The sequence below is a fragment of the Silurus meridionalis genome, chromosome 15 (genome assembly GCF_014805685.1).
Source record: "Silurus meridionalis isolate SWU-2019-XX chromosome 15, ASM1480568v1, whole genome shotgun sequence".
NCBI classification, from domain to species: domain Eukaryota; kingdom Metazoa; phylum Chordata; class Actinopteri; order Siluriformes; family Siluridae; genus Silurus; species Silurus meridionalis.
This window is the reverse complement of record NC_060898.1, coordinates 9816144-9877091: the sequence shown is the minus strand read 5'-3', so window position 1 is coordinate 9877091 and position 60948 is coordinate 9816144. Positions and strand designations below refer to the sequence as shown.

The 60948-nt window shown below is 38.8% G+C and overlaps 1 protein-coding gene across 1 annotated transcript; it reads right to left on the bottom strand.

Moving 5' to 3' along the window:
* Positions 1-218: 218 nt before the first annotated feature.
* sar1b (secretion associated, Ras related GTPase 1B) lies at positions 219-34816 on the bottom strand. The gene is made up of 7 exons (XM_046867338.1): positions 34616-34816; positions 22577-22652; positions 22011-22130; positions 5850-5915; positions 5590-5693; positions 1191-1322; positions 219-1081 (listed from the first exon to the last, which is right to left on the bottom strand). The coding sequence occupies exons 2-7, from the start codon at positions 22632-22634 to the stop codon at positions 965-967; spliced, it is 597 nt and encodes a 198-aa protein (XP_046723294.1). The 5' UTR covers positions 22635-22652; positions 34616-34816; the 3' UTR covers positions 219-964.
* Between the last annotated feature and the right edge of the window lie 26132 nt (positions 34817-60948).

Genomic DNA, 60948 nt, shown 5'->3' with positions numbered 1-60948 from the left:
TTAGACAGCCCTTTTAGTTTTTTTTTTATATATATATATATATATATACTTGTGCCTAGGTACGCTGATAAAAGCAAAAACTCCTTTGGAAGCTACCCATAAAATCCATAAGATATTCAGATACATTAAATATACATGCCTATTAAGTTATATACTGGACACACAGTAGTTGATCGATACTAGTAGATGGTAAAAGAGGAGATTTACAGTCCCCAGCATATAGGCAACTGCCAATTTATTCTTTTTGCATGTTTTGACTAACATTTGAGACGTTTTGGGTTATCAAAAGATTATTAGGGCAATGATTCAGAATTTCAGCATTCATTCAGTGATCGTAACATCTATATGTATAAAACAACTTTAAAATTTTACTTTTTGTTTGAACCTAAACATTTAAAAATAATAAAAAACAAACAAATGCAAACAAGAAACACCATGTAAAAATAACACACCTAGATGCAAATATCAAGAATTTAAGGCTGTAATTCTAATGTGTTGTCTCATTTATCTTTTAATCCCACACCAATGACTCAAAACCACAAAATATCGAAATGAATGATTTTCTCAAAAATACCAACCTTGTATTCTGTTAAAAACCATGAGCTGCAAACATATTCAAACATCTCAAACACATTCTTAATTATATGGGGGCTGTGATTACCACTATAATTATTTGCTTTTAAGCCTCCACATACAGATTTCACATATACATAGTGAAAGATATAAACAGGCATCTATTTGGCTTGAAAATCAAGGCACTGATTTTTCATTGCCTTAGAAAAGCTTTAAGAATAAAATGGTTTAATTAAATGTCTACCCATTAAAAAGGTTTATTTAAATCAAGTTGTACTGTGTCTACTGCTGCTATTCTTTTGCAGAGTGATGACAGGCTGTACAAGAACTGAATATGAAGAGTTTGAATTAGGTTACGCAGTCCCTGGTTCACCTCCTTACAGTAATATCTCTAGTCAATATATTGTGAAAGCCAGCGGAAGCCCTCCCCATATCCCTCTCTCTTGAGCACGCTGCACATGAACACTTCCAGTGGTCTGGTATTTAGTTCTTTCAGGGGAATAATACCCTGGAGAAAGAGCAGACATATACAATTGATTTGATCATTACTACAGTCAAAATGTAGAGAAGTAAATCTTTTCATCCATGTTGTAGTTTTTTAAAAAGGCTTGTCTTACCTTGCCAGTTGTCTGTCCATACAATCCAAACATTTCACGAAGTTTCTCCTCACTTATGGCCTCAGGTTTATCAATCTTGTTACCAAGAATCAAAACAGGCACATTTCCAATGGTTTCATCGGTCATTAGTGCCTGTTGTAGGAATGCACAAAGTGTCAGACTTGCATATGATCAAATCTAAGTGCAAAATGGTTGCTCACATGTCATATCTGGTCCTTCATTGTATTGGGGGGGGGGCGCGTTATTGTGGGTGTCACTGCACCATCTAGCCTAAGGGCTATTTCTCAAAGTAGAGCTGGTGAATAATCATTGGATGTTCCAAGATGGTGCTGCAGTTGGCTGCCTCAGTGTGGAGCTCTCCAGTTGCTTTACTGTTTTTGTTTGTCCTGTCTTTTGTGCACCACGCAATCTTTAACCGGTTTTTGTCTATTCAGACATTTTGGTGGACATTGTAGTTGGTGGAGCAGGGCGCTCTTTAAAAGCTTTAATATGCGTAAGCAGGGAAAGCGAGCTTGGCATGCCAGCATGGCTTTAGAACCTCGCAGTGTAGTGTCAATCCGGCAAATTTCCGCTTTCTCTCCTGGACAAATAAGGACTTTTTTTTTTTTTTTTACTCAGTTGCTCTGTGTTTTATCTGCTGGGCATGCAGCGCATTACATCTGCAGCACTGCAACAGCTGGCCGATCGGATCGCAGGCACTGAGCAACAACACCCAGACTCTGCAATAATCATTCTCGGGGACTTTAATAAAGCAAACCTAACATTGAAACTTCCAAAATTCAAACAGCATTACATGCCCCCACCAGAGACAAAAACATTTTGGACCACTGCTACACCACAATCAAGGATGCATATCGCTCCAGCTGTAGAGCTGCTTTAGGACTCTGACACCTGCCTGGTTCATCTTCTCCCTACATACAGGCAAAAACTTACATCCAATGAAACAGAGCAGGCATTACAAGCACTGATTGGAGTGTTTTTGAAGCTGCTGCATCTGATTTGGATGAGCTCACAGACTAACATTTTATATCAGTTTCTGCAAGGATATATGGTATATAAGCCAGGGTATACTGCAAGACTCAGACAGATTCATCAGGCCAAAAAGGATGCCTACAGGAATGGGGACAGAATCTTGTACAATCAGTCAAGAAACACAATGACAAAGGAGATCTCAGTAACTGTCTGGGTTGGCTCAGCTACACAATCAGACATCAGAAGACCACAGAGGACATTTCGAACGATTTAAAGGATTATTAATGCTCCCCTGCCCACTCAACAGGACCTGTACACATCCAGAGTGAGAAGCTTTCAGTTGCCTAGAAAATCACCCTGGATCCCTCACATCCAAGCCATATGCCCTTTGGTCCAACCAACTTTCCACTCTTCATCCTCTTAATCGCTGCTCTCACTTCCTCCTTACTAATCCTATCCACTTCCCGTTTTACCATCTCCATATCGTCCAACCTTCTCTCTCTCTCTCTCTCTCTCTCTCTCATTTTCCTAGTTCATCAGCTGCTCAAAATACTCCCTCCATCTTCTCAACGCACTCTCCTCACTAGTCAACACATTTCCATCTCCATTCTTTATTGCTCTAATGTGCAGCACATCCTTTCCAGCTCGGTCCCTCTGCCTGGCCAATTGGTATAAATCCTTTTCTCCTTTCTTAGTGTCCAACTTCACATACAGCTCATCATATGCCTTGGTTTTCGCCACATCCCTCTTCACCTGATGCCGCATATCCTTGTACTCTTGCCTACTTTTCTCATCATTTTGTCGATCTGTTTTGCCAACCTCTTTCTTCTTGTGCTCTCCTGCATTCCCTCATTCCACCACAATGTCTCTTTGTCTTACTTTCTATTTCCAAATGTCACACCAAGTATCTTTCTCGCTGTCTCCTTTATCACTTCTGCGGTAGTTGCCTAATCATCCAGCACCTCTTAACCACCACCGAGCCCCTGTCTGACCTCTTTCCTGAATCTCATACTACAGTCTTCCTCCTTTAGTTTCCACCATCTTATTCTTTTTTTAGGCCTCACTCTCCTCCTCTTCTTTTTTTTCAACTCCAAAACCATCCTACAGACCACCATCCGATGTTGTCTAGCTACACTGTCCCCTGCCAACACCTTACAGTCTCCAATCTCCTTCAGGTTGCATCTCCTACATAGAATATGTACTTTCCTCCACTCTTATATGTCACCCTATGCTCATCCTTCTTCTTAAAATAAGTATTCACCACCACCATTTCCATCCTTTTAGCAAAATCTTCACCACCATCTGCCCTTCCACATTCCTCTCCTTAAGGCCATACCTTCCCCATCACCTCTGTTCCCTTCACCAACATGCCCAATAAAGTCTGCCCCAATCACCAATCGTTTATTCCTAGGTACACCATCTACCATTTCATCTAATTCACTCCAGAATTTTTTCTTCTCCTCCATCTCACAGCCGATGTGTGGAGCACAAGCTCTTATGACATTTATCAATCACCCCTTCAATGTTCATCACCCTATCAGAAACTCTCTTCACCTCCACTACACTCTTACTGTACTGTTCCTTCAGGATCACCCCTTCACCATTTCTCCTTCCAGCCACACCATGATAGAACAGTTAAAACTCCACTCTCCTACGCTTCTGCTTTTCCTGCCGTCTCTGTAGTCATCTTCCTCCTCTTGCGGCGGTCGTTGGTAACCCGGGCTTTGACCGACCCGTTATGAATTTGTGATCCACATATTTGATTTGGCACAACCCTTCCCAACACATTTATCCGGGCTTGGGAACGGCACTAAGAGCGCACTGGTTTGTGCAACCCTAATGGCTGGGTTCATTATATTCTTATTAATAAATTTAATTATTTCAACATAATACTCCATAAAAACAATTCCCTATAAGTTTTTTGGTCTATCGTTCTATCCGTGCGAGACCGGAAATATCAGCTAAAAAAATTAGTTATGGGGCAAATGCACATAACCGGGGGCACGAGATTCGAACCGCAGTAAAGTGGGGGATTACTGTAGTCATGTACATTTAAATGATACAGTAGCTCACAAAATTGAGTACACCACCCACATTTCAGCAACTTTTTTAAGTATATCTTCTGCACTGAAAAAGTATAGAAATTATGGATGCACCAAAATAAAAATTCTGGGCCAAAACTAAAAATTCTTTTTGATTATTTTAAAATACTTTTTGTATAATTAATTGTGTTAACATTAGACTTTATAATTTTGTGAAATGTAATTATCAGAACTGAAAAACTACAAATAAAATAAATCAGAAAAGTTTCAAACCAAGAATTAAACAAAATATTTGAGAAAAAAAAACTTTTGACAATTAGAGTGCAAAACAGCATTAATACAAACTAGAACCATTGATAAGAGTGTTTAAAGGTTCTGGCATGGAGAAGCTAATGTTGAATCTATGACTATTGCAAATGTTGAGCTATTTTATGAGTTGCTCAGTAGCTCCTGGTTCCATAACCTCAACTGACTGTATAAGACTGTAGAAAGATAATTACTCACAATCTTATATTCCGGTTCTCATATTAGTTCTCACTCTCCGCTGTTTTGTATTGTTCTGAAATTTATAATTATACTCTTGATATCACCCAAATGAGGATGGATTCCCCTTTTGAGTCTGGTTCCTATCAAGCATCTTTCCTTAACATTTAAGGAAGTTTTTCCTTGCCACAATTGCCCCAGCCTCACTTTAACTCTTAAGTTCTTTAAATCTGCTTTGAGACAATGTCCTTTGTGAAAAGCGCTATAGAAATAAACCTTAAAATAAACTTGACTCTGCTCACACACATTCCATTCTACTATGCCCTGGTAAGGTGAGAAGATGGATAAATGCTTTCAGCAGTTAACGGTTAACAGATTTGTCTGTTTTGTGAATGTCAGTTTTGGCTTAGATTTAAGGAATTAGTTGATATCTTTGTGTTTTGATAATATACTTAACATTTTGTCTATATTCACGGCAGTGCCAAGTCTGCTTTACAGAGGGCTTTACTACGAAAAGTCATGCAGCACTCTGCACAGAGATTGTATATTTTATTTTCAGAAATAAACTGATATTGATTAGTTCACCATACAAATCTATGTTTTGGTTTTTGTAATTGACTGGACATTAGGCATCTCATCAGTTGTTGTAAATGAAATGGGTGGACAAATAGGACATCCCAAAGTCACTGTAGCAGCACCTACAGACGATGCCTTTAACCTCTCCAAATTCTGCACATACATATTTTTACATATTACCATTATATTAATGCTACTTTTTATTTGTCAACAAAAATAAGGCCTTTTTTCCCCCAATATTAGTTTTCCTTCATAATGGATTTGGTATAATATATATAAAAAATTAATTTAATAAAAAAATAAAAACCCTAAAGAAAATAACTCACGTCAAGTTCTGTTTTGGATTCAGCCAGTCTTGGATGGTCTACACAATCAACAAGAAAGACAATGCCATTGATGGCGGGGAGGTAGTTTTTCCACACTCTTCTTGCTAGGATGCAAGTGATACAAGAGGTGTTATGCGAGTATTTTGCCAGAGAGGCATATGCATGAACACACACACACACACACACACACACACACACACACACACACACACACCCCTAAAAAGGAAAAAGTGTATCATGCTACAATAAAAAGTACTTGCCCTGTGCATGGCCACCAAGGTCAAAGGTGGTAAAGGTCATACCAGCAATCGTCAGCTCTTCAGAAGCTAAGGAAATGCAAAAACATTTCTTACATCTAAGGAAAAATAATTATTAGCACCAATTTGCTACATTATAAAGAAAACAGATGTGAGATACATGTAAAAGTACATCACATCCTGAAGACGTGGCTTATTTTATTAACTTATTTCATTAACTTGCTTTGTAATTTGCTTGCTTGGCTTTTTTATTTTTGTTTAACAATTACTTTAATCCCTCAACTGCAGGTTTAAGACATCACTTCCTTTGTAGCATGAAGAAATACGAATACTTTTCTAAATCCTATTAACTTCTAGCACTAAAAGTACGAAACATTTTATAATTAATTTCTTGCATTAGCTGTACAACACAGAATACAATGACCAGTAGATAAGCCAGTAACCCAATGTCATATCGTAGCAAGAATACAGATAAACCCAACTTTTCCTTGATCTATGCTGTATATTACTTAAGTATTGCACCATATGTCATGAGTGCAAAAATATCCAAGCATGTATAACTCAAAAAAAAAACAACCAATCAGATCTTTAGCTTTACACTTTAATTTTTAGTATCCTGACAAATTTTTCATTTCCTGACATGTATCTCTTCCTGATATTTACATGTTCAAACAACTTAAAACATGGCACCTTGTTTGAACAAATACATTTTTAGTGATTACAACTCATCAATTAAGATTAAAATTAGAGTGTCCTTACATAACACAATTGGAAAAATTAACTATTCATTTATAAATATTTTTTAATTAATTAAATTACTGTGGAAAATGTAGGGCCAATAAGATAATACCAGCAACATCTACCGTAATTTCTGGACTATTAAGCGCATCCAAATATAAGCCGCACCCACTGAATTTGACAAAGATTTTTATTTTGAACATAAATATGCCGCACCTGTCTATAAGCTGCAGGTGTCTAGACTGAAACTAATGAACTTTACACAGGCTTTAACAAAAGACAGTGCCTGTAACATTGTGTGTATCTAAACAGTAGCCTACCAAGAAAGTCATTGTTCACTGTCTTCCTTTCACGATAATTTCTCTCGAGAGTTTATCTTTTAACATCGTCGTGCGTTTAAAAAACACAATTGGTGAAGCTTTTCTCCCGATGCCGTGCAACTCAGAACACAGGTGAAGTGTGTTTTTTCATGCCTGGTTGTTTTCAGTGTGACGAATGATTCGCATTTCCTGTAGACAGTCCAAGTGAGCGGCAGGTCAGAGGAACCTCATCCATATTTATGATGTGGTGCGGCCCGATTCAGTGTTAGCGCATCTGATTTAACATAAAGAATTTCATTGGTTCACCTGAACCCGTTCAGCAATTTCATTGGTCTAATGTTATGGGGCTCAGTGTTTTTTCTTGAAGCTTGTGAAACCGGGAAAAACCCAGGAAAAATCTATATATTAGCTGCTTCGTTGTTTAAGCCGCAGGGTTCAAAGCGTGGGAAAAAGTAGCAGCTTATAGTCCGGAAAGTATGGTGTGTATATATATATATATATATATATATATATATATATATATATATATATATATATATATATATATATATATATATAAAATCTCAAGTCAGCATGGCCAAGGACAAATATGGAGGCTTTATGCAAAATTATTTTGATTATTAGTAAATCCTTACTCAACATAGACCATATTCCGGTAAATGTTTTAAAGTAATTTTGATATTTTAAATTACATAATTCATAAGGACACCAAGCAAAACTTTTGCCATGTTTCCACAGAGATGGTTAATGAGGTAATATTGGATAAACTGTAACTTTTCTAACTTGTATATAGATTGCATAATCACGAGTGCATTGCTGCAATCATGACTAAAAGAAAATAAAGCATTATATGGAGTTACTTCCTTCTAGTTAACACTGATGAAGCTTCAAGAAGATGATATTACACTTCATACGAGTATAACTATAAATACAGGTATGATTAGAATTTTAGGGTTATATAGAATTCTAGGGTTATATTTATATTAAGTTTGTAATCTGGTGTACCAGTGTAGATTTATTCATTACTAGAAACTCAAAGCACTTTTGTACGTCGCTCTGGATAAGGGCAAATGTAATGTAAACGTAAATTAGTAGAAGTATTGTTATTGATATCGACGATACTTGTCTTAAAAGTAACTTCAAGCCAAAAAACTGAGCCCTATAACATTAGACCAATAAAATTGCCGAATGGGTTCAGGTGAACCAATTAAATTCTTTATATTAAATCGCGCTCCCACTGAATCGGGCCACAGCATATCATAAATATGGATGAGGATTCTCTGACGTTTGACCTGCCGCTCACTCGGACTGGAAACAGGAAATGCGAATCATTCGTCACGCTTGAAAACAACCGGGCATGAAAAAACGCATTTCACCTGTGTTCTGAGCTGCACGGCATCGGGAGAAAAGCTTCCACCGATGGTGATTTTTAAACGCACAACGATGCCAAAAGATAACCTCCCGAGAGAAATTGTTGTGAAAGGAAGGAGGAAGACAGTGAACAATGACTTTCTTAGTATGTATGTATGTGTGTGTGTGGTGTGTGTATATATATATATAAAATGTGTGCATGCACAATAATTCATTGAAAAGTGAAAGTTAAAAGGCCTCTGCCTCATCTTTTCCTCTTTGACCAAAAAGTTCTCCACACTGGTATCAAGCAGGCTCGCCAGCTGCTGCCCATGTCTCCCTCAAATAGATGCACAGGTGGTCCAGCTGGCCAAAGACCATCTAACGACATATGGGTGCAGTTGAGCTCTCTACCTTGTTTTGTCTCTCTTCTTTTTCCCGCTGTACCCACGCAGCCACAGGCTCTTCTTCCTCACCACCTTCTATCTAACCTTTCTTTGTCCGTGTTTTCTCACCCACATTTGGGTGATCCCAACATCATAGGTGCTGCTGATGCACAGAGCCCAGGCATTTCATGGACCAATGCCTGGAAATGAAGGTGGTTTCAGTGGTTGGCTCCACGATTTGCAAAGATCAAACCCGTTCAAGCCAGGTTGCACCGAATACATCCAAGGGCATACATACCATGGTCAGATCCCCTCATGATCCCAGACCCCGAGAACTGTCATGCAACAAAACAAACTTTCTAATCTAAGGAGAGGCTCTCTTTAATCTGATCCTCAGATCATGGATCAAGTCATAGAAAGATGACTTAAAAGTTCCCAGAACTCAAGCTACTATACTTGCATAATGTAATAATTACATTTTAGGAATGTATGCATTTTACCTTCACATGTTTGGTATCATTTTATAGGTCTCAGTGTAATTGGAAATATGATCTCAGTCATATCAGGAGAACAGATGTCAGGTTTGGGGAAATTCTGTCCTACTGACATAAGGATTGCCCCAGAAAAGATCCTTACGAGCTGTTGGTTTTACACTAGGTGACATTTGGTTTTTAGGTCACCTCCTGTCCCAAGAAAGGGGTTTGCAAAGCTTTTATTACTTTGAATTTACTAGTGTTTATGATGGTTTGGGTATGTAAGGAAATGTGGTGAAACACTCAGGTAAGCATTCTGTAGTCAGAACTTCCCTCACAGTCTGTGTGTGTCTCTATTGCCAGGTACAGTGACTAACAATTCTTTTGTAAACTACATTGCTAAACTATTTGGTTTTAAGCTGATCATGTTGTGTAACTTTTTCCTATTATTTGTTTTAGATGTGAAATTTGTTTAAGGCTTATTGCCTGGCAAATAAATGTAAAATTCTTGATTAATGCTGAAATTTCCTGAATTCATTTATATCTGGTTGATTATGTAGCCTGGTGTTACCACAAATCTATGACCAGGATAGTACAAACTGAAGGCTCCTAAACGGATGGAGCATAAAGCACAACGTCTGGGACCTTATGAATTCTGACTATCACCGACTTAGCAAGTTATAACTAAGTGGCTAAATACATTATTCTTCATGAATGAGCAAGCATTGAGTGGTCTACTTAAAGAATATTACTTTACTGTTAAAACCTCTGACTAAGACACAAACTGGCCAATGTGCCTCCGTGAGCAGGTATTGTTAGCCAAGCACAAGGCTCTAAGCAACTCCGGGTCCATAATGAATGATTATTTAAAAAGACAAAATGTTCAGAATAATCTATTAAAATTAGAGAAGAAATACAACCAATAAGGTGATCAGCTTTAACTAAATATATTCAAGTTAAATCTTTATTATAAATTGAAGTCAGATTAGAGGTAAAAATATTAGATTCATGCAACAAATTGATATCCATTTTAGTAATCTTTTACAGCAGCGCAAGAAAGACTTACATGCAGCATACCTTCACCCACACCAGTGGATTCCCTTGTTGGGCCATTGGGTGGGGACCCTACACCATGCTTTGTTTAACTTGGGTTGTAATCAGACCTCCATCCATCAAAGCCTGGTCGAGGTGTGAATTGTGGGCAGGGCACTTATATTGAAGGTGCAGACAATGTCTGTAGCGGTTGCCCCCCTTAAGCCAGTAACACTTGGTGTTTATCTATAAATTCTTATTTGTACTTTTTCTTTTAAAACACATTGATCTCAAATTGGGAGGTCATGTGCCTCAAACACATCTCTGTAGTCATCTCTTACAGACACAGACGTTCCCATCCACAGAACAGATGTCACATTGCCAGTAACCTCATCTACCCTCCCCTGTTGTCTCAATCTCAAACAGCGGTGGTAGGTGGGCTCTGGAATTGCCAGTCAGCTGTAAGGAAAGCTGACTTTACCACAGGCTTGGCTTCCTACTTCACCTTCGACTTTCTGGCACTTACCGAGAACTGGATATCCCCACAGAACAGTGCTACACCAGCTGCTCTGTCTTCTTCCTATGCTTTCTCTTACTCACCAAGAGAAACCGGTAGAGGTGGTGGTACAGGTCTACTTTTATCACGGGGATGGTGTTTCACACCTCTCCCTTTGTCTCATTTAACCAGGTCTTCTTTTGAATTTCATGCAGTTTCCACTCCAATCAACCTTTTCATCATTGTCATCTACCGCCCCCCTGGTCCCCTTGGAGACTTCCTAGAAGAGATGGACACACTCCTTAGTACTTTCCCCTCTGACAGCACCCCTCTGACAGTTCTTGGTGACTTCTGACAAACTTCAGTCATCTTGCCTCTTCTGAATACCTTCTCTTTGACATTTAACAGCTGCCCTCCAACACACAAGGGAGGAAATGTCCTGGACCTGGTTTTCACCCGCCCTACTCCAGCTACAGGCATGACTGCCACTCCACTTGCAATCTCTGATCATCACCTGGTTTCCTTTTTAAACACTCCTCCTATTCAACCTAAAAATAATTTACATGTCTCTCTTATCCGTCCTAACCTTAATTCTATCATCCCCTCCTCTGTAGCTTCCTGTACTCTTTCATCTACCCTTAGACATTGCTACGGACTCCTGCCTCTCATCTCTTTTCTCAACCATGGACCTCCTCTGCCCTTTGACTACAAAACCCAAGAAGTCTTCTTGTCCAACACCGTGGCTGTCAGACGTTTTGCGCAGCAGTCGACGAGAGCTCAGATCTGCAGAGAGGAAGTGGAAAAAAAAAATCACAGCTTGATGTAGACCTCGCATCTTACCGCGCACTCCTGACTAAATTTTCTTTGGAGGTGACTACTGCCAAAACTGCCTTCTACAAGGAAAAGCTTAAGGCCTCTGCACAAGATCCTCGTAAGCTCCACAACATCTTCTCTTCACTACTCAACCCCCCTGCTGCACCTGCTCCATCCTCCCTGACTGCTAATGACTTTGCCTTCTTCTATGATGAGAAGATTAAGAAAATCTGCCAGACATTCACTTCCTCCCCAACAACAACTACACAACACAGCCGACAATCCACTATGTCTCTGTCAAGCTTCTCAACCTTAACAGAAGATGAGATACTGCAAGTCATCCAATCTTGCAATCCCACTGCCTGTCCTCTGGATTTAATCCCTTCAACGTTAAATGACACCAGTAAAATTGCCAACTGTTTATTAAATGTTTGTAAGCTAAATTATTGTGGCGAGAATTGTGCAACACATGTACTTGACTCGGTAAAGAGTTAACAGCCTTAACTGGATTGTTGGAGGCCTGCATTAGCCCTATTCGGACTCGAATTTCTCACGGTAACATATAGTATTATCAATATTTACAGGGGCTAATCTTTATTTTTTTGGCGTCTGATTCCAGAATGTTGTACCCTTTCATTCACAAGCTCATTGTTGGGCTTTTGATCATTGATTAAAGAATATTTGTTGTGAGTGTTAGGGCGCTCACATTGAATTTGCATACTGCTCAGCAAATGTGCGATTGCGCCATTATTGTGGAACACCGTGCAATTACCTTTTTTATATTGACACTTTTATTCATTCAAAACCCACTCCTAAATCGTGAATGAATCACCATCTGAATGCATGAGTTGAACAGTTATTACAAATTAAAAACACACCAGTGAAGAAAAAATAATTCATGTTGAATGACAATGAGTATTATTGTCTTGTGTTCATCTTTCTGCTTCCTTCAGGATGCAAACCAACAACGTTGTCAGAGTGACGTTCAAAGTTAGCAAAAAATATATATTTTTTTCAAAACCTTTTACGTTTCAAACGTTTTTGGAATGTGGTAAGAGGAGAAACTTTAACATTGTTAATCTCTAATACTTTTCCTTCTAAAAATTTTAATAGTATTAAACTAAGTTTATAGTTGTATCTTATAGGGTATAAAAATAACTCTTAATTCATTTGTTTTTTGTTAATTTGGCAATGGTTTGTCATCCTTCAGTTGGCAAGAAATTTGATCTTCCAAAAATTGATGTGAAAGTATTTGATGACTCGAAGACAGAGATTGATGAAGCTTTTGAATACCTGGTGACACAACCAGACCTTGGTGTCCTAGAAAATATGATTCCAGGCAAAGAATGTTTTGATGAAAAATTGTATTACATGCTTATACATTTGTGTGTTTATTTTCAGCAATATGCACCAAATTTTTTTTTGCATAGACTAATGTGTCTATTGTACTAATTCGCAATAGCTGTTTAACATGATATAAAAATAGTAGAAACAGTTAATCAGACTATAGGTATGGTTTATATTGATTATTTAAGCTCAAGCTCAGTAGGAGATACCGAAGGCACATCAGAGTCTGACAACACAGCAAATTTGATTAGAAGTCCTCCTAAAAAATATCAAGCAGAGGAACATCTTGCTCAAGTAAGGATCACCAATCTTGTCTCTGAATTACATCTATATAGAATAACTTAAATATTAAAGATATTTGGAACTATATACAGTTGCCAGTTGTTATTTTCTCATCTTTGCTCAATATTATATCATCCCCTCTTCCAGATGATCGAAGATATCCTAAAGACCAGCCCTGGAGGTGAAAAGATTGCAAGTGAATACGCTCGCACTAAAAGTCTGTCAGATAGCCGAAGACGTGACATGGTGAAAATCTTGGTAGCACATTTGACAAATGAACATGGGAAGGTTGTTTATACAGTACCTTGTAAATTAATGTTACTGGTGTTATGGGTTGTAATTGGTTTATGTTTGTGTGTAGAACAAGGGCTTCTGGACACTTGAAGGAACAATATGCAAAGAGATTCATCTCCCGCTTCCCAAATTTGGCTGACCCCAGGAGCAAGCATCTCAATCTATTTGATTTAAAGAAGGAGGATTTACTGCATCGTGCAAAATAAATATTATTTACAGTATAATTGAAGTTAAATTAATTTCTTATTCTAGTAATGTATAACTTTTAGGTCTGTTTGTTCTGGTCATAGGAGCATTATTTTTGGCATGGAGAATTAAAACTCTGCAAAAAGAAGCATTGGAGTTTCGGATGAAACGCCCGGCAACCACAAACAGGTGCAAGATTTGATGTTTAATCAGTGCTTGGCTGCAAGGCTTGATTAACATTTTATAAAAAAATTTTTAAATGAATATGCAACTTTTGCATTATTTTATTATTTTACTCATCTTAACATTTGTGACTTGTATTTGAAGTATTCTTTTGTTCTATAGTGAGAATGAGGTCACGTTTTACTATCTCTACAAAATATGAGATATTGATCAGAATAAAAAATATTGAATGTAAACACTGTTTTTATCATCTCTCACGGTTGGCAAATTTAAAATGTCATTCCGGGATATATATACATTTTTTCCATGTTATTTTCTGTCATTTATCTTCTTTGATGTTAACGTGTTGTGCTTTAAAAATAAAAAGAATTACAAATGTGGTTTTCATATTGTCTTAAACAATTTCAGGAGGGCCAAATGCTGAAAGGTATCCCTGCAAAGAAGATAGTTTGCTACATGATAAACTTCAGTGTCAGGAAGCAATTGATGAATTGCTGATGAAGCATACAGCTGATGAGGCAGTGGTAAAGAAAAAGATGAGGTTAACACTAGCCTATTCCCAGAAGCTGCTTCACGACCCTAAAGAGTCAACTAATATTCTATCAATTTTCCCACGATTCCAGGATATACCAGGCTTGATATGTGAGAATTATAAAGATAAAATCAAGTACTATTGTTCTGCCGTAACACAGACTTGTTCGGTAAACAAACTGTGGTACTGACTTTTATTATCTTTGGCAGATTGATCAAGATTTTAGACTTCTATTTGGGTGCGCAACCTCAAAGTTGTTGGAGAAGTGGTCCACCAGCATAAAACCAAAGGTTATTGCCCAGAGCCATGGCCTCACACAGACTTGTGAGCTCGACATTGTACATCTGTAGTCAAGACTGTTCATAATATTAGTCAATACTGTTAATACTAGTAATGTATTTATACAGGATCATCTTCCAAGTAATGTTAGGTCAAGTGAAACTGAGTAGGATGGTATGTTCAACACCTTCTAGCTAAAAACCAAACACACAGGCCTATAAGAGAAATCACTTTGTTTTCCATGTCTCCAGGTTGGGACAGCGACATGTCGTTAATTCTGATTCTGGTTCACCTTTTGTCACATTCAAGTCAAGGCCGCAAAAGACCGGGAAAAAATCTCAGATATACAAGCTATAAAGTCTTGTGAAATTCATCAAGGTGAATGGAGCAGATCAATTGACACTGTTTTATACTGTTCCTGTTCTGTGCGACCTTGAACTTGCTTATTTCTCAGACAGGTACTTAAAGATCATCTGTCCTCCAAATTCTTTTTTTCTTTTATACTTCACACATACTTAGTAACAATCTATAGGAATCTCTTGGAAGTATGTACAGAAACTTTAGTGGAAGACACCAATGCATCTTTATTCATGCTGCATATTGACTAACTGTTAGGCCACGTTGGCTCTAATATGTTTTCATTCTGGTACAGACTGGTACCAGTATCCAAGGGCACCTGGATAGAATTAGAGAAAGTCTCCAGTCGTATCTACTTGCTGTTGGACCAAAGAAAACTAGGATCCAGAGGATCCAGAGTAATTGACCAACATGCCCCTAAAAAAGCATGGTAGACCATGCAAGGCCTCTAATTCACTGGCTTGTGTTGATGAGCTTTTCAAAGCTCACTTTGTCTTTGGCACCTCATACTGTCAGCAATTGACCAATGTGTAATAGCTTTCTGCAAACCACTGTTTACGATCTAGATGTTGAATTCACCATGGTGAATCCCAGAGTGGCTGAGTTAAGAGCTAGAATGGTCCAGTAACCAGATTATTTGTTTCATATGTAAAAGGAGGCATGCCGATGCCAATTCCCTTATGAGACACTATAAGTTAGTCCATGGACTTTGTTCAGGGAAAATGTGCTCAAAAAGGTTGTTCACATGTTTACCATAGTTTTTCTGAATTACGAAAGCATCTCAGCAAATGTTGTGCAATTGACAGTTCATGCCTCGATTCTGGTGAAAGCTCATTCACTGCCAACTCCATTTTATTAGGGGATGTAGGTGATTTACCAAACACACATTCAAACTGTGAGTCTGTACCCCTAAAAACAAATATAGTAGACAGTTGTGCCTTTTTAAATTCTTTGCAATATTTTCACACCACTGCAAATTTTTCAGTTGATATTATGCATGATATATTAGAGGGGGTTGCACAATATGAGATGAAATTACTCATTCAGCACCTGATGGGCAATTACACCACATCAGCAAAAGTACACAGAAGAATTCAGAGTTTTAGCGATGGCTTTATGGAACAAAACAACAAACCTCCTGGTGTAGAATTAAGAGAGGGTTCCAATGATTTGGGCTTAAATGCCACTCAGAGCTGGTGTTTACTGCGTTATCTGCCCATTATTTTTAGAGATATTGTGTGTCCTAATGATCAGCACTCGCATTTGTTCTTTTTATTGCTTCAGATAGTTAGTATAGTGTTTTCTTCAGTTATATCCACTGGTACAGTGGAACCCGGTTATGTCGATGTCCTAGGGGGTTGCCAAAAAGCATCAAGATAACCGATGATCGAGATAAACGAAAATCAATATGGCGGCAATATATTAACGTGCTTGAAATTTCTTTATGTACATGATGTGCGTTAATTAAATAAGAATGTGCATGCACGTGTTTTTGGAGGGGTTTTTTTACACAACAGCGTTGCCGCGATTTGTTTGATGAAGGCATGCTATAAAAATGTACATACAGTACATGTTTATCTGTCAGGAATCCACCTGCCACGCCCCCTTCGGCCCCCTTCAGCGTGTCAGGTGCTTTCTCGGCCGCTTTCTCTGAAGCTCCCGGCTTCAATCGCGCACATCTGGTGCTCGTTTATCATCATCACCAGCTCCTATTTAAACTTCCACACTCTCACCGTCCGTTATTGTTGGTATATGTTGGTTCACAGTGGTCGTTGTTATCGCTTATGCGTATCCCGGCACTCTCTCAACGGCTGCTCTTTTCTTCCCAAAGCGCATCACGGATTCCCCCCGATCCTGCCGGTGTTCATTCTATGCTTTTGCTGCTCATCCCACGTTCCTACCAAGCCCGGCTTTCGCCTCCCGTTCATCGCATAACATTTAACAACAAAAGGCATATGTGCACTAACTAACAGCAGAGATTCACCAGTATACAACACCTGTAGCATCTGTAAGGCTTGATTTTTCCGCCACTTTCGTGAGTTGTTCTGCAGCCGCACAGTGCCGATCGAGATAACCGACGTTAAATAGCAAATTTTCCCCCCCTTGTGCTCGAGATATTAGGGTTCGGCGACATAAAGTCGACATAACCGATAAAAAATGCTAAGACAAAGCGAGAATTTGGCAGTTCCACTTCAAAAACGCCTGATTGCAGAGCACCACAGTTTGTTTAAGCATTTGTTCCCTGATAAGAAATTGTTGCCAAAGCATAATTTTATTACCCTAGTTGTATGCAGAAAATTCGATCACTGCTACATTGTTGGTGCATGCGTTACGAATCAAAGCATAATGTTTTTAAAAAGCAGCTGAAAAGCTTTAAAAACTTAACGAAAACATTAGCAAAGAAACACCAGTGCCAAATGGCTTACATTTGGCAAACATTTGATCCAAATGACATGAAATTAGGTCCTGGGAAAATGGTCCCCTTGAATAAAATGTAAGTTGGCACTGAGATGGCTGAGAAACTTATTGTGCCCATGTGGACTAAAGTCCTAAATGTGAAATGGGTCAAGTACTGCGGAAATATATATCGGTCAGGGTTGGCAGTTTGTGTTCAGGTTCAAAATGACATACCTGTATTTCATGCAATGCAGAATATTGTTGTCAAAGATGAACATGTCCTTTTAATAACAACTGCACTGAAAACTGTTTGTTTAGCTGAACATATTCAAGTTTACAAAGTTGCACATACCATAGAAGCACCTTTTGGATGTTAAGGATATTTTGCACCACAAACTGTGACATTTTAATGTCTTATGGTTGTGATTCCAATTTGTTTATTGTACTATATAGTTACATGTGATTCATCCTGTTTGTCATATCAGAATCATTGTCTTTATTATTATTATTTTTTTTTAAATAAGCTTAAAAAAAAATTGTGAGACATGAGTACAGTGGAACCCGGTTATGTCGCCGGCCTAGGGGACGGCAAAAAGCATCGAGATAACCGATGATCGTGATAAACAAAAACCAAAATGGCGGCAATATATTAACGTGCTTGAAATTTCTTTATGTACATGATGTGCGTTATTAAATGAGAATGTACACGCACGTGTTTTTGGAGGTTTTTTACACAACAGCGTCGCCGCGATTTCTTTGATTGGTCATGCGGATCGAGATAACCTGTAATGCGGATAAGGAGGTGGAAGCCGAAGTAAACGCAAACAAAGTTTATTGAGAATACTTAGGAGATAATCCACCAATACTTGTAGCGAAGCAGTAATATCCAGTGGTGCGCTCCGGGAGCGCGGTCCATGAAGTTCTGTGAAAGCAGAGACAGTTTGTGTAGAGAATCCATGGATCCGCGCTATGGAAAGCGCAGCGCTGGGCAGCAACGGATAAACGTGGTGCAGACAGCGTGAACATGGAAAACAGCAGGATCGGGGTAATCCGGGTGCCGTTGAGAGAATGCGGAGTCCGAGAAGAAGGGTACGTAGCGGGATATGTATATGCGATTACACAGACCACCATGAACCAACACATACGATCATGCACAAACAATAACGGACCGCGAGTGTGTGGAGGTGAGGGGCTTAAATAGGACATGGGATGAATAAGTGAATAAGAGTCAGGTGTGTGTGATCAGCATGATTGCGACGAGCTCGCCCGCAAAGGAGAAGAAGCAGGGTGCTTCGGGGAATGCCCGAACAAATGGGGTGTGGCAGGGGGATTCCTGACATAACCGACGTTAAGTGGCAAATTTGCCCCCCCTTGTGCTCAAGATATTAGGGTTCAGCGACATAAAAAAAAAAAAATCGACATAACCGATTAAAAAATGCTAAGACAAAGCGAGAATTTGGCGGTTCCACTTCAAAAACGTCGACTTAATAGGGTTGGCGAGTTAACCAAGGTCGAGATAAGTGGGTTCGACTGTATATAGTTGTTCATTTTTCTTTTAAGACTGAAAAGCAAGTTTTTCATTTTAGGTCCTTTTAATGGGTAAACATGAATGGTGTAATTCGGAAGAATAACTTTGAATAGAGTAAGTTCTTTATAGGTCACTTAGAATTGATGATAAACAACTCTGGAGGGGAAGGAAATTGTTGCAGAGTAAAGTCAAAGTACTCTGTCTTACTCCTGACTTTCATTCCCCTTCTCTCCAGCGCATATCTCCACCTCTCCAGGCTCTTCTCACCCTGCTCCCTACTCTCACCAAAAATCACAATATCATCCGCAAACAATATAGTCCATGGAGACTCCTGTCTGACCTCGTCTGTCAACCGGTCCATCACCACTGCAAACAGGAAAGGGCTCAGCGCCGATCCTTTATGCAGTCCATCCTTAACCTTTAACCAGTCTGTTGTTCCTACTGCACACTTCACTGCTGTCACACTGTCCTCATACATGTCCTGCACCACCCTCACATACTTCTCTGACACACCTGACTTCCTCATACAATACCACAACTCCTTTCTCGGCACCCTGTCATACGCTTTCTCTACATCCACAAATACACAATGCAACTCCTTCTGTCTGTGGTACCCAACGCAAATAAGTGCAGCGTGAGTCAAAATTTGATGGGCAAATGCAGGTGCAGTAGTTAAAATACACATGCGTGTGTGTGCGCGCGCACAATAAAACTTTTGCGGGAGCAGTCAGGAGCGGGACAGAACTAAAAAATCTATCCCGTGCAAGCCTCTAGTGCAAGGGTGGCCAACCCGCGGCTCTTTGGCTGGTTTCATGCGGCTCTTACGTTCATATCGAAGTTTGTGTGTGTTTGATTTTTAATGTGCGTGTTCGCTTTGCTTACGTATAATACGGTATTTTTAAGACTTAAATGAGCTTGCCCCTACTGGGAAACTTTGTGGTATATCAGACCTTGGCATGAGGCCAATCATAAATTACAGGGATGCACCGAGAATTTTCGGAAATACCCAAATCACCGAAACAACACGGCAGACACACAATTGTAATGACGCAATAAAAAAGCGCAGCCAGCACACAGCTATCTGGATAAGAGCAACATGTCAGCGGTGTGCGGAGAGCGATTTGCAAAACAAGCAATGCTGAAATTTCAAGAGGGGTTGTATCTGCAAAGAGTTTCTCCAAGTCGGGTTTAATTTATCACCTGAAATCCAAACATCCCGATTGCCATTCTAAATATGAGAAGAACGCGACGCAGAAAAGTAAAGTCAATCTGAGCATGCGCACTTCGTCTGTAGTGGACATTTTGAAAAGGCAGGAAAGTTTTCCAGTGATGGTGCCGAGGCAAAAGGCATAACACAAAAAATTATATATTTCATTGACTTTTGAATTGAATTTTCATTTCGGTGCATCCCTAAAATATTATCGTTGGTGTGGCCCTCTGACGCAATTCAGGTTTCTCATGTGGCCCCTTTTAAAAATTAATTGCCCACCCCTGCGGTATATTCATCTCACGCACATGCGCATTTGATGAAAATACCGTATTGAACTCAAGCGAAGTGAACACGCACATAAAAAAACAAACAAAGTCTGTGTTTTCTACCCTGAAACACGTGAAATCAAAGCATCGATCTGTTCTGACTGAAACCCATGTGAAAGAATTGCTTCGAGAAGCAACAACGGAATACGAGCCAGACTTGAAGGGAATTGTTCAAGGCAAGGAATGCCAAAAGTCCCACTAAGTAACATGCAGAGTAAAAGAAAAACACTATTGTAAATTATTATATATTTTTTGGTGGATTTGGTTAAACAGAGTTTGGCTGTGAGGCAGTGCAGTGTTCATTGTTGAAAATGACTGTCCTGTGGTCTTAGAACTGTAGGAGTCAATTTCTGTCATTATGTTGGTGTGTGACATTTACAATAAATCTGGAGGAAGGGATGGGTGATGTTCATGTGTGCCCATGTGTATGATGTGGCTCTTTGCGGTAACACAGTCAAAAATGTGGCTCTCGGTCTCTGACTGGTTGGCCACCCCTGCTCTAGTATGTGGCTTCAAATGCAGCACGCAGGGTAAAGGTGAGGTGTATGCATGTGGATATAAACAAATATCATTAGTAGCCATCACTATTCAATTCAGAGGATAAAGGCAAATTATCCACACTTTCCCCATCTGCAAGTTTTAAATTGGTCAGCATTTTTGCTTTTATCGAAGATAATGAGTGTGGTTGGGTCCTGATTTAATATTAAGCAATGTGTAATCTGCCTGCTATTGTTGAGGAGGCTGTAAATGTCAGATGTGTCAGACAGGTGTCATTTTCTGACATTACCATTCTGAACTATTTGTTCTGACATTAAAACATTATTTTGCACTTTACATTAAATTTTGATTGATTTAAAGTGTTTGACAGACACACACACACACACACACACACACACACACACACACACACACACACACACACACACACAGCTCCACTTGTTTCTCTTTTGTTGCTCTGCCCTCATGCCCGCTCACCAATTACTGCAATATATCACACACTTGTTAATACAAATTACATAGAGCTGTGTGATCCTGACCACTCTCTCTGGCTCTGCCCTCCATTTACAAACAAATGCTCAGCCATGCACCCGCTGTAACAAATACCTCAGGCCATGTTTTGCAGGAAAAACAGCTCTGCACGTGACCTAAAAATACCAACAGTGAAATATTAAGGTAGAAGCATCATGATATGGGTCTGTTTCTCTTTCAATTGTACTGGCATAAGATCAGTGTATATGATCAGAAAATTCTGTTGCCATCCTCTAGGATGATGAGGATAAGAATCTTAAAATAACTTCTTGACCTTCCAGTGGTACAATGATCCAAAACATACTGCAAGAAGACTCTGAATTGGTTCCATGGGAAGAAAATTTGGTTGTTAAATTAGTAAATCAATCACCAGACATAAACTCAATAGAGAATTTGGGTAAGGAACTAAATATCTAGATACGGCACCATATTTGTCAGGTGAGGCACATAATAATATTTATAATAAAAACTGACAAAAATACATTATTTGCTTTAATTTACTTTTCTTTAAAGAGATTTCCCTTAAATATATGAAACTTTAGATGTAAACATAAACTAAAAAAACCCAACCGAGTTACAGATTGTAATTTACAAATTAGAACTCACTTGGGTGTAAGGTGGGCACATGTTGCCCCAGACGATCATCTTTAAGCATATGCAGTAGTGTGGTCTTGCCAGCATTGTCCAAACCAAGAAATACCAGTTTACCTGATTTTTTGTACAGTCCTAAAACAAAAAGAACATTTTTTTTCAGAAAGAGTATGTGTACATAACATTTTGCCATTTATATGTACTGCCAAAGTCAAGCTATTATATATACACCGCCATCCCTGTAAACAATACATACAATAGATTGCCTTTTTTAGCTAAAGAAAATACAATAAAATTACATATTCCTGTTAAATAATGAAGTGTTTATTAAATATGGCACAGGTCTGCACCAATTTCAGGCTAGAATTATTACACGTCAATGATAGCTGAAACAACAATTTTTTTAATGGTCCCCTGGCAGAACTATGAAATAAAGGTAGATTGTGTATAATCTGCCTTTAGTGATTTCCACTGGCACATTAAAAAAAACAAGAACAAAAGCTCTTAAATGAGCTTTGCTTAAACTGTTAAAGAATGCAACAGTTAGAATAAACCTAGAAAGTTGAAAAAGAAAGTCTTACCTAGAAACTGCAGTACACTACTAAAACCACTATAAATCCAATCAAATATGAAGGACATATCCAGATCGGGTTAATCCTAAAACAGAGCAGGGAAAACAAACAAACAAAACTTAAAACCAAATTGAGCACGATAAAGTTTTTTTTTAAGTCAGGTACTAATTTTAAAAACAATGTACTTTTAAAAGTCAGTCAAGTTTTACCTACTCTGTTGAAACAGACACATTCCGAGAGATTTCTTATTACAAATTTCTGTGAAGGACCTCAATGTGTGCCTTCAAATTAATAAACTCTTAAGCTAATTGTAAATTACCTGTATAACACAACAAGCTTTTTATTTGTGTTGCTGTCAGGAGGCAAAAGGTGTGTTTCATAAGACATTCGTAAAAAAAATGATTCGTTAAAGGAACTGCTAATCCAGAAGAAAATCCTACCTCTGTTATCATAGCAAAAAACCTTCCATTTCAAATTGCTTTTACTCCTAAAGTGTCATATATATTAAAAGATGCGCAGAAACATTTAGCATCACAGCGAACATTCAGAATGCTCAAATTACAAATTAAATTCAAAAACTATTTACATTATATACAGAAACAAAAATCACACATTGGATCTAGATGAATGAAATATTCAGGTTGAAAAGCTAAACTCATTTACATTTTGTGATTTGATAAAATGATTAATGTTCAATGCTCAATGGAAATAAAAAAAATCCCAATGAAATTTCACCACAAAAATAAAAAAAATGCTTATAACAATGGACAATGTCTCAAAGCAGCTTTAGATAGATAAAGAGGATATAAAAAAAAAATTCCCTTTAATTTTAAGTTTCTCCCTAATGAGCAAGCCAGTGGTGATTGTGGCAAGGAAAAGCTCCCTTATATAACATGAGGAAAAATCCTTGAAAGGAACCAGACTCAGAATTGAATCAGTCCTCATCGACCATAACATGAGCCATTGTAGTAGATTGTTGATATTAATTTAATTTCAAATCCATCCTTAAAGTTCTTCATTTGCTTAGTAACTTCATGGATCTTAGGGCTGTTGGTGTTGAACCATTACCAGCTGCACAAAGTGGTCTCCAATTGAAAAAAAAAACGGTATCCACAGGATGTCGGGAGGAATTAGGCAGATCAGAAAAGAAGAAAGGGACAGGAACTCTGGTCACTACTGCCTTAATATTTTCTGGGATTTCGCTGATAACGATAACATCCCTCTGCTTTTTGGTTTCCATGACAGCCAAAGGAGATTGCTTTAGCCATATTCTTTCAATACATTTCAAGGACTTTTCTCCAGCCCCTTGATTGTTTCCACATATGGGTTAACACACACTCCAGTGACGGCTTGTGCATAGCGCACTTCCGGGTGCGAGCTGCATACCTGCCGGCAGAACTGTGCAGTACAAACAACTGCGTGGTTTTTTTTCATGCACATTTTTTTTTCAATCAATTTAATGTCACAAAAACAGAGTATATATATATATATATATATATATATATATATATATATATATATATATATATATATATATATATATATATACATATAAAAACATATACATAAACATATAATGTTTCTCATTATTCCATAAATGTTTAAAAACCCTGTTTAGTGTAATCAGGGTGCAGGTAGGGACTCCAGCAAGACTAGTTATGGCAGCATAACTAAAAGAGACATGAGGGATTTCTGAGATAAGAGAAGATCCGCCACACCACAGTCAACAAAACGAGTGAACGTGTGAGTGGGGGGATGACAGCATCAAAATATCCCAGCTCACTGAAACACTATTACCATAATCCCTTTAGCAGACCTGGAATAAAAACCTACTGACAAAAGGCTTAACCAAACAAATGTGTTTTCAGCCTAAACTGAAAAAGTTAATGATTTTGACATGGAAATAAATAATTTCTCTCTTGAATGGGAGCAAAACTTTAATTAATGATAAGTTATATTACAGTCCCTGACAAAAGTCTTGTTGCTTGTGTACAAAATGACCTGAAGTGCTGCTGAAATATATTTCTAATCAAGATTTGTTTTGTTTTTTTGTAACAGCTTTTGTAATAATGTTTCAGTGCAAAACGAAACTGTCAAAAAGTATTCTAATATTCACAGCTTGGTAAAGCCCATTAAATCAATTTTTGCAAAGACATAAGTGTTGTCGCCTTGTCATACGAGCTTCACCTGTGACTAATAATGGATCAATTAGGTCTCAGGTGTGTATAAAAAGAACCCCTGTACACTAGACCTTCACTACAACTGGACCTCTGCAAACATGCCTAAGATTCACCCTGAGACTAAAGTTTTGATTATCAAGAGGCTGAAGACCAGATCCACTGCTGATGTGGCAGACACCTTCAATGTGTCTCAGCTTCAAGTACAGAGGATAAAAAAATAAAAATTGAAGAGACTGGAAACGTTTTTTGAAAAGCCCAGGTCAGGCAGACCCCGCAAAACAACTGTTTAAGAGGACCGTTTGTTGGCTCAAAAATCCAGGGCAGTTTGTCAGATTCTGGCCAGAACAGTTTGTCGGATTCTGTCTCGAAATGGCCTCCATTGTCGAATCAGTGCCCAGAAGCCAGCACTAAACCAAAGACAATTGAAAAAACCTGTGGCGTTTGCCAAGGCCCACAGCCTGCTAAAAGGATGGACGCTGGAAAAGTGGCAGAAGGTGGATTTTTCAGATGAATATTTTGTTGAATTACACCATAGTCGCCACAAATATTGCAGGAGACCTACTGGAGCCCACATGGATCCGAGATTCACCCAGAAAACAGTGAAGTTTGATGGCGGAAAAATCATGGTCTGTGGTTACATCCAGTATGGGGGTGTGCAAGAGATCTGCAGGGTTGAAGGCAACATCAATAGTCTAAAATACCAAGAAATCTTAGCTCCCTCTTATATTCCCAACCATAAAAGAGGCCAAATTCTGGGCGAAGAAGATCAGGATGCTCCAGGATTGGCCAGCCCAGTCACCAGACATGAACATCACTGAGCATATGTGGGGTAGGATGAAAGAGGAAGCATGGAAGACGAAACCAAAGAATATTGATGAGGCATGCAAGACTGCTTTCTTTGCTATTCCTGATGACTTCATCAATAAATTGTATAAATCCTTGCCAAACCGCATGGATGCAGTCCTTCAAGCTCATGGAAGTCATACAAGATATTAAATTTGGATCTCACAGCACCACTACTTAATTTGCCGACATATTTTTGTATTTGCAGTAAATTTGTTCAATTTCTGTATAGGCGACAAAACTTTTGTCTTGCCAAAATTTGACCTTTCTGTATTGATTAAATGATAAATCTTTTTTTAGTAAAACTAATTTATTTTAGTGCATTAAACATCATTTGGGAGGGTTTTAGCTTTTCATATGAGCTATTTCTAACACCAATTGATTAATTAAAATACTTTTGTCAGGGACTGTATATTGCAACAGAATGACTGATAAAGGATTATTTATAAATTAGTTTGGAATAAAATTAATAGTCTGCCTGATAATCTTAATTTCTTCATTGAATAATTTTGTGAAATCAATACTGCCTAATGCATGTTAATGTGGTGCGTTTATTTCTAGTTAATTTTGCCACAGTACTAAATAAAAATCTAGGATTATGCTTGTTATCTTCTACAACCCCTGGCAAAAAGTATGGAATCACCCCTCTCAAAAGATGTTCTTTCAAATATTTAATTGTGTAAAAAAAAAACAAGCACATATATGCCACAAAACAATTTTCCCTCAACAATCCAAACTTCTGGCTGTATAAAACACTTATAAACACAACTGGTTTTACAGATCAAACAGAGGAAAAAAATATGGAATCACACAAATCTGAGGAACATTATATGGAATCACCAAATAAAAACACTACCAGTACTTTGTTGCACCACCTCTGGCTATTATAACAGCTTGAATTCTCTGAGGCATGGATTTAACTAATGACGAACAGTATACTTCATCAATCTGTCTCCAGCTTTGTCTTATTGCAGTTGCCAGATCAGCCTTGCAGGTTGGAGCCTTGTCGTGGACCATTTTCTTTAATTTTCACCACAGATTTTTAATTGGATTGAGGTCCGGACTATTTGTAGGCCATGCCATTGACTATATGATTATGTCTTTCCTGTAGGAATGTTTTCACAGGTTTTGCCCTATGGCACGATGCATTATCAACTGAAAAATTATGCTACCATCACCAAACATCCTTTCAATTGATGGAATAAGAAAAGTTTCCAAAATCTCAACATAAACTTGTGCATTTATAGTGCATTTATAATGATGGTTTTCGTTTGGCTTTTCTGTATGTAAATCCCATTTCTTTTAGGCGATTTCTTACAGTCTGGTCACAGACATTGACTCCATAGTTATCTCTATAGTTATCTTTCTTTGTTTTTTTCTTGTTTGTTTTTTTAAGTGTTTTATACAGCCAGAAGTTTGGATTGTTGAGTAAATAGTTTTGTGGCATATATGTGCTTGTTTTTTTCTACACAATTAAACATTTGAATGAACATCATCTGAGAGGGGTGATTCCATACTTTTTGCCAGGGGTTGTATAAGGGTAAAAAAAAAAAAATAATTATGACTGAAAACCATACCAGGTGACTATCGCACTACAATGATCGAGTTCTATGAGTATGTCAAGCTGTCATCAAAGCTATATGCAGCTTCTTTGAATACTTAATGTAAAATATAAAACATTTTGGTTTGTTTAACACTTTTTAGTTTAGTACACAATTCCATACATGTTCTTTCATAGATTGCACATTAATACTTAAGATATTCAATGTTGAAAATAATAATAATAAAAAATTATTTAATTATTTATTATTTAATAATGACAATGAATATTATATTTTGCACTAGAAATTGTGTATGTTTTACTCCCATCCAGCAATCTGTTCATCCTTTTTTCACATGGGAAAGACAATTAATTTATAACAGCCTTTTTAACACTTCACCAATATGCCATGATAAAGCTAATACTACATGGTGTGCATTTGTTAGTTAGAACAGCATAGAGGAAGTTTTATAACATGGCTTTCTGTGCATGGATTTAAAGCAAATTTTACAAAGATGGTACAGTTTGAACAACCTGTGCAGCCCTGGTGAATTCGATGAGTATTAAGGCAGTGCTAGATAACAATGGTGCTCACAAAAAATATTGACACTTTAGGCATGCTCACTTAGGGTGTACTAACTTTTGTTGCCAATTATTCAGACAATAATTGCTAAGATTTTTACAGTAAATCAGTACTGCTATGCAAGCTGCACATTGACTACTCTAAAAAATATACAAGTTTAATTTCTATAGTATTGTCTCTTGAGAAGGTACTAAATGTGAGGGGTCTATTCACTTTTGTGAAATACTAAGTGTATATATAGCTCTCTCATATTACATACATACATTTTATATATATGTAAAATATACATTTCTTGCAATTGTGACTTCATTTCTCGCAATTCTCAGTTTTTTTAGCCAATCGGGCAGCGTCACTCCCTCTGTAGTGCCAGATAGCTTGACACATTGAAAATTAAATAGGCTACAATTTAAAAGAATCAAACTAAGCCTCAGATTCCTGAAGAGAACTCAATCAGCTCTGGAGGAGATGGAACAAGACAGATGAAGCAGATGTGCCCTAAGTAATACAACAGCTTAAAACTGTAGGCCAACAACATGGTTACCCATTTATGCACCAGAAATGTTGAATGTTTATAAGAAAAGAAACTCTAACTTAGGCAAATTATTTTTTATTTTCTCAACACCCCATTTTTGGGACTCTTAGCTTAAAATTACCTACATAAATTTAAATGTTAACAGTTCCCCTCACAACAATGTGCCACATACACAATTTAGAATTCTTTGGAAAGAAGACCCTTTGGGCATTACTATTCATCATCTAGAATTGATATTGCTCAAACAACTAAGTTATAGACACTGAATGAACTTGAATAAACATTTCCTGCATTGAAAGTTTAAGTTTAAATAAGGCAAATTAAATGTTGCCGCATAGAGGAGGTAGGTGGAGGACGTTTTTATCTTTGGGTTCTTTGGATCTCGGCATAATGTCTAGCTTCTGATGATCTTTTGGAGGACCACAAAGGTGCATGCACTGCTAAAGTTGAGACTCCGCCTTCAGAACAGGGAACAAGACAGCCTTAACAACAGCAAGGGCCAAACTGTCCCAAGGCGTCAGAGAGGCGAAGCGCTCATATGCCAAGAGAATCCACGGCCACTTCCAGGACAGCAGACACACCCGGCATATGTGGCAGTGCTTTCAGGCAATCACAAACTACTAGACAACTTCACCTGATTCACCTCCTCCCTCCCAGATGCGCTGAACGACTTCTATGGCCAGGTGTGAGTTGCAGAAAAATGTGGTCGCAAGAAAGACCACCCCTCCTCCCAACGATCAGGTGCTCTGCCTAACCAGGGCTGAACGGAGGAAAACTCTATGCATTTGTAACCCATAGAAGTCACACCCATCATAATGAAGTGCTTCTAGAGGCTTGTTCTGAGGCACATCAAGACCTAGCTACCATCCTCACTGGAAATGCAGTTCTTGATCTTTAGCAGCATCTTAAACAGCTAAATCACTGCCTGGTTTGGGAACTGCACAGTCTTGGATCGCAAAAGGACAGCCGAAAAGATCATTGGAGTTTCTCTAACAGCATTGTGGACGAACAACCCCCTACCCCCCCTATTTTTTTTTTTTTTTTTACTTAAAAAAAAAATGAAAAAGGAATAATTTGTTTTGTTTGGTTTTCATTAACCTGATTTATTTTTTTTTTAATTCAAAATAAAGTTTAAACATCAAAAGAAACCACAAACTAACAATTAGGTCTTAAATGCAAGTAAATTAAAACAACTGATAGGGTACCACAACTAGACTTCTATTCTCTCTATTTATGAACTTGATGCTATTTGATTTTATTGATTCAGAACTTGATATTTCAATAAATTATACATTTATAAATTTGAAGCATTTTATTATAATTTTTGGGGTGATGTAAGACAGGTGGGCTTGAAAATCCAACCGCCATTTAAGTGGGGAATGGCAGAAAAAGAACCACTGTGTTACACTATGCAGGGCATTACCAAGCACAGATTGACAAAGATGCATTCATTTCCTGCAAAGATTTTATTTCGATGGAAGAGTCAGACCGATTTGTGTAAAGTTTTCTCCAGCACATCCCAAAGATTCTCAATGAAGTTAAATTTCATACTCTTTGGTGGCTAAAGAATCCCAATATAAATAAATCAACAGTCTAGAATCTTTATAGTAGGTTAAAAAAAACCCAGAATAACACAAGGTTATAAATGTATTTGATAGAGTGAAATAAGTACTTGATCCGATACGAACCAGCAAGAATTCTGACTCTCAGACCCAATTTAGTCCTGTCCCTTAAGAAAGATAAGACAGTAAACCCCTAATAATTTGCGGTTCGGAACTCGCAGCTCTGAAAATTTGCAGGATCTCATTTGGAACCTAACTAACAGGAGGTTGCGGGTTATCTTAAAAAAGGCGGAACCGAGTGACCAGGAAGGTGGGCAAGACCGTGGGCAAGACCAGAGTTGTTAAAGGAAGTCAGGGACAAAATTGTAGACTTCAGATGGGCCTGTTCATGTGCATTCTTGAGCATTTCTTTTTCCCAAGCCTTCCCTGAATGATTTAGGTGTTCATTGGGAAATTCAGCCAAATTGAGCAGAGAGACCTCGGTGTGTTAAGAAAATAAAAAATAAACCTTCCATAAAAATTCTAGACTGTTAATTTCTTTGTAAGGGGTTAAATTTACAAAATCAGCAGAGGATCAAATAATTATTTCCCCCACTGTATGACCTTTTTCTATTGCTCCAGAGTCTAATCTCTGCTTAGTTAAATCTAGGTTGTGACTTTTTTGGTCAGGAAATGGTTCTTGGACACATATCAGAAAAGATGCATTTGCTTAACTCTGAGCTTTACAAACTCTCTGGATTCACTGCCATATTTTTTTGACTTTTTGCAGCCATCAGATTCAAGATTCATTTTGTTTGTACTTAAAACATTACATTTCCGCAGTTTAAGCATAATGATGGGATTATAAGATTTGCAAATCATTACATTCTATTTTATTTACATTTTAGTCACAACGTTTTTGGAATTGGGTTTGTAAATTATTACCTACTACAGTAAAGTTAGCAACAACAATGGTAATAGCAAACTACACAATATTCAACAATACAGATTTTGAGGCTTCTAAGATATTAAAGTCTGATTAAGATGAACAAAAAAAAGAAGAAAGCTAATTACAGAGAATGTACAGTTACTGTACAACTCATTGCAAGTTATCTAGTCAGCTACCTGAGAGCCAACAATAAGTAGGAGTTTTTTTCCCAGATAAAAGAAAGAAAGAAAGAAAGAAAAAAAAAAAAAAAAAAAGAAAGAAATTATATATTATCATTTAGCAATACAGTAATAAGTAAATAATTTTACATTTATAAAACTTATAAAAACTACTAAGAACACCTGGTTGATTCAAGGCTGTGCCAATATTACAGTGCTGTGAAAAAGATTTTCTTTGCATATTTGCCACACTTAAATGATACAGATCATCAAGCAAATTACCATTACACAAAGATAACCAGAGTATAAACAAAATGGAGTTTTTAAAATGCTAAAAGATCTCAAAAAGCAACACAATGCCATGATGCAAAGAAATTCAAGAACAGATGAGAAGCAATGTAATTGACATGTATCAGTCTGGAAAGGGTTACAAAGCCATTCCATTTTCTAAGGTTTAGAGACTCCTGCTAACTTCTGTGGAAACCATTGTCCACAAATGTAAAAAACTGGAACAATGGTGAACCTTTCCAAGGTCAGCCTATCAAAATTACTACAAGTATACAATGACAACTCATTCAGAAGTTCATAAAATAACCCAGAGCAACAAATAAACTAAACAACTACAGAACTATAGACCTCATCTCCTTCAGTTCAGGTCAGTGTTTATTAGTCAACAATAAAGAGAGACCACTTTTCCAAAAATGGCCACTTTTTAAAACACATGCATCTTTTTACATCTGGTGTAGAACTAACAGCTTTTAATAATAAAGAAAATCATACAAACAGTCAAACAAACTCCTGAATGAGAACGTTTAACCACCAATTCATGACCGCATGCTCAAACACACTTGGGTTATGCAACTAGACAATGATCTAAAACACAACAGCAATTCCAGCTCTCAATGGCTCAAAAAACATCATTATTTTCACATTGGGACAGGCAGTTGGGCAGCTTTTTGCCCCTAGAAATAAATATAATTATTTAAAAATGGGTAATGTGAAGGACATGTATGAGGACAGTGTGACAGCAGTGAAGTGTGCAGTAGAAACAACAGACTGGTTCAACGTGGAGGTTGGACTGCATTAAGGATCGGCTCTGAGCCCTTTCCTGTTTGCAGTGGTAATGGACAGGTTGACAGACAAGGTCAGACAGGAGTCTCCATGGACTATGATGTTTGCAGATGATATTGTGATTTGTGGTGAGAGTAGGGAGCAGGTTCGAAGGGCCCAGAGAGGTGGAGAGACGTGCATGAGAAAAGGGGAATGAAGTTCAATAGGAGTAAGACAGAGTACATGTGTGTGGATGAGCGGGAGGGCAGTGGTGGAGGAGTTCAGGTACCTGGGGTCAACAGTGCAAAGTTATGTGTAGTAGTGTGTGTTAGGGAAGTAAAGAAAAGAGTGCAGGCAGGGTGGAGTGGGTGGAGAAGAGTGGCAGGAGTGATTTGTGATAGAAGAGTATCTGCAAGAGAAAAAGGGAAAGTTTATAGGACTGTGGTGAGACCTGCAATGTTGTATGGTTTAGAGACAGTGGCATTGACTAAAAGATAGGAGGTGGAGCTGGAGGTAGCAGAGCTGAAGATGTTTTCATTGGGAGTAATGAGGATTAACGGGATTAGAAATGAGTTAATTAGAGGGACAGCGCATGTAAGACGTTTTGGAGACAAGGTGAGGGGGGCGCAAGTGGTTGGGATGGTGATGGTTTGGACATGTGCAGAGGAGGAACATGGTGTATATCGGTAGGAGAATGCTGAGGATGGAGCCACCAGGAAGGAGGAATAGAGGAATCCCAATGAGGAGGTTTATGGATGTGTTGAGGGAAGACATTTAGGTAGTTGGGTTGAAAGAGGCAGATGTTGAGGACAGGGGGGTATGGAGAAGGATGATCCGCTGTGGCGACTCATAATGGGAGAAGCCAAAAGAAGAAGAAAAAAAGTGCAACATTAAAATTTGCTCGATAAACTGAATCATTTAAAAGTGCCAAAAAAATTAATAAATTAATCAAGAAGGAGCAAATACTTTTTTACAGTAAGCGGTAAGTATTACTGCACTCTTATTGACTACGTCAGGGGGGCCAACCCGCGGCTCGCGAGCCGCATGCGGCTCTTTGGCTGGTTTCATGCGGCTCTTACGTTCATATCGAAGTTTGTGTTTGTTTGTTTTTTTAAAGTGCGTGTTCGCTTCGCTTGAGTTTAATGCGGCATTTTAAGACTTAAATGAGCTTGCCCCTACTGGGAAACTTTGCGGTATATCAGACGAAACACAATTGTAATGACGCAATAAAAAAGCGCAGCAGCACACGGTTATCTGGATAAGAGCAACATGTCTGCGGTGTGCGAAGAGCAATTTGCAAAACATGCAATGCTGAAATTTCAAGAGGGGGTGTATCTGCAAAGAGTTTCTCCAAATCGGGTTTAATTTATCACCTGAAATCCAAACATCCCGATTGCCATTCTAAATATGAGAAGAACGCGGCGCAGAAAAGTAAAGTCAATCCGAGCATGCACACTCCGTCTGTAGAGGACGTTTTTGAAAAGGCAGGAAAGTTTTCCAGTGATGGTGCCAAGGCAAAAGGCATAACACAAAAAATTATGGATTTCATTGCCTTTTGAATTGAATTTTCATTTCGGTGCATCCCTAAAATATTATCGTTGGTGTGGCCCTCTGACACAATTCAGGTTTCTCATGTGGCCCCTTGTAAAAATTAATTGCCCACCCCTGCGGTATATTCATCTCACGCACATGCGCATTTAACGAAAATACCGTATTAAACTCAAGCGAAGTGAACACGCACATAAAAAAACAAACAAAGTCTGTGTTTTCTACCCTGAAACACGTGAAATCAAAGCATCGATCTGTTCTGACTGAAACCCATGTGAAAGAATTGCTTCGAGTGGCAACAACGGAATACGAGCCAGACTTGAAGGGGATTGTTCAAGGCAAGGAATGCCAAAAGTCCCACTAAGTAACATGCATAGTTAAAGAAAAACACTATTGTAAATGATTATATTTTTGTTTGTGGACTTGGTTAAACAGAGTTTGTGTGTGTGAGACAGTGCAGTGTTCATTGTTGAAAATGACTGTCCTGTGGTCTTAGAACTGTAGGAGGCAATTTCTGTCATTATGTTGGTGTGTGACATTTACAATAAATCTGGCTAAGGACAGGTGTGTGTGTGTGTGTGTGTGTGTGTGTGTGTGTGTGTGTGTAAGAGGAAGTTATGGGTAATGTTCATATGTGCCCATGTGTATGATGTGGCGCTTTGCGGTAACACAGTAAAAAATGGTTGGCCAGCCCTGGACTACGTGATACTGTATGACTTTTCGTCTAGTCTGTATTACTATTAGTTTAGTTACAATAATTATCCTTCTACATATCCTTCATAGCCCAATATCATTAGCAAGTGAGAAGTACATACGTGTGCGACAGAGTAAACAAAAATAGATGTATAATTTAATACACATTAAAATCAACATAACACGTATAAACCAAAATTATATCGCATATTATATTTAATTATCTAATTCATTAGCAGTTACATCAAACACCGTTCGTCGCTTAAGAATACGATAAGCAATTATTATTACAACTATCAATTGAAGCATATTTGATAAAGTTTGCATGACACAAATTTAATCAAGCTGTGCTAATATACAGATGAGTTTAAATAAAAATAAAAAAATAAAACCCGGCATTGTTAACCACGCTTAACAGGTATAACGCATACCTTGTATCTATTATGTTGATGCCCAGCTGATTGTTACAGACAGAAATTGAAAATTCCTTCTTTTAATTCGAGTAACCGTAGTAAACGTGCGCTTCTCTGCTTTAGCGTATTACTAACACAGCCACGACACACAGCAATGGCTGACTTGAAATGGCCCTGGCAGACCTAGCCGCTTCCTGTTTGTGTTACAAGTTAATCCATCCGGCGGGGGCACCGTCCCTGGGTAGCCGAACAAACATAATAAAAATATGAATTTATATGTAACTATAGTAATTCAACCATAAAACTCGGTTAAATTATTTTGAGGTAGTATACATATGCTCTAATGACTATGTAGTGAGGTTACGTAATACATATTGCTGAAAAAAAGATACATTCATTAAAATAATTATTTCAAAATAAAACAAATGGATCACAAAAAATGTTCGCAGTGTCAGTACTTATGCTTGTAAAAAATAATTGTAATTTTTCTAGATTCACCTATTTTTTGTAATGCAAATGGCAGTTGGGCTTTCAGCAAAAAAAAAAAAAAACTAAATTAGTTTCCAGTACGCATATATAAAGCTAGCGCCGGAAATGCCACGTGAATATCAAACTGTAGACACGTAGTGATGCATGAAGCTGAGACGAAAGCCGCCCAGTGCTTATAATATACCTGTAACGTGAAAGCAACATGGTGTGGTTATGGATGTAAATTCTTAAAGTATTATAATTCTCTTCAAAATAGCTGACAAAAAGTAGAGCTAAAAAGAGAATATATAATCTATCAGAGCTGATTAGTAAGTATTAAAAAGAAAAAAAGTTACCTCAATTTTGTGATGTATACTCGCACTGAACATTAAAAAAGAGCAACCTAAGAGAAACCTAAAGGAAGCATTCATGACCATATATATATATATATATATATATATATATATATATATATATATATATATATATATATATACACACACACAGTGAAACCCGGTTATGTCGATGTCCTAGGGGGTCGCCAAAAAGCATCGAGGTAACCGATGATCGAGATAAACGAAAATCAAAATGGCGGCAATATATTAACGTGCTTGAAATTTCTTTATGTACATGATGTGCGTTAATAAATGAGAATGTGCATGCACGTGTTTTTGAAGGTTTTTTTTACACAACAGCGTTGTCGCGATTTGTTTGATGAAGGCATGCTATAAAAATACATACAGTACATGTTTATCTGTCAGGAATCCACCTGCCACGCCCCCTTCGGCCCCATTCAGCGTGTCAGGTGCTTTCTCGGCCGCTTTCTCTGAAGCTCGGCTTCAAACGCGCACATATAGTGCTCGTTTAGCATCATCACCAGCTCCTATTTAAACTTCCACACTCTCACTGTCCGTTATTGTTGGTATATGTTGGTTCACGGCGGTCGTTGTTATCGCGCATGCGTATCCCGGTACGTGCCTTCCCACCGGCACTCTCTCAACGGCTGCGCTTTTCTTCCCAAAGCGCACCGCGGATTCCCCTGATCCTGGCGTTGTTAATTCTATGCTTTAGCTGCTCATCCCACGTTTCGCGCCGCCAAGCGCAGCTTTTGCCTCCCGTTCATCGCATAACATTTAACAACAAAAGGCATATGTGCACTAACTAACAGCAGAGATTCACCAGTATACAATACAACACCTGTAGCATCTGTAAGCCTTGATTTTTCCGCTACTTCCGCTAATTCTTCTGCGGCTGCACCGAGATAACCGACTTTAAATGGCAAATCCCCCCCCCCTTGTGCTCGAGATATTAGGGTTCGGCGACATAAAAAAAGGCGACATAACCGATAAAAAATGCTTAGAAAAAGCGAGAATTTGGCGGTTCCACTTCAAAAACGTCGACTTAATAGGGTTTCGAGGTAACCGAGGGCGAGATAACGGGTTCCACTATGTATATATATATATATATATATATATATATATATATATATATATATATATATATATATATATATATACGTATGTATATATATATATATATATATATATATATATATATCTATATCTATATCTATATATATATATATATATATACGTATGTATATATATATATATATATATATATATATATATATATATATATATATATATATATATATATATATATATATATATATATATATATATATATATATATATATATATATATATATATACACATACATATATATATATATATATATATATATATATATATATATATATATATATATATATATACAGTGGAATCCGCTTATCTCGACCTCGGTTAACTTGACAACTTAACCAACTTAACCAACTTAACCAACTTTACCAATTCAACTTAACCAATAGTTGTTTTTTTTTACATTCTGCAGAAATATCATGTCTGCCAGACTCAGAGTTATGCTGCAATCAGGAATACATTTGACTGTAGAAGAATAGAAGCATATTGTACAAGAGACTTTTGCAATTAAACAAGATTTAAGTTGTCAGTTTCAGGACCAAGATTTAAATTTTCAGTTTTTCACTGTCAATTAAACTGATGAAATAAAGGACAAGAAACACCCTGAAGGGCACCATCAAGGGGGTTCTTTCTGAACCAGTGCTCACAAACATTTCAGGATTCTTCAAGTGATCAAGGAATCCAGGACAGTTATTGAAAGATGCTGAGTCCAGCAATACCACAATTCTGTTTTCTCCAGGGAGCACCTCTTCCCTTCATTCTGTGTCATGGCCAGCTCAGTTTGAGATACTGTTAGATTTTTATCATGCCCAAACAAAAGTTAATTCTTGGACAAGTTTTCTATACAATCTACGATGCCTGTGGTGCCTTTTCTGATCAGGAAAGAATCACACACCACACAAAATGGAGCATATATTCTTCATTTTATTGCAGATAACAGACAGGTACATATACACACTGGAAAAACTTGAGTTAAAACTGTTCCTGATTGGTTAAGAAAACATAGTAACCAAAGATGTGTGAGTTCAGACAAGGACTTTCTGTGTACCTTACATACTCACATTGTAAAGATCCTATAGACACTGAACAGACAACATAGGAGTGTGTTAAGAGAACTAGTGTGAGGCCCATCTTAATACTAACAGATACCTACCTCCTCCCTTGACACTGAGCTCATTCTACAAACAGCAATTAAAGCTTACAGAACAGCCAGAATATTGCTTTACAATCCTGCAGTCAAATCCAACATTCTTGACAAACTAGCAGAGAGCAACTTTGTATACACCACCTATCCTTCAAGTGCACAAGAGGGAGCAGGTTGCAGGTTATGAGTACAAGAGGAGAGACAACAACAAAATCATTAATGACAAGATGGCAAAAACCTTTCTCAGGTATGTTGAACATTTTAATAATTATCTGTTTACTTTTGTTGCTTTGTGCCAAGTGCTTTGTCTGACAAGGTGGCAGTAACAGGGCATTTGCTGAAACTAAGCTGTTAACTTAAAACATGCACTTCAGTGAACTCTCATCTGGTGCAGCATTCCTTGCCAGATATCATGCCACTGCATTTTACTTGGTGTAGCGTCTGGCACAGGTCATTTAGATTTAATGTCCCAGGCATTCCTTTTAACCTATGACATCTACATCTCAATCAAAAGGTGAAACTTTTATTGGGGGTGGTGTATCCCACAGTGTCACACTCCCCCAGACACGAAACAGGACCAAACCCTGAACTCTTGTTTAGTTTACAGGGACCCTTAAAACAATAAACTCATAAAACTCATGAAACAATCCAAACTCGAAACTCGATCCAGCATGGCTGCTTGTGACAAACACACACAACTGGCTCCAGAACGTTTGGATTTTACCACAAGACAGATAACCCCCTTTGCAGATTCTCTGTTTGACCCTCACCCTCACCCACACACACACACACACACACACACATACACACACACTGGCACACACACACACACACACACACACACACACACACACACACACACACACACACGGGAACATTCCTTTTCCTAATAAAACAAAATAAATAAGATGCTCCACATCCCACGACATTAACCTATACCCTGTATGTATCTCCTTCCCATTTATAGTGGTACTCTAAAAGTCTTATTCTTGTAACCCTGTTTTAATGTTGTCCCTTCTTTTTGATTTCAAAGTTGATTTAACATTATCTTCACTTTATTCTTTCTTTCCTAACAAGGGTTCATTGTATACATCAGAATACAACATTGTATCAACATCAGTTATACTTTAATTACCGATCTCTGTATGTTAATTTACCCCTGTTCTAATGCTGTAATTTCCCTTTATGTTTAGTATCCAAATGACCACAAAATTAACTGTTACTTATTTTTTAAACAATGGTGCATTTTATTTGATCATGAAAGGTACCATACCGTCTTAATACACTTTGGATAAAACTTTAAAGTCCTCCAAAGCAAGTATAGCCCGGAAACCATGCCCACTAATTGAACCCAACTAATCAATGTTTAGTCTACCGCATCCGGACTCTTGTGCAACAAGTCAATGGAAGTAACCGGTTTACCAACTAATTAAGATGCGTGTTAAGTTTGAACCCCTTAATATTAAGGCGAATTAAAATTTCCGTGACGATTTCTCAGTTAGGATGTGATTAATTTGAGGTTTAAGCTGCCTTTCCTTCTGTTCTCTCCTTGCTTCTTTTCCTTTCTCTTCCTCCTTTCCTAATTTTAACTTTCGTTTATTTTGTTTTCATTTTTGATTTCTTTTATTTCTTTAGTTTTTTGTGTAGCTAGCTTTATGTGTGTTTGTCTCATTCATTAAACGCTGTATTTGTCATAAGTGATTGTCTCTGAGTGCCACAATTATAAGGTTCCTGCAACATTCAAACTGAACTACATGCTCTATTAATTGTACGGCATAAAGTAAAGGGGGGTTGCGTCTTTCTCGACCGGGGAGATACCTCTTTTATAGAATTAATATAAAATTATACTGTCTGTTCGCCGGACGAACAGACCAATAAGTGTAACGTTAATTCCATTACCGTCAATTCAACTTAATTTAAATATTTAGGAGTAACTATAATCCGTTATAATTACTTATAAATATTCCCTTTTCTTTGCGAGCTAAATTCGCTACATATAATGGTGGAGAATGCGGGCAGACTGTGCTTCCGACTATATACTCAATTTATCTGTATTATAAGTTTGTCCCTCTTCTCCCCCAGTCGCTACATTGGTATTCTGTTCCTCTTTCACTGTGTCTTTAATTCTTTACTTACTTTTACAAATTCTCAAAATTCTAGGGGATGACACTGAAGCCACTACAGTTGTCAGGAATCCACCTGCCATGCCACCATCTGAGGTTCTCATGCTGCCTCTCTCTGCTACGCTCAGCGCTAAATGCTGACACCTGTCCCTCGTTACTGATTCCCTTTATAAACTCCCCTGCTAACCTCACTGGCTGTTGGACCTACTTGTTGGCTATGGTGATCGACCTGGTTCCTGACTGCCAGCATTCCCCCCCCCGGTTCCTGCTCCTTCTTCTGGTACTGTGGATTATACCTTCTTTGTGGCTTATACTTCCCACTTTCTGAATTACCCTTTCCATATCGGATTACATGGGCATTACAGAACCAACCCGAATCACGGTCGTAAAGCTCTTTGTCCTCTGTTTATGTACTAAATACTTCTAATAAACATGATAGAGTTACTCCCGCTTCCGACTTGTGGCTCCTCGCAGATCATGCTTGCCAGCTCCGGCTCATAAACCCGAGGGCATTCCCGGCTCGCTTTGTCACACCGCCACCCGGCCGCAACAGGGACATCGTATCGCCACCTGGACGCGAAAGGGACGTCGTACCGCCGCCCGGATGCGAAAGGGACGTTGTACCGCTGCCCTGACGCGAAAGGGACGTCGTACCGCTGCCTGACCGAGAAACAGACGCCGTACAGTTCCCTCAGTTCTCAGTGTTCCGCCGAGCACGTCTCTCCGCTCCAGTGTTCCTCCGAGCACGCCGCTTCACTCCAGAGTTCTGCCAAGCGCGCCACTCTGCTCCAGTGTTCCCCCGAGCGCGCCACTCCATTCCAGGGCCGCAAAAGGGATGTTGTACCGCCACCCAGCCGCAACAGGGACGTTGTACCACCACCCGACCACGAAACGGACGTTGTGGCGCCGCATGGCCCTGAAAGGATATGGTGTTATAGAGCTATGGTGATCGACCTGGTTCCTGACTGCCTGCATTCCCCGCTGGTTCCTGCTCCTTCTTTCGGTACTGTGGATTATACCTTCTTTGTGGATTATACTTCCCGCTTTACGGATCACCCTTTTCATACCGGAATACATGGGCATTGCGGACCCAACTCGCATCACGGTCGTAAAGCTCTATGTCCTATGTTTATGTACTTAATACTTATAAACACTTAATAAACATGATAGAGTTACTCCCACTTCCGACTCGTGGTCTGTACCCTGAAAACAGTCCACATTCCTAGGGTTAGTTTCACCAATACACAACTACATTAATGAACCTGGATAGGAGGAAGGGAGGAGCTGTTTGGAAGAAACTTAATGAAAACCTTGATATCATAAATGAGGTATTTACCTTTTACATTGTAGCAGTTAGTTTAATGTTGTAGCATTTTGATATCCATTCTAAGGTAATCTCCAAAATAAACCAATGTGGCATATGCTTGCTACCTACCTAATGGGCCTTATTTATGCATTGGAACTAAGCTATCCAAAGAAACTTAAATAAACCTTTGAGGTATTTCAGAAGATCTCCCTGGAGCTGGAGGACGTTAACAAAAAAAATGTCTTCCAAAGTCCACGATCATAAGAGGTCAGCTTATTAGCCCAAAAGTCTTACAGACCTTGTTGAAGGTAGATGGTTTTGGTTAGGTTCTAGTTCAATTTCTCAGGTTTTCATAATGCACTTTATCAGGTTGCACCACTACATTTTACTACCAATGTTTTCCATGCATTTGGAGGGAAGATAACTGTTAAGAAGTGACTGATGGAAAATATATTGCACATTGTGTATTTATTACAATATTGTTTTAATAGAAAGCCAAAGAAACTGAAAACCATCCACTGCTCTATTTTTACTGTTAAGGACTGAAAGGTTCCCTGGTGGTCTAGTTGTTAGGATGCGGCGCTCTCACCGCTGCGGCCCGGGTTCGATCCCTGGTCAGGGAACCGACCCCAGCCACTTTCAGTGCCGGTCCCAAACCCGGATAAATGGGGAGGGTTGCGTTAGGAAGGGCATCCAGCATAAAAACGTGCCAAATCAAACGTGCGGAGGATCCGCTGTGGCGACCCCTAAAGGGAGAAGCTGAAAGAAAGTACTGTTAAGGACTGAAAAACACAATTGTATAGAAAATACTCTGTACAATTTATTTTATTTATTTATTTTAAATAAAGTCCTTACTGAAGGTGCTTAGTCATTTCAGATGTTGTGAAATATAAGTTTAACATCCAGTTAGTAGGTTGAGACTGACAGATGTTCACAAATAATAAGGAAAATCAGGAGTGCACTTACAACTATGCATATATTGTTATAGAATTCAGACCTAGAGCAGGTTTTAGAGTAAGCTAAAGAAAACAGTCAAGTCAGATCTTCTCCCTGGAGGTGGCCTCCTTTCTACTAAAAAGAAAGGACCTGTTCATGGGCTTTTGGCTGTTTCAGCCTTGATTACTCACTTTGGGACACTCACTGGACCCAGATACTTCAGCTTACCAACCTTGTTAGGCTTTAGGCTTTATATCAGAACCTGCTGATTAGTCAAAAAAAAGTGTGTGTTGGCTTATCTGTGGGAAAGTGAGTTAGTGAGACATCAGCACTAATAGAAATACATTTTTAAGCATAGTCATCCACCATCACTTCCAGGTTACCTAAGAAAGAAACGCCAGTGCGGCATTAAACATTAACTTTAAAAACATTAAACTTTTAAAAGATTAGTTTTTGAAGATCAGGTCATTCACATCTCTGTGAGTACAGCTGGGAGAACAACAGTATAATTTTGGCCTGTGTCAATGTAGGCTTTAGTATCACATTCCTTGAAATGACTCCACATGTCATATCATAGATCGCATGGGAAACCCCTCCAATATCGAACAAAAATCACTTTCAATCACACTAGGAATACCAAACCTATGTATGATCTCTGTTTCTCTGTTTGTTTTGGCATTCTCTATCATGCATGCAAATGCTTCTGGCCACTTACTGCATCTATCAATTATAACCAACAGGTATATCTAATTTCCTCCAGGTGACATATGCGTGAAATCCATTTGTAGGTGTTGGGAAGGTACCTCAGGAAAAGTAAATGCAGTATGTCGTACATGATGATGTATGTTAGTTTTGGCACAATATCTGGTATATTCAATTCAATTGAACTCATTTTTATTTGTATAGTGCTTGTAACAATGAACATTGTCTCAAAGCAGGTTTACACAGATAATTTGGTGATGAAAATTAATAAGATGTTCTTAATAAGTGTTCTTTGTAAGTTTTTTCCTGCAAGCCGTGGTGACTGTGGCAAGGAAAAACTCCCCGAGATGGCATAAGGAAGAAACCTTGAGAGGAACCAGACTGAAGAGAGAACCCATCCCCGTCTGGGTTGCACCGAATGTCCATTTATTACAGATAAATGAAGTTGTGGGGTACAGTGATGGTGATCAGAAGCAAACTGTAGTCCTGTGTCAGTGTAGCAGACTGTTGACATTAACTACAGTCCAAATCCATCCCTAAAGCTCCCTTTCTTACTCTGTAATTTCATGGAACCCCAGGGCATTGATGAGAAACCATCCCCAGCTGCACAGAGTGGCCTCCAATCGAAGAGAACACTATCCAGAGGTAGGCCTGGTCAAAATGGGAAGATCCGAGGAGGGAAGAGGGGCAGGAACAGTTATCACTGGAACCTCAGGAGCATGTTTAACTTGACCAAAAGAGAGAGAGAGAGAGAGAGAGAGAGAGAGAGAGAGAGAGAGAGAGAGAGTAAGAGAGAGAAGAGGGGTAACAGGAGGAGAAGGATAGGAATTATTATGTGTCCTTGTTGTCGTATGAAAGTTAAGGACAATGTGCAGTTGGGGACTCTGGCAAGACTCACTATGGCGCATAACTAGAAGGGAGAACCAGAAGGTAACACAAACATGAGGGATCTCTGGGATAAGAGACGACCCACCACACCACCAGCAACAAACCTGAGTGAACTTGTGAGATTGATGGGACGACAGCATACAAATATCCCAGTTCACAGAACACTTTATATCCATGATCATTCTTAGAGCTACTTAAAGTTTACCGCTGTTTTCTCACAAAAAAGGCTACTGTTCTGGAATCCCTGCATCTACTCTTGACCGGTCTGCCACTTAGCAGTGGAAAGCAAAACATCAAGTAGCATATGTCCAGATCTTTTTTTTTTGCCACAACGAACTCTTCTCAAATAAGAACTTTGTCTTTTGGTGAAGCCGTGTGGTTGTTCCTAGTTTGGCAAGTAGAGAGGTACTGTACTGCATGATTCACACTCAGGCATTGTGCACATAAAGGGATCCGCAAGGAGTTAAGTGTAGTGGCTGGGCATCTACAAAGATGTAAAGGAAACTGTCAAGGCATGCGAAATTACAGAAGTCACGTCATGTGCCTGTTAATGCTAAAGTGCATTCTTAGAAGTGGATGAGATTCTAATTGGATACTTAGTATTAGTTGAGCATTGCAGTTACACCAAAGATTCTAATTGGATACCTGGTATTGGTAGAGTATTGCAATGGTGGGGTTTCATTAGGAGGACTGGGAGGGTGTTACTAGTTCCCTCCTGGGAAAGCGATGTGCGATGTTTACAGTGCTCCTAGCCAAGGCTGAGTTAAGTGTAAAATGCAGCAATATGTTCAGTAAACATTCCTAAGACTCCTACTGTCATTCAAGTAGCTTACAAGCAGTTGATGCATTTTTGTTATAAATGTTGACCTACTAAAACTTTTTCCACCTTTTGCACTTTTTAACAGTTCTTCATGAATGTATGCTTATTAATATGAAAAATCATATTTTCATAATAGCTATCATATTTTTTAACCCAGCCATTATAGTTGCACAAGCCAGTGCAATCGTTAGTATGCAATATACGTTTCATAAGCAAAGCTCATACAGCTTATTAATATAATAATTAAAAGTATGTACTTTTGTTCTTTGCTGTAAAAAGAACAGTGATTTGTAAGTGTTTGCACACAGACAAATACACAAACACACATGCACACAGAAAACAGGTACATAAATAATATTTCAACCTCTAAACACACACACATTAGGGCACAAGCCAGTGTACTCTTAGCACTGCCCAGATAAATGGGGAGGGTTGCGTTAGGTAGGGCATCCAATCAGAAATTCATATTGGATAAGTCGAGGCCGCCACAGGAATTGTTAGCCAACAGGGTACCCGTGGAAATTGGGCTACTGTTAGCCAAAGGAGGAGAAGGAGATTAGGAAGATGTCTACATAGACAGCAGGGAAAGAGAAGTGGAGGAGAGTGGAGGTTCTGGGTTGGTACTTTAAATGTTGGTACTATGACTGATAAATATCATCATTGCCTATGCTCCACAAGTGGGTTGTGAAATGGAGGAGAAGAAAAAATCCTGAAGTGAGTTAGATGAACTGGTAGAGAGTGTACCTAGGAATGAATGATCGGTGATTGGGGACTTTAATGGGCTTGTAGATGAAGGAAACATAGGTGATGAGGAGGTGAGGGGTAGGTATGGTTTTAAGGAGAGGAATGTGGAAGGGCAGATGGTGGTAGATTTTGCTAAAAGGATGGAAATGTCAGTGGTAAACACTTATTTTAAGAAGAAGGAGGAGCATAGGGTGACGTATAAGAGTGGAGGAAGGTGCACACAGGTGGACTATGTTCTATGTAGGAGATGCAACCTGAAGGAGATTGGAGACTGTAAGGTGTTGGAACGGGAAAGTGTAGCTAGACAGCATCAGATGGCAGTATGTAAGGTGGTTTTGAGGTTTGAGGTTTTGAGATTTTAAGGTTCTCGTTGGGAGTGACGAGGATGGCTAGGAGTAGAAATGAGTTTATTAGAGGGACAGTGCATGTAGGACGTTTGGGAGACAAGGTGAGGGAGGCGAGATTGAGATTGTTTGGACATGTGCAGAGGAGGGACATGGAGTATATCAGTAGGAGAATGCAGAGGATGGAGCCGCCAGGAAGAAGGAAAAGAGGAAGGCCTAGAAGGAGGTTTATGGCTGTGGTAAGGGAAGACATGCCTTGGTTGGTTTGAAAGAGGCAGATGTAGAGGACAGGGGGGTATGGAGACCCCTAATGGGAGAAGCTGAAAGAAGAAGAAGAAGACTGTGTAATATACAGTTAGTTTACTGGTGGCACTATTTTGTGTTTTGTGTATTTGTCCTACACTGTCTTGTGTTGTCTTACACTGTTTTGTGTTGACTTGCACTGTCTATATTGCACTGTTTGCACCAGGTTGCACTCGATGCACTTTATGTGACAAGGACACTTACTAGTCCTTAGCTCTGTGTTTTCTGTTATGTAGCATTATGCTGATTAATTTAGCAACAGGGAGGATCGTTGTTTAATTTTACTGTGTACTGCCTCAGTTAAATATGCTTGAAATGACAATAAAAGCTTCTTGACTTGACTTGACGTTTTGAGAAAAATAACTTTTTTCATGAAAATCTGATATAAAAAATGTTTACATTTTAATATTCAGAAGCAACATTTCAGAAAAAAATGCTAAAAAGTGCAAAAAGTCAACATGACATGACAAATGAAGTTTTTGACAAAAAATTTGATATTTTTTCATTAGCATATGTTATAAATACAGTGAAAATATGTCGATGTCCTGGGGTCGCCAAAAAGCATAGAGATAACCGATGATCGAGATAAAAGAAAATCAAAATGGCGGCAATATATTAATGTGCTTGAAATTTCTTTATGTACATGATGTGCGTTAATAAATGAGAATGTGCATTCACATGTTTTTGAAGGGTTTTTTTACACAACAGCGTTGCCGTGATTTGTTTGATGAAGGCATGCTATAAAAATACATACAGTACATGTTTATCTGTCAGGAATCCACCTGCCACACCCCCTTCGGCCCCCTTCAGCATGTCAGGTGCTTTCTCTGCCGCTTTCTGTGAAGCTCCCGGCTTCCATCGCGCACATACGGTGCTCGTTTAGCATCATCACCAGCCTTCCACACCTCGACCTCGGTTATCTCGACAACCCTATTAAGTTGACGTTTTTGAAGTGGAACCGCCAAATTCTCGCTTTGTCTTAACATTTTTTATCGGTTATGTCGATTTTTTATGTCACCGAAACCTATTTTGGAACAAGGTGTGACGTCAGTTCCGGTTTCCTGTTGTTGAACTGTTCACCGGGAATTGTGTTTGTATCGGCGTTTTAAATTTTTTATAGTTCGTTTTTTCTCACTTTTTTCGCTTTAAAATATCAAAATATCGTTTTGATTTCCTGCATCCTTCACTTTCCGTTGGCTCCGTCTCGACTATTTTTGCTGTCGGAAGAGCGCTTTTTTCCCTGTCTGAGGGTTTGAAAGCAGTGAGTGAAGGATATTCACCAGAACTACAAACAAACACTACAGTAATCACATTAAGGTACGTAATTTCTCTATTATGGCGAACATCCAGTTCACTCAGTGTGTGAAGTGTGACATGTTTAGTCAGTCTTTCTCCGTTGTTAGCGATAATTTTATCTGTGAGAAGTGTAAGCTAGTTTGCTCTTTGACGGAGAAGATCTTAGCATTAGAGGAGCGCATCCAGAGTCTAGAGAGAAGTAGTGAGTGTGAGAGCAGTCCAAGTTCTGCAGGGGAAAGTCTGGATGCCCTAGGTGAAGGTACTATTCCCCCGACTCCGGCATTAGAGCCCTCGCAGCGGGGCGAATGGGTGACGACTCGGCATACTGCAAAGCCAAAGCTAACGCTAAGGCTCGCCCACGGAGCACCATTCCTCTCCGCTTGGCGTGTCCAACAGGTTTGCTCTCCTCAGTGAAGCACCCGCTGAGAAACCTGAAAGAGCTCTGGTTTTAGGAGACTCCATTCTGAGGCACGTGAAACTAGCTAGACCTTTAGGGGCACCAGCAGCACAGGTTATGTGTATACCGGGAGCCAGGGCGCCGGACATAGCAGGTCAGCTTAGATTCTTAGGAAAGCACAGGTTCTCTAAGATAGTTTTTCACACAGGAGCTAATGATATACGCCGACAGTCAGAGGTTACTAAGAGTAACATTATAGAGGTGTGTAAATTAGCGAAGGCAATGTCCGATGCTGTAGTATGCTCTGGCCCCATCCCAATGCGACGTGGCGATGTAGCCTACAGCAGGTTATGGTCGCTGAACTGCTGGATGTCCGAGTGGTGCTCCAAAACAATGTGGGCTTCATTAATAATTGGAGCATTTTTGAGGGCAAGGCTGGCCTGTTAGGGCGGGACGGTGTCCATCCCACCCGGGAAGGTGCTGCTCTCATTTCTTGTAGTATAGGTCATAGTCTCAGAACAGCACTAGTTAACAAGTGACTGTCTAGAGCCAAGGCCAGGAGCAGACAGACAGGCTAAACCGACCGTCTGCTAGCTGCACAGAGTCGTCACTCAGGATCCACCATATTGAGACTGTGTCTGTCCCCCGAGCAAAACCAAAATATAGGAACTATCAGAAAGTCTGTTTAAGTAACCTGATTAACATTAAATTAAATAGGACTGAACGCACAGCCAGCACCTCTGATCTAAAAATAGGATTGTTGAATATTAGATCTCTCACGCCAAAAGCGCTTACTATAAACGAAATTATTACCGACCAGGAGTTTAATATAATGTGTTTGACAGAAACGTGGATTAAATCGAATGAATATGTAGCATTAAATGAGGCGAGTCCTCCTGGGTATAGTTACATACACCAACCCCGTCTAAATGGCAGAGGAGGCGGAGTAGCAGCTATTTATAATAATAATCTAAACGTCACACAAAAGACTAAACACAAATGTAAAACATTTGAAGTTCTCTACACCAACATAAAATATTCAGTGTCTGAAAGCAGGTCAAGTCAGTTAATTCCACTAATTATTATTTATAGACCCCCAGGGCCCTACTCTGATTTTCTGATAGAATTTGCAGATTTCATTACAAATCTAGCTACTTCTTTAGACAAAGCATTAATTGTTGGAGACTTTAATATTCATTTTGATAATCAGGAAGACTCCTTAAGAGCAGCAGTTGTGTCCATTCTAGATTCAGTCGGAATTAATCAGAATGTTATAGGACCCACTCATAGTGGTGGACACACTCTCGACTTGTTGTTAACATTTGGATTAAAAATAAAAAACTTAGTCATAATTCCACAGTCTGAAGCTATTTCAGACCATTATCTAATCTCGTTTAAAATTTGCCTTAGTCATCGCATTTCTACCTCACCACGTTACCGTGTTAAGCGTACTTTCACGTCAGCTACAGCAGCGCGTTTTATTAATTATCTTCCGATATTACGATATTAGATAGATCTCCGTCAGACCCGCAGAGCTCGACTGGGCCACTGAACATCTAGAAACAACGTTACGTTACACTCTAGATGATGTAGCTCCCTTAAGACCAAAATGATCAGGGAGAAAAATTAGCACAGTGGTATAATGATCATACGCGCACCTTAAAACAGACCACTCGAAAACTAGAGCGTAAATGGCGTCAAACAAAATTAACAGTATTTCAAATAGCATGGAAGGAGAGCCTCTAAATTATAGAAAATCTCTTAGTGCTGCCAGATCAGCATATTTCTCCACCCTCATAGAAAATAACAAGCATAATCCTAGATTTTTATTCAGCACGGTAGCAAAATTAACAGGGAATAAAAGCACTGCGCTAACATGCACACCATCAATAGGTAGTAATGATTTCATGAACTTTTTTAATAATAAAATTGAAAACATCAGGCAAGAAATCCAGGCGGTTAATATAAATCCAAATTATTTTACAAGTAACCCTGTAGACAGCAGTGTCATTATAGCAGACAATCAATTACAAAGCTTCACTACTATTCATGAGAGTGACTTAATTTCATTAATCTCCTCATCAAAATCATCAACCTGTATTCTCGATCCCTTGCCTACTAGTTTCTTTAAACAGATAGCTCCAGAGGTAATCAAACCTGTTTTAAAAATAATTAACTCTTCCATTAGCACTGGTTATGTACGAAATCCTTCAAACTGGCAGTTATCCACCCCTTATTAAGAAACCTGACCTTGACCCATGTCAGTTGTCCAACTACAGACCGATATCAAATCTCCCCTTTATATCCAAAATTTTAGAAAAGGTTGTAGCACAGCAGTTATGCTCACATCTGCTTATGAATAACATTTTGAAATGTATCAGTCAGAATTTCGGCCTCATCATAGCACAGAGACGGCGCTAGTTAAGGTGGTAAATGACCTGTTATTGGCCTCTGATCAGGGTTTTGTCTCCTTACTTGTTTTGCTCGACCTTAGTGCAGCTTTTGACACCATTGATCACACTATACTGCTTGCTAGACTTGAGAATGTTGTAGGAATAAAGGAACAGCTCTCTCTTGGCTCAGGTCTTATTTGACTGATCGCTATCAGTTTGTGGATGTAAATGGTGAGTTCTCCACGCTCTATGAGGTAAAGTTTGGTGTTCCTCAAGGATCTGTCTTAGGCCCACTGCTTTTCTCTTTATATATGCTGCCTCTTGGTGAAATTATTCATAAACATGGGATTCGCTTCCATTGCTATGCTGATGACACACAGCTGTATATTTCAGCAAAGCCAGATGAGAGAGATCAGCTTAACAATGTTGAGAAGTGTGTAAAGGACATTAGACAGTGGATGCTTAATAACTTTCTTCTGCTCAACTCAGATAAGACGGAAGTACTTTTACTAGGAAAACATGCAGCTAGAAGTAAACTTTCCTATTACGTAGCATCTCTGGATGGTGTTTCTGTTTCAGCATGTACGGCTGTCAAAGACCTTGGTGTGATTATTGACCCGAGTCTTTCCTTTGAGTCTCACGTGAATAATATCACCAGAATCGCCTTCTTTCACCTTAGAAATATTGCTAAGATTAGAAATATGATGTCGTTACAGGATGCAGAAAAACTGGTTAATGCTTTTGTTACTTCTAGATTAGACTACTGTAACGCTTTACTGTCTGGGTGTGCGAGTAAGTGCATCAATAAGCTTCAGTTAATCCAGAATGCAGCAGCAAGGGTCCTCACTAGATCTAGGAAATATGACCACATCACCCCTGTTTTAATCAGTCTACACTGGCTCCCAATCAAATCTCGCATTGACTATAAAATATTACTACTGACGTATAAAGCACTCAATGGTCTCGCACCGCAGTATCTGAGTGAACTTCTGTACCAGTATGATCCTCCACGCCTACTTAGATCAAAAGGTGCTGGCTATCTGTTGGTTCCTCAAATAATGAAGACTACAGCAGGGGGCAGATCTTTCTCTTATAAAGCCCCACAGTTATGGAACAGCCTTCCAATCAGTGTTCGGGACTCAGACACAGTCTCAGTGTTCAAGTCGAGGTTGAAAACGTATTTATTTAGTCAAGCCTTTTATCAGTAGATTTCTCTTAGGTAAAGGCACAGATCTGGAGGGAACATGGATATAGAGTGTTTGGTGAACTGGTATATTTGTATGCTGTCGTCCCCTCACATTCACACGTTCACTCAGGTTTGTTGACGGTGGTGTGGTGGGTCGCCTCTTATCCCAGAGATCCCTCATGTCTGTGTTACCTTCTGGTTCTCCTTTTAGTTATGCTGCCATAGCGAGTCTTGCCGAGTCCAAACTGCACAGTGACATTAACTTTCGTACACCAATAGTTACACTTAATAATCCATATCCTTCTCTTCCCGTCACCCTCTCTCTCTCTCTCTCTCTCTCTCTCTCTCTCTCTCTCTCTCTTTCGGTCGAGTTAAACATGCTCCTGAGGCTCCAGTGACCAGTGTTCCTGCCCCTCTCCTCCTTGGATCTTCACACTTCTGTGCAGCTCGGGACGGTCTCTTAATTCCGGAGTAGAACGGGTGCTTTGAGGACGGATTGGACTGTAGTTGGTGTCGGCGGTCTGCTGCACTGACTCGGGAGTGCAGTTTGCTTCTGATCATCATCACTGTACCCCACAACATTGTATATCTGCTTCAAATGGACATTTGGTGCAACCCAGATGAGGATGGGTTCCCTCTTGAGTCTGGTTCCTCTCAAGGTTTCTTCCTTATGCCATCTCGGGGAGTTTTTCCTTGCCACAGTTGCTCATCAGGGACAAACATACTTACAAAGAACATATTTATGTTTAATCACCACATTATCTGTGTAAAGCTGCTTTGAGACAATGTTCATTGTTAAAAGCGCTATACAAATAAAAATGAATTGAATTGAATTGAATTGATATCTCGAGCACAAGGTGGGTATCAGGGGAATCCGCAATGCACTTTGGGAAGAAAAGCGCAGCCGTTGAGAGAGTGCCGGTGGGAAGGCACGTACCAGGATACGCATGAGCGATAACAACGACTGACGTGAACTAACATATACCAACAATAACGGACGGTGAGAGTGTGGAAGTTTAAATAGGAGCTGGTGATGAGTGCTAAACGAGCACCATATTGAAGCCGGGAGCTTCAGAGAAAGCGGCCGAGAAAGCTACTGCTACGCTGAAGGGGATTCCTGACAGATAAAAAAACATGTACTGTATGTACATTTTTATAGCATGCCTTCATAAAACAAATCGCAGCAATGCTGTTGTGCAAAAAGCCCATCCAAAAACACGTGCATGCACATTCTCATTTATTAATGCACATCATGTACATAAAGAAATTTTAAGCACGTTATTATATTGCCGCCATATTGATTTTCGTTTATCTCATCATCGGTTATCTCGATGCTTTTTGGCAACCCCCTAGGACATCGACATAACCGGGTTCCACTGTATATAAATTTTTATTGCCATTAGCAAAATTTCAAGTTTTGTCAAAAACATGACTTATGTTAAAAACATAAATTATGTTTCGACTGAGTTTTTTCATGCAAAAATAATATTTATTATGAAAATGTGAATTTATATATCAATGAGCATAATTTTATATATGAATGTGAACAGAGAACAACTACAAATTAACATATATTCAAATTGAGATATCAAAAATCTCAATTTGAAACAAAACAAAAATTTCCAGAAAAAGAATGAATATTCATGCTCATTTGTGAAAATTTATTAAAACCATTAAAAGTGGAACAAGGGAACAAAAAGGTTGACATTACAAATCACGTTCTGACAAAATTTTTACTTTTTTCATAATAATATAAAAGTTAATTTTAAGCTTCAGTTAGTTCAGAATGCAGCAGCAAGAGTCCTCACTAGATCTAGGAAATATGACCACATCACCCCTGTTTTAATCAGTCTACACTGGCTCCCAATTAAATCTCGCACTGATTATAAAATACAACTACTGACGTATAAAGCACAGAAGTTCACTCAGATACTGCGGTCTTGCACCGCAGTATCTGAGTGAACTTCTGTACCAGTATGATCCTCCACGCCTACTTAGATCAAAAGGCGCTGGCTATCTGTTGGTTCCTCAAATAACAAAGACTACAGCAGGGGGCAGATCTTTTTCTTATAAAGCCCCACAGTTATGGAACAGCCTTCCAACCAGTGTTCGGGACTCAGACACAGTCTCAGTGTTCAAGTCGAGGTTGAAAACCTATTTATTTAGTCAAACCTTTGATCAGTAGATTTTTTTTTCTTAGGTAAAGGCTCAGATCTGGAGGGAACATGGATATAGAGTGTTTGGTGAACTGGGATATTTGTATGCTGTCGTCCCCTCACATTCACACGTTCACTCAGGTTTGTTGACGGTGGTGTGTTGGGTTGTCTCTTATTCCAAAGATCCCTCATGTCTGTGTTGCCTTTTGGTTCTCCCTTTTAGTTATGCTGCCATAGCGAGTCTTGCCAAAATCCAAACTGCACAGTGACACTAACTTTCATACAACAATAAGGACACTTAATAATCCATGTCCTTCTCTTCCTGTCACCCTTTTCTCTCTCTCTCTCTCTCTCTCTCTCTCTCTCTCTCTCTCTCTCTCTCTCTCTCTCTCGGTCGAGTCAAACATGCTCCTGAGGCTCCAGTGACCACTGTTCCTGCCCCTCTCCCCTCAGTGGATCTTCCCACTTCATCCAGGCCTGCCTCTGATAGTGTTTTCTTCGACTGGAGGCCACTCTGTGCAGCTCGGGACGGTTTCTCATCAATGCCTTGGGTGGTTCCATGAAATTCCGGAGTAAGAACGGGCGTTTCGAGGATAGATTTGGACTGTAGTTAATGTCAACAGTCTGCTTTACTGACTCAGGAATACAGTTTGCTTCTGATCATCATCACTGTACCCCGCATCATTGTATATCTGCTTCAAATGGACATTCGGTGCAACCCAGATGAGGATGGGTTCCCTCTTGAGTCTGGTTCCTCTCAAGGTTTCTTCCTTTCTTTCCTTGCCACAGTTGCTCATCAGGGACAAATGAACTTACAAAGAACATATTTACTTTTAATCGCCACATTATCTGTGTAAAGCTGCTTTGAGACAATGTTCATTGTTTAAAGCGCTATACAAATAAAAATGAATTGAATTGAATTGAATTAATATGAAAATATGGGTCTTAAGCATAATTTCATTAAAGAACTGTTAAAATTGCAAAGTGAATGATGGTGATATAAATATGTTTTGAGAAAAATAAAGTTTTTTAAAAAGATAGTTATTGTGACATGAATTTTTATATTTAGAAGCATAATTTCATGAAAAAAATACTGACATGAATATCACGTTTTGACAAAAATGACTATTGTTATGAAAATATGAATTTTCATATTCATAATCATAATTTGATGAAAGACTTTTAAAAACTGCAAAAAGTGAACAATCAGTTGTAGAAAGTCATAATTCATCAAAAGTCAAACAATACCCCATTTATAGCCAAATGTGCTGTAATGAATGAGTTTGCTAGGAGCTGAAAATGCATGTTTATGATGAGATAGGACATAATAAATGATGTTTTGACAAAAATAGCACTTTTTTTCGTGAAAATATGATAGTTATTATGAAAATATGAATTTTCATATTCATAATCATAATTTGATGTAAAGCTGTTAAAACTGTAAAACGTGAACAAATCAGTTGTAGAAAGTCATAATACATCAAAAACCTTTCAACACCACATGTTTGGCCAGGCCATGTATGTGCTGTAGTGATTGATCTTCCGTAAGTCTCAGCCTCGCCGTACAAAAGTCAAACGGTTTTTCGAACCATGTTATATTTGCACATATTGCATGCATTTGACCACAATGTTTTTTATGAGACATAACAAATCATGTTTTGACAAAAATATTACCTTTTTTCTTAAAACTATCAGTTATTATAAAAATTTTGATTTTTTAATTAACTAGTTTAATTTCATGAATACCCATTTTAAACGGCAATAAATAAATGGAAAAACTAAAAAGTAAGATCACAAATACTGTTTTGACCATCAGATCACTTTTTTCTTAAAAGAATGAGATTTGTGACATTATGCTAACTAATATTAAAATTCATATTTTCAAAATAACTTTTGAAAATATGAATTTTAATATTAGTTAGCATAATTTCACAAATAACTGTTAAACGGTGCAATAAGTGAAAGAAAGACGAAATGGTGGCATGACAAAGAATGTTCTGACAGGAATATGACTTTCAACATAAACAATTAATCGTTATTATAAAACAATGAATTTTTATATTAATAAGCATAATTTACTTTCAACCGTTAAAAAGTGGAATTAGGGAACGAACAAGGTAACATAGCAAATAAAATTTTGACCAAAATTTGACCTTTAGCTTAAAAATATGATAATTATAAAAATATACATTTTCTTTTTCATAATTATAATTTCATGAAAAACCATTATATGTGCAATTTGGGAATGACAAACGAAAAATTTACATTACATATTGTTTTACAAAAATATGACCTTTTTTTAATAAACAATATATATATATATATATATATATATATATATATATATATATATATATATATATATATATATATATATATATATATATATATATATATATATATATATATATATATATATATATATGTAATTATCTGAAATAAAGAATGGAAAAAGGTGACATGACCAACTTTAAAAAAAACATGTAAACGTTTGCATAAATTATTGTTCATAATCATAATTTCATGAAAAGCCACTAAAAGGTTGAATTACAAAATGAAAAGGTGACAAGACAAATCATGTTTTAACAAAAATATTAATTTTTTCCATAAAAAAATATGATAGTTATGAAGATATTCATTTTTATTATTTCATTTAAACTTAAAAAAGTGCCATATGTGAACGAAAAACTAAAAAATTGTTATGACCATGTTTTGACAAAAATGTAATTTTTTTTATTTTTAAATTTGCATAGTTTCGTTAAAACCCGTTAAAAAGTGGAATAATTGAACGAAAAAGGTGATACGAACAAATAAAATTTTTACAAAAAATTGACCTGTTGTAGTTATTAACTATCAACTCATGATCATAATTTTATGAAAAACCTCTAAAAGATGCAATATGTAAATGAAAAATTAAAAGGTGGCATTACCAAACATGTTTTAACAAAAATTTATTTTTCATTAAAATATACATTTTTTTATTACTTAGAATAATTTCATAAACAAACCGTTTAAAACAGCAACAAGTTAACAAAAAAAAAAGTTGACGACTTCGTTTTGACAAAAATATGATTTTTTTTAAATAAAATTTAATAGTTTGTATGAAAATATACATTTTTATATTAATTAGTATAATCTCATAAATAATAATTTAAAACAGCAATAAATGAACGAAAAAACAAATAAAAAGTGATATGACAAATCATGTTTTGACAAAACTATGACTTTTTTCATAAAAACTATGATACAGGTAGTCGTCGACTTACGACCATGCGACTTTACGACCACAATCATTAGCCGCGGCGTACGACAGTCCGTACCAGCTTCTGGCATCATTTCACAGTACTGTACATATAGCCTACTCTACTTACGACCAGTCTGTAAATGGTAAATGGGGAGGGTTGCGTTAGGAAGGGCATCCAGCGTAAAACATGTGCCAAATCAAATATGCGGATCACAAATGAGAATTTCATACCGGATCGGTCGAGGCCCGGGATAACATCAACCGCCACAGGTATCGTTAGCCGACAGGGTACCGGTGGAAATTGGGCTACTGTTGGCCGAAGGAGGAGAACAAGAGGAGGAAGATGTCTACAGAGACGGCAGAAAAAGGAGCAGTGTAGGAGAGTAGAGGTTCGGGTTGGTACTTTAAATGTTGGTACTATGACGGGTAAAGGTAGAGAGGTAGCTGATATGATGGAGAGGAGAAAGGTAGATACGTTGTGTGTTCAGGAGACCAAGTGGAAAGGGAGTAAGGCCAGGAACATTGGAGGTGGGTTTAAACTGTTTGATCATGGTGTGGATGGAAAGAGAAATGGTGTAGGGGTGATTCTGAAGGAAGAGTACAGAAAGAGTGTAGTGGAGGTGAAGAGAGTTTCTGATAGGGTGATGATCGTGAAGCTGGAAGTTGACGGGATGATGATAAATTTATCAGTGCCTATGCTTCACAAGTTGGCTGTGAGATGGAGGAGAAGGAAAGATTCTGGAGTTAATTAGATGAAGTGGTAGATGGTGTACCTAGGAAAGAACGATTGGTGATTGGGGCAGACTTTAATGGGCATGTAGGTGAAGGGAACAGAGGTGATGAGGAGGTGATGGGTAGGTATGGTTTTAAGGAGAGGAATGTGGAAGGGTAGATGGTGGTAGCTTTTGCTAAAAGGATGGAAATGGCAGTGGTGAACACTTATTTTAAGAAGAAGGAGGATCATAGGGTGACGTATAAGAGTGGAGGAAGGTGCACACAGGTGGACTATGTGCTATGCAGGAGATGCAACCTGAAGGAGATTGGAGACTGTAAGGTGTTGGCAGGGGACAGTGTAGCTAGACAACATCGGATGGTGGTCTGTAGGATAGTTATGGAGGTGAAGAATAAGAAAAGTAGAGTAAGGATTGAAAGACGAATAAGATGGTGGAAACTGAAGGAGGAAGAGTGTAGTGTGAGGTTCAGGGAAGAGGTCAGACAGGGGCTTGGTGGTGGTGAAGAGGTGCTGGATAATTGGGCAACTACTGCAGGAGTGATGAGGGAGGCAACTAGAAAAGTACTTGGTGTAACATCTGGAAATAGAAAGCAAGACAAGGAGACGTGGTGGTGGAATGAGGAAGTGCAGGAGAGCATTAGGAGAAAGAGGTTGGCAAAACAGAAGTGGGATCGACAGAGTGATAAGAAAAGTAGGCAGGAGTACAAGGAGATGCGACAGCAGGTAAAAGGGATGTGGCGAAAGCCAAGGAAAAGGCATATGAGGAGCTGTATAAGAGGTTGGACACAAAGGAAGGAGAAAAGGATTTATACCGATTGGCCAGGCAGAGGGACCGAGCTGGGAAGGATGTACTGCAAGTTAGAGCAATAAAGGATGGAGAGGAAATGTGTTGACTAGTGAGGAGAGTGTGTTGAGAAGGTGGAGGGAGTATTTTGAGCAGCTGATGAATGAGGAAAATCAGAGAGAGAGAAGGTTGGAGGAAGTGGAGTTGGTGAAGCAGGATGTAGATAGGATTAGTAAGGAGGAAGTGAGAGCAGCGATTAAGAGGATGAAGAATGGAAAGTCGGTTGGACCAGATGACATACCGGTAGAAGCGTGGAGATGTTTAGGAGAGATGGCAGTGGAGTTTTTAACCAGATTGTTTAACAGGATTCTGGAAGGGGAGAGGATGCCTGAGGAATGGAGAAGGAGTGTGCTGGTACTGATCTTTAAGCATAAGGGAGATGTGCAAACCTGCAGTAACTACAGGGGAATTAAGTTGATCAGTCACACCATGAAGTTATGGGAAAGAGTAGTGGAAGCCAGGCTGAGAGAAGAGGTGACCATCTGTGAGCAACAGTATGGTTTCATGCCGAGGAAGGGCACCACAGATGCCTTATTTGCTTTGGGGATGTTGATGGAGAAGTATAGAGAAGGACAGAAGGAATTGCATTGTGTATTTGTGGATTTAGAGAAAGTGTACGACAGAGTGCCAAGAGAGGAGTTGTGGTATTGTATGAGGAAGTCAAGTGTGTGTGAGGACAGTGTGACGGCAGTGAAGTGTGCAGTAGGTACGACAGACTGGTTCAGGGTGAAGGTTGGACTGCATCAAGGATCGGCCCTGAGCCCTTTCCTGTTTGCAGTGGTGATGGACAGGTTGACGGACGAGGTCAGACAGGAGTTTTCCTGGACTATGATGTTTGCAGATGATATTGTGATTTGTGGTGAGAGTAGGGAGCAGGTTGAGAAGAGCCTGGAGAGGTGGAGATATGCGCTGGAGAGAAGGGGAATGAAAGTCAGTAGGAGTAAGACAGAGTACATGTGTGTGAATGAGAGGGAGGGCAGTGGAGTGATGCGGTTGCAGGGAGAAGAGGTGGAGAAGGTGGAGGAGTTCAGGTACCTGGGGTCAACAGTGCAAAGTAATGAAGAGTGTGTTAGAGAAGTAAAGAAAAGAGTGCAGGCAGGGTGGAGTGGGTGGAGAAGAGTGACTGGAGTGATTTGTGATAGTAGGGTATCTGCAAGAATGAAAGGTGAAGTTTATAGGACTGTGGTGAGACCTTCGATGTTGTATGGATTAGAGACAGTGGAATTGAGTAAAAGACAGGAGGTGGAGCTGGAGGTAGCAGAGCTGAAGATGTTAAGGTTTTCGTTGGGACTAATGAGGATGGACAAGATTAGAAATGAGTTTATTAGAGGGACAGCACATGTAGGATGTTTTGGTGACAAGGTGAGGGAGGCGAGATTGAGATGGTTTGGACATGTGCTGAGGAGGGACATGAATTATATTGGTAGAAGAATGCTGAGGATGGAGCCACCAGGTAGGAGGAAAGAGAAAGGCCAAGGAGGAGGTTCATGGATGTGGTGAGGGAAGACATGCAGGTAGTTGGTGTGAAAGAGGCAGATGTAGAGGACAGGGTGGTATGGAGACGGATGATCCGCTGTGGCAACCCCTAATGGGAGCAGCCGAAAGAAGAAGAAGAAGATTTAGCATAATTACATGAATAACTGTTACAAAAGGCGTGAACGAAAAAAATAAAAATTGACATGAAAAATCGTGTTTTAAAAAATAGATGCCTTTTTCCTCAGAAAAAGTAGCATACTTATTAGGAAAGTATAAATATTTATACTTATAAGCAAAATCTTAAAAAAAGGATTAAGGAATGAAATAGGTGACGACAAATTAATTCAATTCAATTCAATTCAATTCATTTTTATTTGTATAGCGCTTTTAACAATGAACTCAAAGCAGCTTTACATAGATAATGTAGTGATTAAAAGTGAATATGTTCTTTATGAGTAAGTTTGTCCCAGATGAGCAAGCCGGTGGCGAAATCAGGTTTTAACAAGAAAGTCACTCTTTTCATAATAATAATAATATATATATATATATATATATATATATATATATATATATATATATATATATATATATATATAATAGATATGATGAATTGTTAAGCATAGTTTCATGAAAAACAGTTAAAAATGGCAAAAAGTTAACGATGATTGTAACAACTTTTTTCATAAAAGGTGTGATAGTCATAGAAAAAATATGAGTTTTCATATTCAGAATCATACTGACAAAAAATGTCACCATTCGGGGACTCGAGCTGCGTCGAAACGCTTTGGGAACCACTTGTGAAATCTGGCCAATAGGCAAAACGTGAGGTCATAGACAGGTGATGTCGCGTAAACCAGGAACCTAGATGGCTGTGCGGTGGTAGCTTTTGCTCGTTCAGGTAAGCGCTTTGTGTGTGTTATCTGTGCAGTCATGAGCTTACATTCAAGCAGAAAATGCAGCCGATGTGTTGTTTGCTTAGCTTAGGAGCATGCTTAGTCGGCTCTCAAGGGAATTGGCTATTAGCATTTTAGCTGTGTGGCTATGTGCTCCTGGCTGCTGGCTGAGCTCCCGTTCCCAGGGGAGAGCGCTCGTTTGGCGGTTTCTTCTCCCGGTGCGTGTAACGCGGTGCTCCGTATTTCTTCCTTTGAGGTGGGAGAAATTTCGTAGAGCGCTCTCCGAGGCCGATTGCAGGCCGATCTGGCAGAAGGCGTGGAGTCATATGTGTCTTCTCCAGCCTTCCCTGCCGGGTCGAGCGCCTGCTCTTCGGGGAAGCATGCCTGGTGCTTCATCTCTCGGTACGAGCGGCGTGGCGTTACATGTCTCTCTCTCCGAAGATGATTAGATGATGGATGCTAGCGAGCCCGTG

Excerpts from the sequence above, each read along its gene's own strand:
- sar1b (XM_046867338.1), bottom strand. The coding sequence starts at position 22,634 with ATGTCCTTCATATTTGATTGGATTTATAGTGGTTTTAGTAGTGTACTG. Across the intron at positions 5,916-22,010 it reads TGTGCCCACCTTACACCCAA|CTTCTGAAGAGCTGACGATT; the intron begins GTGAGTTCTAAT and ends GCATTTCCTTAG. Across the intron at positions 5,694-5,849 it reads CCTTGGTGGCCATGCACAGG|CAAGAAGAGTGTGGAAAAAC; the intron begins GCAAGTACTTTT and ends CTTGCATCCTAG.